The sequence below is a fragment of the Anthonomus grandis genome, chromosome 13 (assembly GCF_022605725.1).
Source record: "Anthonomus grandis grandis chromosome 13, icAntGran1.3, whole genome shotgun sequence".
In the NCBI taxonomy this organism is placed as follows: Eukaryota; Metazoa; Arthropoda; class Insecta; order Coleoptera; family Curculionidae; genus Anthonomus; species Anthonomus grandis.
In genome coordinates this window covers 24,096,823-24,157,770 of record NC_065558.1, presented here as the reverse complement: position 1 = coordinate 24,157,770, position 60,948 = coordinate 24,096,823, and the positions used below count along the sequence as shown (strand labels likewise).

At 31.0% G+C, this 60,948-nt stretch overlaps 1 long non-coding RNA gene across 1 annotated transcript; it reads left to right on the top strand.

Annotated features, from left to right (window-relative positions):
- Window positions 1–20,670: 20,670 nt before the first annotated feature.
- On the top strand, window positions 20,671–35,020 carry LOC126743529 (uncharacterized). The gene is made up of 3 exons (XR_007662918.1): window positions 20,671–21,508; window positions 26,033–26,373; window positions 34,550–35,020. It is a non-coding gene; the product is annotated as an uncharacterized LOC126743529 (long non-coding RNA).
- Window positions 35,021–60,948: the final 25,928 nt, after the last annotated feature.

The window sequence follows — 60,948 nt, the reverse complement described above, 5'->3', positions numbered from 1 at the left end:
GGTATCCTGAAGTAGTACAAGATAGAAAAATAAAAAGTTGAAATTTTTCCATAGGGCTCTTGATAGTTCGATATTTATGATTAATAGTTTTTTACAATTTTCTCCGAATCTGTGATAGCTATAATCAATTAGTTTTAACATTTAAATACCTCGTAATATTCCCTAGAACTTTTGTTTAGGACAAAAAGTTGTCAGAGTTATAGTTTATTTATAAAAAAATAAAAACCATTTTTTCACAATTTTTCATGGCTATACCCCTTTAGATTTTGGAGCAAAAAAAATTTTTTTTTTTTGGGGTTTTTTTTACTGGAAATTGCCAACTTAGGGCTTACATTATAATTTGTCAGTTATCATTTTAAGAAAAAAAATGCTACCGTGGGAAAAAACGAGTCCCTATACATAGACTCTTATGGGACCTAATTTTTCCCTTTATATTATGGCACTCGTATAAATCGTGGAAAATTTTGTCATAAAGCTTTTTTATTAGTTTTTGAATGGTTTTTAACCAGAAAAAAGAAAATTTGAAATCGAAGCATTTTTTGAAAAAATACTGATTTTGAGCCCGGATTTTGCTTCAAAATCGAAAAATGCAAAGAAATAGGTTTTCCGTTCATTTTAGAGTCAAATTGGTAATAATCTTTTTTAAAGATACTCTGATTTAGTACAGGATAGAAAAATAAAAAGTTGAAATTTTTCCATAGGGCTCTTGATAATTCGATATTTATGTTTAATAGTTTTTTCCAATTTTCTCCGATTGTATAATAGCTAGAACCGATTCGTTTTAACGCACGGATACCTCGTAATATTCCCGAAAACTTTTGTTTAAGACAAAAAGTTGTCAGAGTTATATTTTATTTAAAAAAAAATAAAAACCATTTTTTCGCAATTTTTCATGGCTATACCCCTTTCGATTTTCGACCAAAAAAAAATTTTTTTTTCTTGGGTTTTTTTACTTGAATTTGCCAACTTAGGGCTTACATTATAATTTGTCAATAATTATTTTAAGAAAAAAAAATGATACCGTGGGAAAAAACCAGTTTTCTTTTGTTTTTTCCCACATTTTTACTAATCTCTCGGCTTCTATAGCTTCGATTCAATTCATTGATGGTTTCTTTTATTTCTTATTCTCCTCCTCTCAATTCTTTTGATATTTTATTACTATTACATTTCAAAATAAAAAGAAAAATTAAAACAAGTCGACGTAAAATCCCTGTTTGTTCTATTTCAAGAAATAGACCCTTATGGGAACTTCTCTCTGAATTTGGTATTTATGGTTTATTTAGGATACAACTAATAAATTATGACAGATAACTGACATTTAAGTTTCAGCCTAGGTCACGTGACTACCGTAACTTTTTTGCTATTGGTCCGATTCTGTTGTAATTTGGTATTCAGGCTTTATTTAGAATACAATTAATATACTTTGACAGATATTTGAAATATAAGACAGTATATTGACACACAACGCGACTATATAACAAATTATGGTTCTTTGAAGCATGATACCCCAACCACTGGTCCTCTCTTTCCTTGGCATATAATCGTCGGTACACCTGATAATTTGCGATTTTTTTTAAGAAATCCTCTAAGGCCCATCACTGACAAGAACTAAAGGTTCCAAACTGGTCCCCACGGACCAAAAGTATAGGAGCGAAGCGACTATACTTGTTATATAGGAGCGTCTGCGACTATATTATGCACGCGAGCCCGGGCCCGAAAAATCGTGTTTTTTTGGAAATAAAAATTCATATCTTTGGCTGTATGGCTAGCGAAACGATGAAATTTGGCATAGGGCCTCTCAATACATTGGGAATGATGGATCCGTAAACGAATTTTTTTTCCGGTACCACCAAACGGAGCGGTACTGTCTCAAAGTCAAAAATTCGTAAAAAAATGGGTCAAATTCCTTTCAGACGCGAGAACTCAAATAAAAAGCCTTTAAAAAACTTTAAATTTTTAGGACATAAGGGTCGGTGGGGGCTTAAGAACTGTATACTTTTTGGGCCAGATCGGTATACAGGGTGAGTTGTTATAAGCGAACAAAAGTGACTAAAAAAAAAATTGAAACTTCTCCAGAGGCTAAAAAAAAATTTTTATAAAAAAAGTGTTTCGGCGAAAAGACTTCATTTTATATGAGATTTGACATACTTGGAGCTTTTTTTTGTAAAAAATTTATTTTACGAGTTCTGGCAATTTCAGTTTTTTGGGATTTTCCGCCAAACGATACTTATTTTGGGAAAATTTTTTTTTTCAAAAAATAACTTCATCCTTTACCTTTCATATGCCATATAACCGAAATTTTTGGGAACCATACAGGGCGAGCAATAATGAACTTTACCCATGAAGGTCCGACCTGAAAATCACATTTTATTTAATAACTTTTTAGTGGTGGCACCTGGACCATTTATATTCTCAGGCATTAAATACTTTAATAACCCTAATATTTATGTAAAATTACAATCTTCCAACATTAATAGGTTCTGAGCAATTCGAATTTTCGCGTTTAATTCATTTGCCACGTCCCTGTACATGGTGAAAAGATCAGACATCATCTAAAAGATCCGAAATTTTGTTTTACAACACATACTAAAATTTCAGGGTTCCAGCGATAGTACAAGTACCCGAAAAATGCGATTTTATGAAAAAAGTCCATTTTTTTGCGTTTTTGCAGGTAATTGGAGGTGTCAACCTAAACTCTGATGAAATGGCTGGTGGGAACAATACTTTGACGCATGGTGGATACAAATTTTTTGCTCGTGACAGGTGGCCGGGACTTGGTTGGGTTTTTTGTAAAATTATGAATGAAAATGAACCGGAAACGATCAGGGAAAGGAAGCACCGAATCAGAAAATGAATGGGCTTTCCGAATCTGTGCATATCAATTGGGGAAATTGTGTATTGCGGCCAGGAAAATTCGGCAAACATTTTGACGTCTTCGAAAAATGCCGTTTTTTTGAAATGTCAGTGTCTTTATACCGGGGTGAGACGAAATGAAATTTGCCCGATTATTTTATTAAAATTATTCGAATATATACACGGGTCAGTCGTAATGATCTATTTAATTTAAAATAAAAATTTAGATATTAGGTGAGTTTTTACTATTTAGTTTATTATTAGTAAATGTTAACAATTCTTAAACATTGCTTTTGGGATATAAATAAAAAAATTTTGAAATTATTGATTTTTAAGGTTAGTCGAGTATCATAACTTTTTTGGTATTGGTGCGATTTGGTTGAAATTTGGTACCTAGTACCTATTTCGGATAAGATTACTAAATTTTTACAGATATTTGACATGACTATATTTTAAGGTCACGTGACTACCTTAACTTTCTTCCTATTTGTCCGATTTGATTGAAATTTGGTATTTGGGGTTTATTTAGGATGCAATTATTAATTTTTCACAGATATTTGACATTTGACTTCCAGGTCACGTGACTATTGTAACTTTTTTGCTATTGGTCTGATTGGGTTCAAATTTGGTATTTGGGCTTTATTTAGGATGCAATTATTAATTTTTGACAGATATTTGACATTTCACTTCCGGGTCACGTGACTATTGTAACTTTTTTGCTATGAGTCCGATTGGGTTCAAATTTGGTATTTATGCTTTATTTAGGATACAATTAATAAATTTTAACAGATAATTGACAAATTATATTTTAAAGCCACGTGACTTTCATAATTATTTTGCTACTGATCCGATTGGGTTGAAATTTAGTATTTAGGCTTTATTTAGGATGCAAGTAATAAATTATGACAGAAACTTGACATATTGAATTTTAAAGTCACGTGACTTCCATAACTTTTTTGCTATGGGTCCGATTGGGTTCAAATTTGGTATTTGGGGTTTATTTAGGATGCAATTGTTGATTTCTTACAAAATTTTAAAATATTAAGTTCTAGGGTCACGTGATTATCTAAATTTCCTATTCGATTGAATTTGCTATTAGATGTTTTGTATATATTTATCGATAATATTTTTTATTACCCTATTCCTTTTATCTTAATTAGTTAAATTATTTCTTAAATTTGCCTTTAAAAAAAAATTGAAAAATCATCGGTTTGAATACATAGGCTTTAAAGGGAACTTATCTTCTTTCATAATATTGTAGCATTATTATAGATTTTGAAAAATTTTGTCATTAAGCTTTTTCATTACTTTTTAAATGATCTTTAGCTAGAAAAAAGAAATTTTGAATTTGGAACATGTTTTGAAAAAAATTTCATTTTGTGCCGGATTTTGTTCGAAAATCGAAAAATGCAAAGAAATAGGTTTTCTGTTCATTTTAGAGTCAAATCGATAATAACCTTTTTGAAAGGTATCCTGAAGTAGTACAAGATAGAAAAATAAAAAGTTGAAATTTTTCCATAGGGCTCTTGATAATTCGATATTTATGTTTAATAGTTTTTTCCAATTTTCTCCGATTGTATAATAGCTAGAACCGATTCGTTTTAACGCACGGATACCTCGTAATATTCCCGAAAACTTTTGTTTAAGACAAAAAGTTGTCAGAGTTATATTTTATTTAAAAAAAAATAAAAACCATTTTTTCGCAATTTTTCATGGCTATACCCCTTTCGATTTTCGACCAAAAAAAAATTTTTTTTTCTTGGGTTTTTTTACTTGAATTTGCCAACTTAGGGCTTACATTATAATTTGTCAATAATTATTTTAAGAAAAAAAAATGATACCGTGGGAAAAAACCAGTTTTCTTTTGTTTTTTCCCACATTTTTACTAATCTCTCGGCTTCTATAGCTTCGATTCAATTCATTGATGGTTTCTTTTATTTCTTATTCTCCTCCTCTCAATTCTTTTGATATTTTATTACTATTACATTTCAAAATAAAAAGAAAAATTAAAACAATTCGACGTAAAATCCCTGTTTGTTCTATTTCAAGAAATAGACCCTTATGGGAACTTCTCTCTGAATTTGGTATTTATGGTTTATTTAGGATACAAGTAATAAATTATGACAGATAACTGACATTTAAGTTTCAGCCTAGGTCACGTGACTACCGTAACTTTTTTGCTATTGGTCCGATTCTGTTGTAATTTGGTATTCAGGCTTTATTTAGAATACAATTAATATACTTTGACAGATATTTGAAATATAAGACAGTATATTGACACACAACGCGACTATATAACAAATTATGGTTCTTTGAAGCATGATACCCGAACCACTGGTCCTCTCTTTCCTTGGCATATAATCGTCGGTACACCTGATAATTTGCGATTTTTTTTAAGAAATCCTCTAAGGCCCATCACTGACAAGAACTAAAGGTTCCAAACTGGTCCCCACGGACCAAAAGTATAGGAGCGAAGCGACTATACTTGTTATATAGGAGCGTCTGCGACTATATTATGCACGCGAGCCCGGGCCCGAAAAATCGTGTTTTTTTGGAAATAAAAATTCATATCTTTGGCTGTATGGTTAGCGAAACGATGAAATTTGGCATAGGGTCTCTCAATACATTGAGAATGATGGATCCGTGAACGATTTTTTTTTCCGGTACCACCAAACGGAGCGGTACTGTCTCAAAGTCAAAAATTTGTAAAAAAACGGGTCAAATTCCTTTCAGACGCGAGAACTCAAATAAAAAGCCTTTAAAAGACTTTAAATTTTTAGGAGATAAGGGTCGGTGGGGGCTTAAGAACTGTATACTTTTTGGGCCAGATCGGTATACAGGGTGAGTTATTATAAGCGAACAAAAGTGACTAAAAAAAAAATTCAAACTTCTCCAGAGGCTAAAAAAAAATTTTTATAAAAAAAGTGTTTCGGCGAAAAGACTTCATTTTATAAGAGATTTGACATACTTGGAGCTTTTTTTTGTAAAAAATTTATTTTACGAGTTCTGGCATTTTCAGTTTTTTGAGATTTCCCGCCAAACGATACTTATTTTGGGAAAAATTTTTTTTTCAAAAAATAACTTCATCTTTTACCTTTCATATGCCATATAACCGAAATTTTTGGGAATCATACAGGGCGAGCAATAATGAACTTTACCCATGAAGGTCCGACCCGAAAATCACATTTTATTTAATAACTTTTTAGTGGTGGCACCTGGACCATTTATATTCTCAGGGATTAAATACTTTAATAACCCCATTATTTGTGTAAAATTACAATCTTCCAACTTTAATAGGTTTTGAGCAATTCGAATTTTCGCGTTTAATTCATTTGCCACGTCCCTGTATATGGTGAAAAGATCAGACATCATCTAAAAGATCCGAAATTTTGTTTTACAACACATACTAAAATTTCAGGGTTCCAGCGATAGTACAAGTACCCGAAAAATGCGATTTTATGAAAAAAGTCCATTTTTTTGCGTTTTTGCAGGTAATTGGAGGTGTCAACCTAAACTCTGATGAAATGGCTGGTGGGAACAATACTTTGACGCATGGTGGATACAAATTTTTTGCTCGTGACAGGTGGCCGGGACTTGGTTGGGTTTTTTGTAAAATTATGAATGAAAATGAACCGGAAACGATCAGGGAAAGGAAGCACCGAATCAGAAAATGAATGGGCTTTCCGAATCTGTGCATATCATTTGGGGAAATTGTGTATTGCGGCCAGGAAAATTCGGCAAACATTTTGACGTCTTCGAAAAATGCCGTTTTTTTGAAATGTCAGTGGTTTTATACCGGGGTGAGACGAAATGAAATTTGCCCGATTATTTTATTAAAATTATTCGAATATATACACGGGTCAGTCGTAATGATCTATTTAATTTAAAATAAAAATTTAGATATTTTGTGAGTTTTATGCTATTTAGTTTATTATTAATATATGTTAATAATTCTTAAACATTGCTTTTGGGATATAAATAAAAATGTTTTGAAATTATTGATTTTTAAGGTTAGTCGAGTATCATAACTTTTTTGGTATTGGTGCGATTTGGTTGAAATTTGGTACCTAGTACCTATTTCGGATAAGATTAATAAATTTTTACAGATATTTGACATGACTATGTTTTAAGGTCACGTGACTATTGGTACTTTTTTGCTATGAGTCCGATTGGGTTCAAATTTGGTACTTGGGCTTTATTTAGGATGCAATTATTAATTTTTCGCAGATATTTGACATTTGACTTCCAGGTCACGTGACTATTGTAACTTTTTTGCTATTGGTCTGATTGGGTTCAAATTTGGTATTTGGGCTTTATTTAGAATGCAATTATTAATTTTTGACAGATATTTGACATTTGACTTCCGGGTCACGTGACTATTGTAACTTCTTTGCTATGAGTCCGATTGGGTTCAAATTTGATATTTATGCTTTATTTAGGATACAATTAATAAATTTTAACAGATAATTGACAAATTATATTTTAAAGTCACGTGACTTTCATAATTCTTTTGCTATTGATCCGATTGGGTTGAAATTTTGTATTTGGGCTTTATTTAGGATGCAAGTAATAAATTTTGACAGAAATTTGACATATTGAATTTTAAAGTCACGTGACTTCCATAACTTTTTTGCTATTGATCCGATTGGGTTCAAATTTGGAATTTGGGGTTTATTTAGGATGCAATTGTTGATTTTTTACAAAATTTTAAAATATTAAGTTTTAGGGTCACGTGACTATCAAAATTTCCTATTCGATTGAAATTTACTATTAGATGATATTTATATATTTATAGATAATATTTTGTATTACCCTATTCCTTTTATCTTAATTAGTTAAATTATTTCTTAAATTTGCCTTTTTAAAAAACATTAAAAAATCATCGGTTCGAATACATAGGCTTTAAAGGGAACTTATCTTCTTTCATAATATTGTAGCATTATTATAGATTTTGAAAAATTTTGTCATAAAGCTTTTTCATTACTTTTTGAATGGTCTTTAGCCAGAAAAAAGAAATTTTGAATTTGGAGCATGTTTTGAAAAATTTTCATTTTGGGCCGGATTTTGTTCGAAAATCGATAAATGCAAATAAATAGGTTTTCTGTTCATTTTAGAGTCAAATCGATAATAACCTTTTTAAAAGGTATCCTGGAGTAGTACAAGATAGAAAAATTAAAAATTGAAATTTTTCCATAGGGCTCTTGATATTTCGATATTTATGTTTAATAGTTTTTTACAATTTTCTCCGATTCTGTGATCGCTATAATCAATTCGTTTTAACATTCGGATACCTCGTAATATTCCCGAAAACTTTTGTTTAAGACAAAAAGTTGTCAGAATTATAGTTTATTTAGAAAAAAATAAAAACCATTTTTTCACAATTTTTCATGGCTATACCCCTTTCGATTTTGGAGCAAAAAAAATTTTTTTTTTCTTGGGTTTTTTTTAATGGATATTGCCAACTTAGGGCTTACATTATAATTTGTCAGTTATCATTTTAAGAAAAAAAATGCTACCGTGGAAAAAAACGAGTTTTCTTTTATTTTTTTTCACATTTTTACTAATATCTCGACTTGTATAGCTTCGATTCAATTCGTTGATAGTTTCTATTATTCCTTATTCTCCTCCTGTTAATTCTTTTTATATTTTATTACAATTGCCTTTCGAAATAAAACTGAAAAATTTTAAAAATCGACGTAAATACATAGACTCTTATGGGACCTAATTTTACCTTTATATTGTGCCACTCGTATAAATCGTGGAAATTTTTGTTATTAGGCTTTTTTACTAGTTTTTGAATGGTCTTTAACCGGAAAAAAGAAATTTTGAATTCGGAGCATATTTTGAAAAAATTGTCATTTTGACCCCGGATTTTGTACGAAAATCGAAAAATGCAAAGAAATAGATTTTCCGTTCATTTTAGAGTCAAATTGGTAATAATCTTTTTTAAAGATACTCTGAAGTAGTACAGGATAGAAAAATAAAAAATTAAAATTTTTCCATAGGGTTCTTGATAATTCGATATTTATGTTTAATAGTTTTTTCCAATTTTCTCCGATTGTATAATAGCTAGAACCGATTCGTTTTAACGCACGGATACCTCGTAATATTTCCGAAAACTTTTGTTTAAGACAAAAAGTTGTCAGAGTTATATTTTATTTATAAAAAAATAAAAACCATTTTTTCGAAATTTTTCATGGCTATACCCCTTTCGATTTTCGACCAAAAAAAAAAAAATTTTTTTCTTGGGTTTTTTTTGTGAAAATTACAAGTTTAGAGCTAAAACTAAAATTTGTCATAAATTATTTTAAGAAAAAAAATTATACCGTGGGAAAAAACCAGTTTTCTTTTGTTTTTCCCACATTTTTACTTATATCTCGGCTTCTATAGCTTCGATTCAATTTATTTATGGTTTTTTTATTTCTTATTCTTCTCCTCTCAATTCTTTTGATATTTTATTACTATTACATTTTAAAATAAAAAGAAAAATTAAAACAAATCGACGTAAAATCCCGTTTGTTCTATTTCAATAAATAGACCCTTATGGGAACTTCTCTCTGAATTTGGTATTTATGGTTTATTTAGGATACAATAAATTATGACAGATAACTGACATTTAAGTTTCAGCCTAGGTCACGTGACTACCGTAACTTTTTTGCTATTGGTCCGATTCTGTTGGAATTTGGTACTCAGGCTTAATTTAGAATACAATTAATATATTTTGACAGATATTTGAAATATAAGACAGTATATCGACACACAACGCGACTATATAACAAATTATGGTTCTTTGAAGCATGATACCCCAACCACTGGTCATCTCTTTCCTTGGCATATAAACGTTGGTACACCTGATAATTTTTGTTTTGTTTTAAGAAATCCTCTAAGGCCCATCACAGGACTTAGAGGTTCCAAACTGGTCCCCACGGACCAAAAGTATAGGAGCGAAGCGACTATACTTGTTATATAGGAGCGTCTGCGACTATATTATGCACGCGACCTCGGGTCCGAAAAATCGTGTTTTTTTGGAAATAAAAATTCATATCTTTGGCTGTATGGCTAGCGAAACGATGAAATTTGGCATAGGGTCTCTCAATACATTGGGAATGATGGATCCGTAAAGGAATTTTTTTTACGGTACCACCAAACGGAGCGGTACTGTCTCAAAGTCAAAAATTCGTAAAAAAACGGGTCAAAATTCATTTTTGCACGAGATCTCAATTTTAACGCTGTCAAAAAAATTGAAATTTTTAGGCATAAAAGACTTTATAGTAATTCATGTCTGTATACTTTTTGGGCCCGATCGGTATACAGGGTGAGTTGTTATAAGCGAACAAAAGTGACTAAAAAAAAAATTCAAACTTCTCCAGAGGCTAAAAAAAAATTTTTATAAAAAAATTGTTTCGGCGAAAAGACTTTATTTTATAAGAGATTTGACATACTTGGAGCTTTTTTTTGTAAAAAATTTATTTTACGAGTTCTGGCATTTTCAGTTTTTTGGGATTTTCCGCCAAACGATACTTATTTTGGGAAATTTTTTTTTTTCAAAAAATAACTTCATCCTTTACCTTTCATATGGCATATAACCGAAATTTTTGGGAACCATACAGGGCGAGCAATAATGAACTTTACCCATGAAGGTCCGACCCGAAAATCACATTTTATTTAATAACTTTTTAGTGGTTGCACCTGGACAATTTATATTCTCAGGGATTAAATACTTTAATAACCCCATTATTTGTGTAAAATTACAATCTTCCAACTTTAATAGGTTCTGAGCAATTCGAATTTTCGCGTTTAATTCATTTGCCGCGTCCCTGTAAATGGTGAAAAGATGAAACAACATCTAAAGGATCCGAAATTTTGTTTTACAACACATACTAAAATTTCAGGGTTCCAGCGATAGTACAAGTACCCGAAAAATGCGATTTTATGAAAAAAGTCCATTTTTTTGCGTTTTTGCAGGTAATTGGAGGTGTCAACCTAAACTCTGATGAAATGGCTAGTGGGAACAATACTTTGACGCATTGTGGTTACAAATTTTTTGCTCGTGACAGGTGGCCGGGACTTGGTTGGGTTTTTTGTAAAATTATGAATGAAAATGAACCGGAAACGATCAGGGAAAGGAAGCACCGAATCAGAAAATGAATGGGCTTTCCGAATCTGTGCATATCAATTGGGGAAATTGTGTATTGCGGCCAGGAAAATTCGGCAAACATTTTGACGTCTTCGAAAAATGCCGTTTTTTTGAAATGTCAGTGGTTTTATACCGGGGTGAGACGAAATGAAATTTGCCCTATTATTTTATTAAAATTATTCGAATATATACACGGGTCAGTCGTAATGATCTATTTAATTTAAAATAAAAATTTAGATATTTTGTGAGTTTTTACTATTTAGTTTATTATTAATATATGTTAATAATTCTTAAAGATTGCTTTTGGGATATAAATAAAAATTTTTTGAAATTATTGATTTTTAAGGTTAGTCGAGTGTCATAACTTTTTTGGTATTGGTGCGATTTGGTTGAAATTTGGTACCTAGTACCTATTTCGGATAAGATTAAGAAATTTTAACAGATATTTGACATGACTATGTTTTAAGGTCACGTGACTACCTTAACTTTCTTCCTATTTGTCCGATTTGATTGAAATTTTGTATTTGGGGTTTATTTAGGATGCAATTATTAATTTTTCACAGATATTTGACATTTGACTTCCAGGTCACGTGACTATTGTAACTTTTTTGCTATTGGTCTGATTGGGTTCAAATTTTGTATTTGGGGTTTATTTAGGATGCAATTATTAATTTTTGACAGATACTTGACATTTCACTTCCGGGTCACGTGACTATTGTAACTTTTTTGCTATGAGTCCGATTGGCTTCAAATTTGGTATTTATGCTTTATTTAGGATACAATTAATAAATTTTAACAGATAATTGTCAAATTATATTTTAAAGTCACGTGACTTTGATAATTCTTTTGCTATTGATCCGATTGGGTTGAAATTTAGTATTTAGGCTTTATTTGGGATGCAAGTATTAAATTTTGCCAGAAATTTGACAGATTGAATTTTAAAGTCACGTGACTTCCATAACTTTTTTGCTATTGATCCGATTGGGTTCAAATTTGGAATTTGGGATTTATTTAGGATGCAAGTGTTGATCTTTTACAAAATTTTAAAATATTGAGTTCTAGGGTCACGTGACTATCAAAATTTCCTATTTGATTAAAATCTGCTATTAGATGATATGTATATATTTATAGATAATATTTTGTATTACCCTATTCCTTTTATCTTAATTAGTTAAATTATTTGTTAAATTTGCCATTCAAAAAAAAAATTAAAAAATCATCTGTTCGAATACATAGGCTTTAAAGGGAACTTATCTTCTTTCATAATATTGTAGCATTATTATAGATTTTGAAAAATTTTGTCATTAAGCTTTTTCATTACTTTTTAAATAATCTTTAGCTAGAAAAAAGAAATTTTGAATTTGGAGCATGTTTTGAAAAATTTTCATTTTGGGACGGATTTTGTTTGAAAATCGATAAATGCAAATAAATAGATTTTCTGTTCATTTTACAGTCAAATCGATAATAACCTTTTTGAAAGGTATCCTGAAGTAGTACGAGATAGAAAAATAAAAAATTGAAATTTGTCCATAATGCTCTTGATAATTCGATATTTATGATTAATAGTTTTTTACAATTTTCTCCGAATCTGTGATAGCTATAATCAATTAGTTTTAACATTCGAATACCTTGTAATATTCCTGAGAACTTTTATTTAAGACAAAAAGTTGTCAGAGTTATAGTTTATTTAGAAAAAAATAAAAACCGTTTTTTCGACATTTTTCATGGCTATACCCCTTTCGATTTTGGAGCAAAAAAAAATTTTTTTTTCTTGGGTTTTTTTTACTGGAAATTGACAACTTAGGGCTTACATTATAATTTGTCGGTTATCATTTTAAGAAAAAAAATGCTACCGTGGGAAACAACGAGTTTTCTTGTTTTTTTTTTTCACATTTTTACTAATATCTCGACTTCTATAGCTTCGATTCAATTCGTTGATGGTTTCTATTATTCCTTATTCTTCTCCTGTTAGTTCTTTTTATATTTTATTACAATTGCCTTTTGAAATAAAACTGAAAAATTAAAAAAATCGACGTAAAAACCCGGTTGTGTTATCCCTATACATAGGCTCTTATGGGACCTTATTTTTTCCTTTATATTATGGCACTCGTATAAATCGTGGAAAATTTTGTCATAAAGCTTTTTCGTTAGTTTTTGAATGGTTTTTAACCAGAAGAAAGAAATTTTCAATTTGGAGCATATTTTGAAAAAATGCTTATTTTGAGCCCGGATTTTGCTTCAAAATTGAAAAATGCAAAGAAATAGGTTTTCCGTTTATTTTAGAGCCAAATCGATAATAACCTTTTTGAAAGGTACTTAAAAGTAGTATAGGATAGATAAATAAAAAATTAAAATTTTTCCATAGGACCCTTGATAATTCGATATTTTTGTTTCATGGTTTTTCTTTATTTTCTCCGATTTTATGATAGCTAGAACCGATTCGTTTTAACGTACGGATACCTCGTAATATTTCTCATAACTTTTATAAAAGACAAAATGTTGTTAGTCTTATAGTTTATTTAAAAAAAAATAAATACCGTTTTTTCGAAATTTTTTATGGCCGTACCCCTTTCGATTTTGGAGCAAAAAAAATTTTTTTTTTCTTCGGTTTTTTTACTTGAAATTGCCAACTTAGGGCTTACATTATAATTTGTCAATAATTATTTTAAGAAAAAAAAATAATACCGTGGGAAAAAACCAGTTTTCTTTTGTTTTTTCCCACATTTTTACTAATATCTCGGCTTCTATAGCTTCGATTCAATTCATTGATGGTTTCTTTTATTTCTTATTCTCCTCCTCTCAATTCTTTTAATATTTTATTACTATTACATTTCAAAATAAAAAGAAAAATTAAAACAAATCGACGGAAAATCCCGTTTGTTCTATTTCAATAAATAGACCCTTATGGGAACTTCTCTCTGAATTTGGTATTTATGGTTTATTAAGGATACAACTAATAAATTATGACAGATAACTGACATTTAAGTTTCAGCCTAGGTCACGTGACTACCGTAACTTTTTCGCTATTGGTCCGATTCCGTTCGAATTTGGTATTCAGGCTTTTTTTAGAATACAATTAATATACTTCGACAGATATTTGAAATATAAGACAGTATATTGACACACAACGCGACTATATAACAAATTATGGTTCTTTGAAGCATGATACCCCAACAACTGGTCCTCTCTTTCCTCGGCAGGTAAACGTTAGCCTCCCCGACTCACCTAAGTACACCTGATAATTTTTGATTTTTTTTTAGAATTCCTTTATAGCCCTTCACAGACAAGACCTAAAGGTTCCAAACTGGTCCCCACGGACCAAAAGTATAGGAGCGAAGCGACTATACTTGTTATATAGGAGCGTCAGCGACTATATTATGCACGTCACCTAGACCTCGCGCGACCGCGTTTTTTGGGATAAAAAAATTCATAACTTTGGCTGTATGGCTAGTGAAACGATGAAATTTGGCATTTGGCCTCTCAATACATTGGGAATGATGGATCCGTAAACAATTTTTTTTTCCGACACCCGCGACGGAAACAGTTGCGAGTTGAAGTCAAAAAAGGGTAAAAAATTGGATCAAAATCGAGTCAGACGCGATAACTCAAATTTAAAGCCTTTAATCGACCTGAAATTTTCAGGACATAAGGGGTCTTTGGTGATTCATATCTGTATACTTTTTGAGCCAGATCCGTATACAGGGTGATTTATTATAAGCGATCAAAGTTGAGTAAAAAAAAAATTCAAAATGATCCAGAGGCTAAAAGAAAATTTTTATGAAAAAAGTTTTTCGGCGAAAAGACTTAGTTTTATGAGAAAAATAACATATTTAAAGGTTTTTTTTCAAAAAAAATTTTTTAACGAGTTCTGGCATTTTCAGTTTTTTTGAATTTGCCGCCAAACAAAACTTATTTCGAAAAAAAAATTTTTTTCAAAAAAAACCTTCATCTTTTGTCTTTCAAACGCCATATAATCAAAATTTTTGTGAACCATACAGGGCGAGCAATAAAAAAATTTTCCCATGAAGGTCCAAAAAATTGAGAAAAAAAAATCACATTTTATTTAATAACTTTTTAAGGGTGGCACTTGGATATTTGAAACTTTCAACATTTATAATACTTTTTAGGAGCTTTTTTTTGATATACTCTACAGTTATGTACGTAGAGTAGTTTTTGATCTACACCTTTTTTTAACTTTGACGGTTAATACTGGAATACCTATGCAACGTAGAAAGACCATTTTTGCCTTCAGACACGCGGAATTTATCTGGCTATAATGCACTAAATACCGTTTTGTTTCAAATATCACCATTTTTCAAGAAAATGCAATTTTCCATAAAAAGTCCAAAAAATCGGTCAGCTGAATATTGGTACCCCCCCGGTACCGGCTCTCAAGGTACAATAATTCGGGTGGTCTAGCACCCAACAAGCACGTCACCCAGGCAATGAAACCTGCGCTGTTCGCCCGTGTCCGCTTAAAATAAGACCCTTTTTATAATCGAAATTTAATTACTAAAACCATCTGGAATCGGTCCAGAATTGATGTTAAACTGTTCCTAAGGCTTTATACTATTTTTCCATGTACAAATCATAAGGTAAAAACCTTTTTTTATACCCTAAAACATCGTCTGAAAATGGTCGATTTTGACGTTTACGGGCGATTTTAATGCAGACTTTTACCGCAGTTTTGATGACATCAGTGACATGACGTCAACGTGAACGAATCGTCTCGGTCTTGCTTTTTATTTTCGTTGATAAAATACTTAAATTAGCTCAGAATTTCCCGAAATCGGTATGGAATAATTCTAGAGACTCTGGAGAATCCGATTATGTGCATATCTTTTACCAAGTCGCCTTCCTTTAGCTGTGATCATTCGACAAAGTTGTAAAGTTTTAGAATTTACCGTGTTTTCATGCGACGGAAGGACTCATACATGGCATTTTGGGTGCGGGAGTGTTGGTTTAATGTGGACTATTTATTTATTTTAACACAAAATCTAACTGTGGACAGTGGATCATTGTTATTATTTGAATTGTGAAGAAAACGCAAGCGTTAAAGGTAGGCCTTAATGTAATATGAGGAGCTTCAATGACAACCTAACCTCTACATGTATTATGTAAATAAATAACAAGACCAAAAAGGAGAAAATATCGAACTTATTAGTTAGAATAAGGCCCAAAATGTGAAAGATTGGCAAATTTCCGCTTAACTAAACGCTGTAAATGTTATATTACACCTTGCATATAAGCATATAATCAGTTTTCACACAAGAAGTGTGTAACCTTAAAACAGTAAGGAAATTCAACTACAGTTATGTGTCCCTAGTCAAATATGAATAACAAATAGATATCTGTATGGTCTAACAATTAACGTCCATGCAAGGGTATCTTAATGGTTTTGCTCGTGACTGGCAGCAGGCCACTTAGTCTGAATGCTCAGGTCAGCGAGATGGCAGGCTTTAAAACATCTAAGAGGATAATCGAAGCAGTAGATAGCATCCAGTTGTGGCACTATCGAAGGGGAGGAATGCAGATTCTGGCAGCTAGATGTTTCAAGTGTTGAGTTGATGATAAGGTGGAAGATGGTGGTGAAAAGAAGCAGAAAAAGCCAGTCCAAAACTGGAGAGACTTTTTTTTTATCTTATTGTTGTTGTTCTATATTCTATATTATTTAGATACCAAAGATAGTTTCCTTACAGAGAAGTATTTATATATCATATAGTTTAGTACATATTAAACATCATATTAGTGATTACTCCACACACAAAATTGTACAAGTTTCATTTTATGAGAAATAGAGAACATATATATACAAATTTTTATAGGATACACAAGGTTAAGTGTTGGGTTTCCTTCTTTGCTCCCAAACTCTATAATGCTCTCCCTGCTACCATTAAACTGTTACCTACCCAGTTTTTTACTGCAATATAAATTTACTATAAAACAATATCTATTAAAAAAATGTTTTTTCTCAATACAAGAATTTCTAAATGATGATTTCTCATATATGTAATTATAATATAAAACTTTTAGGCTTTAAATCCTTTGATTATTAATAATATTAAGAAGTGTAAAGATTTTCTCTGCGACATATGTGAGCACCTTTGTGTATATGGCATTAACAAATTATGTTTATGTTTAAATTAGGTGTAAGAACAGCTGTTTTTGTTAAATCTCTCTTTTCTATCACATAAAGTGATATGCAAGTGTAACATAAGTTCATGAAATAAAGATGATTTTACTTAATTATTTAATTGTGTTTATTTTTCCTACCTAAAAGATTGAAATAATATAGCGGGTTGGGTTGGGTTAGAAGGGCAGAAAAACCTATAAACTTACTGGGTTTTCATGTAAACATTACAGCTATGTGGTGTTCTGAGTCTGATCATGATGAGTGATCTCATCGAAACACATAAACTTGGAATATTTAAGAGAATTGGGTAAGTATTCTAAGGGTAAGTATAAATTGTAAAATAGCTAATGTAACAAAAATATTATAAATGATTTAACATATTTATTTGACCGAGAGCATTATGAGAAACTAAAAGATTATTGTAAGTGTGCTTCAAGGGTTAGTCCTCGGATTTTTGTTGTCCTCCCTTTCAGCTAGCATACCAATTTGACAACCAGATATGTATGCTGTTCTTCAAGACATTGTAACTTTTTAATGACCTAAGTACATATCTTAAAAGACTTTCTAAATAAATTAAAAACATTGATTTAACAGATATTATTGAGACAGTTTTCTAAGAGCTACTGTTTATAAGTGGCGATCAGTTTAAATTTGTACACTTAATGCAAAATATTTCATAGACAGTATTTATACCTGAATATTCTTACACACCTAAGAACTGCCTTATTCTTTTGCTTAATTATAAAAGATGTATTATAAATACTGTCTATGAAATATTTTGGATTAAGTGTACAAATTTAAACTGATCGCCACTTATAAACAGTAGCTCTTAGAAAACTGACTCAATAATATCTGCTTTATATGAGAGTAAAAATTGTAAATTTTAATTGTATGTTTTGAAATGTAAACTATTTATTATTGACATTTTGATGAAAATTAAAGATATGTATAAAATAGATAATAACTGTATGCTAATGACTGCCAAGTAATATAGAGCAAATTTGGTTTACACCTTAAGGAATGGAATCTTGAATAAAACTCAACCTTTATTATAGATCATTTTTCTCTTTAATTATTAAAAGTAAATAACTGTATGACAAAAGTTGATAAAACAATAAACAGGTTATGGAATATAAACATGAAATAAGTTTTATTTTCTACCCAACAATAGGGTTTTTAGCTCCAATTGAAAGATTCTCGTGCCTTTTTGCCTATTCAAGATTTGAAACAAATAAAGTATATATAATTACATATGTATATTTCCTTCAAATAACATTAAGTATATAAATTATAAATGCATCCAACTTCTGGTGAAAAAATCCAGTATTAAGTGAAACTTCATTGAAATATTGCTCCGTTCCACAACAAAAAAGTTGATTGTCTACAGTTTGTGTCACAGTTCAGTTGTTATATTCCTGTTTACTTCTAATTTTTATTTCCTTCCTCATATGACTGCACCTACTCCATCAAACACATTTCATGATCTCTGGGGAATCCTAACATACTTTATGTAATTTATTTATTTATGGCTGTGTAGTCTAATCAACAGTAAAGACAGGCAGTTCTTCCTGGTTTCCCAATTTCATCAATATGGTAGAATCTCAATGATTTCTTGATGGATGCCCTTAAGTACATGGTCTGAGCCCCATCCAACACATTTCATGAACTCTGCGGAATCCCAACATACTTCAATTAGCTTATTTATTCCTGGTTGTGTGGTATACTAATCAGCAGTTAAAACATGCAATTCCTCCTAGTTTACAACTAATGGGTCCCACAGCCCTTGAATTGTTGACCAGGATGAAAACAAATCATACTGTGTAATCATTCTAGGTACACAAAAGGCCACACAGGCAAAATATATATAAACTTGAATAAAGTTATGAAATTTTTATCAGTTTTATTTAGCAAAGTCATTCTGTTTTTCATACATATTTCCACACTATAAGCTGAATCTATATATTTATAAAAACAAAAACTGATAAAATACATATAGGTGTGTATGTGTATGAAGCCAAAATCGAGAACGTAGCATATGTTGGTTGTCATGTTGGTTGTCAGCTACCCATTTTTATAGTCCACGCCCGCTGTTATTTAATCGATGTAAGGTCCGTATCTCCTAAAATCCCCAAGGAAATAATTTTTTGTCCAGATATTAACTATGAATACCTAAATCGACTTATGGTGGTCTTAAACATCTACCAACTAAGGTTTCATTGTGAAATTAATTAAAAAGTCAAATTTTAAACAAATGAAAAGGCTCTAACTCCCAAAATTCCCAAAGGATTTGGATAAAACTTTTTTCTATAATAGATAATAAATATCTAAACCGAGTTTAGGTAGTTGCAAATCTCTACAAGCTTTTTGGTAAAAAATTATTGAACTGTAAGATGTACAAAAATATAAACGGCTATGACTGTTAATACTCCCAAAGGATTCCAATGAAACTTTTTTCTGTACATAACAATAAATATTTAAATGGATTTTTCTTAAATCGACAAACGGTGTCGACTTTTTTGCTATTGATCCGATTGGTATAAAATTTGGTATTTCGAGCTTATTTAGGATGAAATGAATAAATTTTGACCAATATTTGACATTTAAGGGCCAAGTCACGTGACACCGTAACTCTTTTGATATTGATCCGATTGGGTTGAAATTTGGTATTAAGAGTTAATTTAGGATGCAAATAATAAACGTTGACAGATATTTGACATATAACAAATTATATTGACATACAACGCGACTATATAACAAATTATGGTTCTTTGAAGCATGATACCCCAACAACTGGTCCTCTCTCTTCTTGGCATGTAGACGTTGACCCCCCGGCTGACCAGACCTAAGTACACTTGATAATTTTTGTTTTTTTTAAAAATTCCTTTATAGCCATTCACAGACAAGACCTAAAGGTTCCAAACTGGTCCCCACGGACCAAAAGTATAGGAGCGAAGCGACTATACTTGTTATATAGGAGCGTCTGCGACTATATTATGCACGCGAGCCCGGGCCCGAAAAATCGTGTTTTTTTGGAAATAAAAATTCATATCTTTGGCTGTATGGTTAGCGAAACGATGAAATTTGGCATAGGGTCTCTCAATACATTGAGAATGATGGATCCGTGAACGATTTTTTTTTCCGGTACCACCAAACGGAGCGGTACTGTCTCAAAGTCAAAAATTTGTAAAAAAACGGGTCAAATTCCTTTCAGACGCGAGAACTCAAATAAAAAGCCTTTAAAAGACTTTAAATTTTTAGGACATAAGGGTCGGTGGGGGCTTAAGAACTGTATACTTTTTGGGCCAGATCGGTATACAGGGTGAGTTATTATAAGCGAACAAAAGTGACTAAAAAAAAAATTCAAACTTCTCCAGAGGCTAAAAAAAAATTTTTATAAAAAAAGTGTTTCGGCGAAAAGACTTCATTTTATAAGAGATTTGACATACTTGGAGCTTTTTTTTGTAAAAAATTTATTTTACGAGTTCTGGCATTTTCAGTTTTTTGAGATTTCCCGCCAAACGATACTTATTTTGGGAAAATTTTTTTTTTCAAAAAATAACTTCATCTTTTACCTTTCATATGCCATATAACCGAAATTTTTGGGAATCATACAGGGCGAGCAATAATGAACTTTACCCATGAAGGTCCGACCCGAAAATCACATTTTATTTAATAACTTTTTAGTGGTGGCACCTGGACCATTTATATTCTCAGGGATTAAATACTTTAATAACCCCATTATTTGTGTAAAATTACAATCTTCCAACATTAATAGGTTCTGAGCAATTCGAATTTTCGCGTTTAATTCATTTGCCACGTCCCTGTACATGGTGAAAAGATCAAACAACATCTAAAGGATCCGAAATTTTGTTTTACAACACATACTAAAATTTCAGGGTTCCAGCGATAGTACAAGTACCCGAAAAATGCGATTTTATGAAAAAAGTCCATTTTTTTGCGTTTTTGCAGGTAATTGGAGGTGTCAACCTAAACTCTGATGAAATGGCTGGTGGGAACAATACTTTGACGCATGGTGGATACAAATTTTTTGCTCGTGACAGGTGGCCGGGACTTGGTTGGGTTTTTTGTAAAATTATGAATGAAAATGAACCGGAAACGATCAGGGAAAGGAAGCACCGAATCAGAAAATGAATGGGCTTTCCGAATCTGTGCATATCAATTGGGGAAATTGTGTATTGCGGCCAGGAAAATTCGGCAAACATTTTGACGTCTTCGAAAAATGCCGTTTTTTTGAAATGTCAGTGTCTTTATACCGGGGTGAGACGAAATGAAATTTGCCCGATTATTTTATTAAAATTATTCGAATATATACACGGGTCAGTCGTAATGATCTACTTAATTTAAAATAAGAATTTAGATATTAGGTGAGTTTTTACTATTTAGTTTATTATTAATAAATGTTAACAATTCTTAAACATTGCTTTTGGGATATAAATAAAATTTTTTTGAAATTATTGATTTTTAAGGTTAGTCGAGTATCATAACTTTTTTGGTATTGGTGCGATTTGGTTGAAATTTGGTACCTAGTACCTATTTCGGATAAGATTAATAAATTTTTACAGATATTTGACATGACTTTGTTTTAAGGTCACGTGACTACCTTAACTTTCTTCCTATTTATCCGATTTGATTGAAATTTTGTATTTGGGGTTTATTTAGGATGCAATTATTAATTTTTCACAGATATTTGACATTTGACTTCCAGGTCACGTGACTATTGGTACTTTTTTGCTATTGGTCTGATTGGGTTCAAATTTGGTATTTGGGCTTTATTTAGGATGCAATTATTAATTTTTGACAGATATTTGACATTTGACTTCCGGGTCACGTGACTATTGTAACTTTTTTGCTATGAGTCCGATTGGGTTCAAATTTGGTATTTAAGCTTTATTTAGGATACAATTAACAAATTTTAACAGATAATTGACAAATTATATTTTAAAGTCACGTGACTTTCATAATTCTTTTGCTATTGATCCGATTGGGTTGAAATTTAGTATTTAGGCTTTATTTAGGATGCAATTGATAAATTTTGCCAGAAATTTGACATATTGAATTTTAAAGTCACGTGACTTCCATAACTTTTTTGCTATTGATCCGATTGGGTTGAAATTTGGTATTTAGAGTTTTATTACGATGCCATTATTGAATTTTTACAAATTTTTAAAATATTGTGTTTTTAAGTCACGTGACTATCAAAATTTCTTTCGTATTCGCTCGATTTGATTGAAATTTCCTATTAGATTATATGTATATATTTATAGATAATATTTTGTATTACCCTATTGCTTTTATCTTAATTAGTTAAATTGTTTCTTAGATTTGCCTTTGAAAAAAAAATTAAAGAATCATCGGTTCAGTATGCTTTAAAGGAAACTTATCTTCTTTCATAATATTTTAGCATTATTATAGATTTTGAAATTTTTGTCATTAAGCTTTTTCATTACTTTTTGAATGGTCTTTAGCCAGAAAAAAGAAATTTTAAATTTGGAGCATGTTTTGAAAAATTTTCATTTTGGGCCGGATTTTGTTTGAAAATCGATAAATGCAAATAAATAGGTTTTCTGTTCATTTTAGAGTCAAATCGATAATAACCTTTTTGAAAGGTATCCTGAAGTAGTACAAGATAGAAAAATAAAAAATTGAAATTTTTCCATAGGGCTCTTGATATTTCGATATTTATGTTTAATAGTTTTTTACAATTTTCTCCGATTCTGTGATAGCTAGAATCAATTCGTTTTAACATTCGGATACCTCGTAATATTCCCGAAAACTTTTGTTTAAGGCAAAAAGTTGTCAGAGTTATAGTTTATTTAGAAAAAAATTAAAACCATTTTTTCGCAATTTTTCATGGCTATACCCCTTTCGATTTTGGAGCAAAAAAAATTTTTTTTTTCTTGGGTTTTTTTTACTGGAAATTGCCAACTTAGGGCTTACCTTATAATTTGTCAGTTATCATTTTAAGAAAAAAAATGCTACCGTGGGGAAAAACGAGTTTCCTTTCATTTTTTTTCAAATTTTTACTAATATCTCGACTTCTATAGCTTCGATTCAATTCGTTGATGGTTTTTATTATTAATTATTATCCTCCTGTCAATTCTTTTGATATTTTATTACAATTGCTTTTCGAAATAAAACTGAAAAATTTAAAAAATCGACGTAAAAGCCCGGTTGTCTTATCCCTGTACATAGGCTCTTATGGAACCTAATTTTTCCCTTGATATTATGGCACTCGTATAAATTGTGGAAAATTTTATCATAAAGCTTTTTTATTAGTTTTTGAATGGTCTTTAACCAGAAAAAAGAAATTTTGAATTTGGAGCATATTTTGGAAAAATGGTCATTTTGACCCCGGATTTTGTTCGAAAATCGAAAAATGCAAAGAAATAGGTTTTCCGTTTATTTTAGAGTCAAATTGGTAATAATCTTTTTTAAAGATACTCTGAAGTAGTACAGGATAGAAAAATAAAAAATTGAAATTTTTCCAAGGGCTCTTGATAATTCGATATTTATGTTTAACAGTTTTTTCCAATTTTCTCCGATTGTATAATAGCTAGAACCGATTCGTTTTAACGCACGGATACCTCGTAATATTCCCGAAAACTTTTGTATAAGACAAAAAGTTGTCAGAGTTATATTTTATTTATAAAAAAATAAAAACCATTTTTTTGAAATTTTTCGTGGGTATACCCCTTTCGATTTTCGACCAAAAAAAAATTTTTTTTTCTTGGGTTTTTTTTGTGAAAATTACAAGTTTAGGGCTAAAACTAAAATTTGTCATAAATTATTTTAAGAAAAAAAATGATACCGTGGGAAAAAACCAGTTTTCTTTTGTTCTTCCCCATTTTTTTACTTATATCTCGGCTTCTATAGCTTCGATTCAATTTATTTATGGTTTTTTTTATTTCTTATTCTTCTCCTGTCAATTCTTTTGATATTTTATTACTATTACATTTTAAAATAAAAAGAAAAATTAAAACAAATCGACGTAAAATCCCGTTTGTTCTATTTCAATAAATAGACCCTTATGGGAACTTCTCTCTGAATTTGGTATTTATGGTTTATTTAGGATACAATAAATTATGACAGATAACTGACATTTAAGTTTCAGCCTAGGTCACGTGACTACCGTAACTTTTTTGCTATTGGTCCGATTCTGTTCGAATTTGGTATTCAGGCTTTATTTAAAATACAATTAATATACTTTCACAGATATTTGAAATATAAGACAGTATATTGACACACAACGCGACTATATAACAAATTATGGTTCTTTGAAGCATGATACCCCAACAACTGGTCCTCTCTTTCCTCGGCAGGTAGACGTTAGCCTCCCTGACTCACCTAAGTACACCTGATAATTTTTGATTGTTTTTTTAAATTCCCTTATGGCTTTTCACAGACAAGACCTAAAGGTTCCAAACTGGTCCCCACGGACCAAAAGTATAGGAGCGAAGCGACTATACTTGTTATATAGGAGCGTCTGCGACTATATTATGCACGCGAGCCCGGGCCCGAAAAATCGTGTTTTTTTGGAAATAAAAATTCATATCTTTGGCTGTATGGTTAGCGAAACGATGAAATTTGGCATAGGGCCTCTCAATACATTGAGAATGATGGATCCGTAAACGATTTTTTTTTCCGGTACCACCAAACGGAGCGGTACTGTCTCAAAGTCAAAAATTCGTAAAAAAATGGGTCAAATTCCTTTCAGACGCGAGAACTCAAATAAAAAGCCTTTAAAAGACTTAAAATTTTTAGGACATAAGGGTCGGTGGGGCCTTAAGAACTGTATACTTTTTGGGCCAGATCGGTATACAGGGTGAGTTGTTATAAGCGAACAAAAGTGACTAAAAAAAAAATTGAAACTTCTCCAGAGGCTAAAAAAAAATTTTTATAAAAAAAGTGTTTCGGCGAAAAGACTTCGTTTTATAAGAGATTTAACATACTTGGAGCTTTTTTTTGTAAAAAATTTATTTTACGAGTTCTGGCATTTTCAGTTTTTTGGAATTTTCCGCCAAACGATACTTATTTTGGGAAAATTTTTTTTTTCAAAAAATAACTTCATCTTTTACCTTTTATATGCCATATAACCGAAATTTTTGGGAACCATACAGGGTGAGCAATAATGAACTTTACCCATGAAGGTCCGACTTGAAAATCACTTTTTATTTAATAACTTTTCAGTGGTAGCACCTGGACCATTTATATTCTCAGGGATTAAATACTTTAATAACCCCATTATTTGTGTAAAATTACAATCTTCCAACTTTAATAGGTTCTGAGCAATTCGAATTTTCGCGTTTAATTCATTTGCGGCGTCCCTGTACATGGTGAAAAGATCAAACAACATCTAAAGGATCCGAAATTTTGTTTTACAACACATACTAAAATTTCAGGGTTCCAGCGATAGTACAAGTACCCGAAAAATGCGATTTTATGAAAAAAGTCCATTTTTTTGCGTTTTTGCAGGTAATTGGAGGTGTCAACCTAAACTCTGATGAAATGGCTGGTGGGAACAATACTTTGACGCATGGTGGATACAAATTTTTTGCTCGTGACAGGTGGCCGGGACTTGGTTGGGTTTTTTGTAAAATTATGAATGAAAATGAACCGGAAACGATCAGGGAAAGGAAGCACCGAATCAGAAAATGAATGGGCTTTCCGAATCTGTGCATATCAATAGGGGAAATTGTGTATTGCGGCCAGGAAAATTCGGCAAACATTTTGACGTCTTCGAAAAATGCCGTTTTTTTGAAATGTCAGTGTCTTTATACCGGGGTGAGACGAAATGAAATTTGCCCGATTATTTTATTAAAATTATTCGAATATATACACGGGTCAGTCGTAATGATCTACTTAATTTAAAATAAAAATTTCGATATTAGGTGAGTTTTTACTATTTAGTTTATTATTAATAAATGTTAACAATTCTTAAACATTGCTTTTGGGATATAAATAAAAATTTTTTGAAATTATTGATTTTTAAGGTTAGTCGAGTATCATAACTTTTTTGGTATTGGTGCGATTTGGTTGAAATTTGGTACCTAGTACCTATTTCGGATAAGATTAATAAATTTTTACAGATATTTGACATGACTATGTTTTAAGGTCACGTGATTATCAAAACTTTCTTCCTATTTGTCCGATTTGATTGAAATTTGGTATTTGGGGTTTATTTAGGATGCAATTATTAATTTTTCACAGATATTTGACATTTGACTTCCAGGTCACGTGACTATTGTAACTTTTTTGCTATTGGTCTGATTGGGTTCAAATTTGGTATTTGGGCTTTATTTAAAATGCAATTATTAATTTTTGACAGATATTTGACATTTGACTTCCGGGTCACGTGACTATTGTAACTTTTTTGCTATGAGTCCGATTGGGTTCAAATTTGGTATTTATGCTTTATTTAGGATACAATTAATAAATTTTAACAGATAATTGACAAATTATATTTTAAAGTCACGTGACTTTCATAATTCTTTTGCTATTGATCCGATTGGGTTGAAATTTAGTATTTGAGCTTTATTTAGGATGCCAGTAATACATTTTGACAGAAATTTGACAGATTGAATTTTAAAGTCACGTGACTTCCATAACTTTTTTGCTATTGATCCGATTGGGTTCAAATTTGGAATTTGGGGTTTATTTAGGATGCAATTGTTGATTTTTTACAAAATTTTAAAATATTGAGTTCTAGGGTCACGTGACTATCAAAATTTCCTATTTGATTGAAATTGGCTATTAAATGATATGTATATATTTGTAGATAATATTTTGTATGATTCTATTCCTTTTATCTTATTTTGTTAAATTATTTCTTAAATTTGCCTTTAAAAAAAAAATTAAGAAATCATCGGTTCGAATACATAGGCTTTAAAGGGAACTTATGTTCTCTCGTAATATTGTGGCATTATTATAGATTTTTAAAAATGTTGTCATAAAGCTTTTTTATTACTTTTTGAGTGGTCTTTCGCCAGAAAAAAGAAATTTTGAATTTGGAGCATGTTTTGAAAAAATTTTCATTTTGGGCCCGATTTTGTTCGAAAATCGATAAATGCAAATAAATAGGTTTTCTGTTCATTTTAGAGTCAAATCGATAATAACCTTTTTGAAAGGTATCCTGAAGTAGTACAAGATAGAAAAATAAAAAATTGAAATTTTTCTATAGGGCTCTTGATAATTCGATATTTATGATTTATAGTTATTTACAATTTTCTCCGAATCTGTGATAGCTATAATCAATTAGTTTTAACATTCGAATACCTCGTAACATTCCCTAGAACTTTTGTTTAAGACAAAAAGTTGTCAGAGTTATAGTTTATTTAGAAAAAAATAAAAACCATTTTTTCACAATTTTTCATGGCATACCCCTTTCGATTTTGGAGCAAAAAAAAAATTTTTTTTTCTTGGGTTTTTTTTACTGGAAATTGCCAACTTAGGGCTTACATTATAATTTGTCGATTATAATTTTAAGAAAAAAAATGGTACCGTGGGAAAAAACGAGTTTTCTTTTATTTTTTTTCACATTTTTACTAATATCTCGACTTGTATAGCTTCGATTCAATTCGTTGATAGTTTCTATTATTCCTTATTCTCCTCCAGTTAATTCTTTTTATATTTTATTACAATTGCCTTTCGAAATAAAACTGAAAAATTTAAAAAATCGACGTAAAAGCCCGGTTGTCTTATCCCTGTACATAGGCTCTTATGGAACCTAATTTTTCCCTTTATATTATGGCACTCGTATAAATCGTGGAAAATTTTGTCATAAAGCTTTTTTATTAGTTTTTGAATGGTCTTTAACCAGAAAAAAGAAATTTTGAATTTGGAGCATATTTTGGAAAAATGGTCATTTTGACCCCGGATTTTGTTCGAAAATCGAAAAATGCAAAGAAATAGGTTTCCGTTCATTTTAGAGTCAAATTGGTAATAATCTTTTTTAAAGATACTCTGAAGTAGTACAGGTTAGAAAAATAAAAAATTGAAATTTTTCCATAGGGCTCTTGATAATTCGATATTTATGTTTAATAGTTTTTTCCAATTTTCTCCGATTGTATAATAGCTAGAACCGATTCGTTTTAACGCACGGATACCTCGTAATATTCCCGAAAACTTTTGTTTAAGACAAAAAGTTGTCAGAGTTATATTTTATTTTTAAAAAAATAAAAACCATTTTTTCGCAATTTTTCATGGCTATACCCCTTTCGATTTTCGACCAAAAAAAAATTTTTTTTTTCTTGGGTTTTTTTTACTTGAAATTGCCAACTTAGGGCTTACATTATAATTTGTCAATAATTATTTTAAGAAAAAAAAATGATACCGTGGGAAAAAACCAGTTTTCTTTTGTTTTTCCCACATTTTTTCTAATATCTCGGCTTCTATAGCTTCGATTCAATTTGTTGATGGTTTCTTTTATTTCTTATTCTCCTCCTGTCAATTCTTTTGATATTTTATTACTATTACTTTTCAAAATAAAAAGAAAAATTAAAACAAATCGACGTAAAATCCCTGTTTGTTCTATTTCAAGAAATAGACCTTTATGGGAACTTCTCTCTGAATTTGGTATTTATGGTTTATTTAGGATACAACTAATAAATTATGACAGATAACTGACATTTAAGGTTCAGCCTAGGTCACGTGACTACCGTAACTTTTTTGCTATTGGTCCGATTCTGTTCGAATTTGGTATTCAGGCTATATTTAGGATACAATTAATATACTTTGAGAGATATTTGAAATATAAGACAGTATATTGACACACAACGCGACTATATAACAAATTATGGTTCTTTGAAGCATGATACCCCAACAACTGGTCCTCTCTTACCTTGGCAGGTAAACGTTAGCCTCCCCGACTCACCTAAGTACACCTGATAATTTTTGATTTTTTTTTTTAATTCCCTTATGGCTTTTCACAAACAAGACCTAAAGGTTCCAAACTGGTCCCCACGGACCAAAAGTATAGGAGCGAAGCGACTATACTTGTTATATAGGAGCGTCTGCGACTATATTATGCACGCGAGCCCGGGCCCGAAAAATCGTGTTTTTTTGGAAATAAAAATTCATATCTTTGGCTGTATGGTTAGCGAAACGATGAAATTTGGCATAGGGTCTCTCAATACATTGAGAATGATGGATCCGTGAACGATTTTTTTTTCCGGTACCACCAAACGGAGCGGTACTGTCTCAAAGTCAAAAATTTGTAAAAAAACGGGTCAAATTCCTTTCAGACGCGAGAACTCAAATAAAAAGCCTTTAAAAGACTTTAAATTTTTAGGACATAAGGGTCGGTGGGGGCTTAAGAACTGTATACTTTTTGGGCCAGATCGGTATACAGGGTGAGTTATTATAAGCGAACAAAAGTGACTAAAAAAAAAATTCAAACTTCTCCAGAGGCTAAAAAAAAATTTTTATAAAAAAAGTGTTTCGGCGAAAAGACTTCATTTTATAAGAGATTTGACATACTTGGAGCTTTTTTTTGTAAAAAATTTATTTTACGAGTTCTGGCATTTTCAGTTTTTTGAGATTTCCCGCCAAACGATACTTATTTTGGGAAAAATTTTTTTTTCAAAAAATAACTTCATCTTTTACCTTTCATATGCCATATAACCGAAATTTTTGGGAATCATACAGGGCGAGCAATAATGAACTTTACCCATGAAGGTCCGACCCGAAAATCACATTTTATTTAATAACTTTTTAGTGGTGGCACCTGGACCATTTATATTCTCAGGGATTAAATACTTTAATAACCCCATTATTTGTGTAAAATTACAATCTTCCAACTTTAATAGGTTTTGAGCAATTCGAATTTTCGCGTTTAATTCATTTGCCACGTCCCTGTATATGGTGAAAAGATCAGACATCATCTAAAAGATCCGAAATTTTGTTTTACAACACATACTAAAATTTCAGGGTTCCAGCGATAGTACAAGTACCCGAAAAATGCGATTTTATGAAAAAAGTCCATTTTTTTGCGTTTTTGCAGGTAATTGGAGGTGTCAACCTAAACTCTGATGAAATGGCTGGTGGGAACAATACTTTGACGCATGGTGGATACAAATTTTTTGCTCGTGACAGGTGGCCGGGACTTGGTTGGGTTTTTTGTAAAATTATGAATGAAAATGAACCGGAAACGATCAGGGAAAGGAAGCACCGAATCAGAAAATGAATGGGCTTTCCGAATCTGTGCATATCAATTGGGGAAATTGTGTATTGCGGCCAGGAAAATTCGGCAAACATTTTGACGTCTTCGAAAAATGCCGTTTTTTTGAAATGTCAGTGTCTTTATACCGGGGTGAGACGAAATGAAATTTGCCCGATTATTTTATTAAAATCATTCGAATATATACACGGGTCAGTCGTAATGATCTACTTAATTTAAAATAAGAATTTAGATATTAGGTGAGTTTTTACTATTTAGTTTATTATTAATAAATGTTAACAATTCTTAAACATTGCTTTTGGGATATAAATAAAAATTTTTTGAAATTATTGATTTTTAAGGTTAGTCGAGTATCATAACTTTTTTGGTATTGGTGCGATTTGGTTGAAATTTGGTACCTAGTACCTATTTCGGATAAGATTAAGAAATTTTTACAGATATTTGACATGACTATGTTTTAAGGTCACGTGACTACCTTAACTTTCTTCCTATTTGTCCGATTTGATTGAAATTTTGTATGTGGGGTTTATTTAGGATGCAATTATTAATTTTTCACAGATATTTGACATTTGACTTCCGGGTCACGTGACTATTGTAACTTTTTTGCTATGAGTCCGATTGGGTTCAAATTTGGTATTTGGGCTTTATTTAGGATGCAATTATTAATTTTTGACAGATATTTGACATTTGACTTCCGGGTCACGTGACTATTGTAACTTTTTTGCTATGAGTCCGATTGGGTTCAAATTTGGTATTTATGCTTTATTTAGGACACAATCCATAAATTTTGACAGATAATTGACAAATTATATTTTAAAGTCACGTGACTTTCATAATTCTTTTGCTATTGATCCGATTGGGTTGAAATTTAGTATTTGGGCTTTATTTAGGATGCAAGTAATAAATTATGACAGAAATTTGACATATTGAATTTTAAAGTCACGTGACTTCCATAACTTTTTTGCTATTAATCCGATTGGGTTCAAATTTGGAATTTGGGGTTTATTTAGGATGCAATTATTGATTTCTTACAAAATTTTAAAATATTAAGTTCTAGGGTCACGTGACTATCAAAATTTCCTATTTGATTAAAATTTGCTATTAGATGATATGTATATATTTGTAGATAATATTTTGTATTACCCTATTCCTTTTATCTTAATTAGTTAAATTATTTCTTAAATTTGCTATTCAAAAAAAAAATTAAAAAATCATCTGTTCGAATACATAGGCTTTAAAGGAAACTTATCTTCTTTCATAATATTGTAGCATTATTATAGATTTTGAAAAATTTTGTCATTAAGCTTTTTCATTACTTTTTGAATGGTCTTTAGCCAGAAAAAAGAAATTTTGAATTTGGAGCATGTTTTGAAAAAATTTTCATTTTGGGCCGGATTTTGTTCGAAAATCGAAAAATGCAAAGAAATAGGTTTTCTGTTCATTTTAGAGTCAAATCGATAATAACCTTTTTGAAAGGTATCCTGAAGTAGTACAAGATAGAAAAATAAAAAGTTGAAATTTTTCCATAGGGCTCTTGATATTTCGATATTTATGATTAATAGTTTTTTACAATTTTCTCCGAATCTGTGATAGCTATAATCAATTAGTTTTAACATTTAAATACCTCGTAATATTCCCTAGAACTTTTGTTTAGGACAAAAAGTTGTCAGAGTTATAGTTTATTTATAAAAAAATAAAAACCATTTTTTCGCAATTTTTCATGGCTATACCCCTTTCGATTTTGGAGCAAAAAAAAAATTTTTTTTTTTGGGGTTTTTTTACTGGAAATTGCCAACTTAGGGCTTACATTATAATTTGTCAGTTATCATTTTAAGAAAAAAAAATTATACCGTGAGAAAAAACCAGTTTTCTTTTGTTTTTCCCACATTTTTACTTATATCTCGGCTTCTATAGCTTCGATTCAATTCGTTGATGGTTTATTTTATTTCTAATTCTCCTCCTGTCAATTCTTTTGATATTTTATAACTATTACATTTTAAAATAAAAAGAAAAATTAAAACAAATCAACGTAAAATCCTGTTTGTTCTATTTCAATAAATAGACCCTTATGGGAACTTCTCTCTGAATTTGCTAATAAATTATGACAGATAACTGACATTTGAGTTTCAGCCCAGGTCACGTGACTACCGTAACTTTTTTGCTATTGGTCCGATTCTGTTGTAATTTTGTATTCAGGCTTTATTTAGGATACAATTAATATATTTTAACAGATATTTGAAATATAAGACAGTATATTGACACACAACGCGACTATATAACAAATTATGGTTCTTTGAAGCATGATACCCCAACCACTGGTCATCTCTTTCCTTGGCATATAAACGTTGGTACAGCTGATAATTTTTGTTTTTTTTTTAAGAATTCCTTTATAGCCCTTCACAGACAAGACCTAAAGGTTCCAAACTGGTCCCCACGGACCAAAAGTATAGGAGCGAAGCGACTATACTTGTTATATAGGAGCGTCTGCGACTATATTATGCACGCCACCTCGGGTCCGAAAAATCGTGTTTTTTTGGAAATAAAAATTCATATCTTTGGCTGTATGGCTAGCGAAACGATGAAATTTGGCATAGGGTCTCTCAATACATTGGGAATGATGGATCCGTAAACGAATTTTTTTTCCGGTACCACCAAACGGAGCGGTACTGTCTCAAAGTCAAAAATTCGTAAAAAAACGGGTCAAATTCCTTTCAGACGCGAGAACTCAAATAAAAAGCCTTTAAAAAACTTTAAATTTTTAGGACATAAGGGTCGGTGGGGGCTTAAGAACTGTATACTTTTTGGGCCCGATCGGTATACAGGGTGAGTTGTTATAAGCGAACAAAAGTGACTAAAAAAAAAATTCAAACTTCTCCAGAGGCTAAAAAAAAATTTTTATAAAAAAAGTGTTTCGGCGAAAAGACTTCGTTTTATAAGAGATTTAACATACTTGGAGCTTTTTTTTGTAAAAAATTTATTTTACGAGTTCTGGCATTTTCAGTTTTTTGGAATTTTCCGCCAAACGATACTTATTTTGGGAAATTTTTTTTTTTCAAAAAATAACTTTATCTTTTACCTTTCATATGCCATATAACCGAAATTTTTGGGAACTATACAGGGCGAGCAATAATGTACTATACCCATGAAGGTCCGACCCGAAAATCACATTTTATTTAATAACTTTTTAGTGGTGGCACCTGGACCATTTATATTCTCAGGGATTAAATACTTTAATAACCCCATTATTTGTGTAAAATTACAATCTTCCAACATTAATAGGTTCTGAGCAATTCGAATTTTCGCGTTTAATTCATTTGCCACGTCCCTGTATATGGTGAAAAGATCAGACATCATCTAAAAGATCCGAAATTTTGTTTTACAACACATACTAAAATTTCAGGGTTCCAGCGATAGTACAAGTACCCGAAAAATGCGATTTTATGAAAAAAGTCCATTTTTTTGCGTTTTTGCAGGTAATTGGAGGTGTCAACCTAAACTCTGATGAAATGGCTGGTGGGAACAATACTTTGACGCATGGTGGATACAAATTTTTTGCTCGTGACAGGTGGCCGGGACTTGGTTTGGTTTTTTGTAAAATTATGAATGAAAATGAACCGGAAACGATCAGGGAAAGGAAGCACCGAATCAGAAAATGAATGGGCTTTCCGAATCTGTGCATATCAATTGGGGAAATTGTGTATTGCGGCCAGGAAAATTCGGCAAACATTTTGACGTCTTCGAAAAATGCCGTTTTTTTGAAATGTCAGTGGTTTTATACCGGGGTGAGACGAAATGAAATTTGCCCGATTATTTTATTAAAATTATTCGAATATATACACGGGTCAGTCGTAATGATCTATTTAATTTAAAATAAAAATTTAGATATTTTGTGAGTTTTATGCTATTTAGTTTATTATTAATATATGTTAATAATTCTTAAACATTGCTTTTGGGATATAAATAAAAATGTTTTGAAATTATTGATTTTTAAGGTTAGTCGAGTATCATAACTTTTTTGGTATTGGTGCGATTTGGTTGAAATTTGGTACCTAGTACCTATTTCGGATAAGATTAATAAATTTTTACAGATATTTGACATGACTATGTTTTAAGGTCACGTGACTATTGGTACTTTTTTGCTATGAGTCCGATTGGGTTCAAATTTGGTACTTGGGCTTTATTTAGGATGCAATTATTAATTTTTCGCAGATATTTGACATTTGACTTCCAGGTCACGTGACTATTGTAACTTTTTTGCTATTGGTCTGATTGGGTTCAAATTTGGTATTTGGGCTTTATTTAGAATGCAATTATTAATTTTTGACAGATATTTGACATTTGACTTCCGGGTCACGTGACTATTGTAACTTCTTTGCTATGAGTCCGATTGGGTTCAAATTTGATATTTATGCTTTATTTAGGATACAATTAATAAATTTTAACAGATAATTGACAAATTATATTTTAAAGTCACGTGACTTTCATAATTCTTTTGCTATTGATCCGATTGGGTTGAAATTTTGTATTTGGGCTTTATTTAGGATGCAAGTAATAAATTTTGACAGAAATTTGACATATTGAATTTTAAAGTCACGTGACTTCCATAACTTTTTTGCTATTGATCCGATTGGGTTCAAATTTGGAATTTGGGGTTTATTTAGGATGCAATTGTTGATTTTTTACAAAATTTTAAAATATTAAGTTTTAGGGTCACGTGACTATCAAAATTTCCTATTCGATTGAAATTTACTATTAGATGATATTTATATATTTATAGATAATATTTTGTATTACCCTATTCCTTTTATCTTAATTAGTTAAATTATTTCTTAAATTTGCCTTTTTAAAAAACATTAAAAAATCATCGGTTCGAATACATAGGCTTTAAAGGGAACTTATCTTCTTTCATAATATTGTAGCATTATTATAGATTTTGAAAAATTTTGTCATAAAGCTTTTTCATTACTTTTTGAATGGTCTTTAGCCAGAAAAAAGAAATTTTGAATTTGGAGCATGTTTTGAAAAATTTTCATTTTGGGCCGGATTTTGTTCGAAAATCGATAAATGCAAATAAATAGGTTTTCTGTTCATTTTAGAGTCAAATCGATAATAACCTTTTTAAAAGGTATCCTGGAGTAGTACAAGATAGAAAAATTAAAAATTGAAATTTTTCCATAGGGCTCTTGATATTTCGATATTTATGTTTAATAGTTTTTTACAATTTTCTCCGATTCTGTGATCGCTATAATCAATTCGTTTTAACATTCGGATACCTCGTAATATTCCCGAAAACTTTTGTTTAAGACAAAAAGTTGTCAGAATTATAGTTTATTTAGAAAAAAATAAAAACCATTTTTTCACAATTTTTCATGGCTATACCCCTTTCGATTTTGGAGCAAAAAAAATTTTTTTTTTCTTGGGTTTTTTTTAATGGATATTGCCAACTTAGGGCTTACATTATAATTTGTCAGTTATCATTTTAAGAAAAAAAATGCTACCGTGGAAAAAAACGAGTTTTCTTTTATTTTTTTTCACATTTTTACTAATATCTCGACTTGTATAGCTTCGATTCAATTCGTTGATAGTTTCTATTATTCCTTATTCTCCTCCTGTTAATTCTTTTTATATTTTATTACAATTGCCTTTCGAAATAAAACTGAAAAATTTTAAAAATCGACGTAAATACATAGACTCTTATGGGACCTAATTTTACCTTTATATTGTGCCACTCGTATAAATCGTGGAAATTTTTGTTATTAGGCTTTTTTACTAGTTTTTGAATGGTCTTTAACCGGAAAAAAGAAATTTTGAATTCGGAGCATATTTTGAAAAAATTGTCATTTTGACCCCGGATTTTGTACGAAAATCGAAAAATGCAAAGAAATAGATTTTCCGTTCATTTTAGAGTCAAATTGGTAATAATCTTTTTTAAAGATACTCTGAAGTAGTACAGGATAGAAAAATAAAAAATTAAAATTTTTCCATAGGGTTCTTGATAATTCGATATTTATGTTTAATAGTTTTTTCCAATTTTCTCCGATTGTATAATAGCTAGAACCGATTCGTTTTAACGCACGGATACCTCGTAATATTTCCGAAAACTTTTGTTTAAGACAAAAAGTTGTCAGAGTTATATTTTATTTATAAAAAAATAAAAACCATTTTTTCGAAATTTTTCATGGCTATACCCCTTTCGATTTTCGACCAAAAAAAAAAAAATTTTTTTCTTGGGTTTTTTTTGTGAAAATTACAAGTTTAGAGCTAAAACTAAAATTTGTCATAAATTATTTTAAGAAAAAAAATTATACCGTGGGAAAAAACCAGTTTTCTTTTGTTTTTCCCACATTTTTACTTATATCTCGGCTTCTATAGCTTCGATTCAATTTATTTATGGTTTTTTTATTTCTTATTCTTCTCCTCTCAATTCTTTTGATATTTTATTACTATTACATTTTAAAATAAAAAGAAAAATTAAAACAAATCGACGTAAAATCCCGTTTGTTCTATTTCAATAAATAGACCCTTATGGGAACTTCTCTCTGAATTTGGTATTTATGGTTTATTTAGGATACAATAAATTATGACAGATAACTGACATTTAAGTTTCAGCCTAGGTCACGTGACTACCGTAACTTTTTTGCTATTGGTCCGATTCTGTTGGAATTTGGTACTCAGGCTTAATTTAGAATACAATTAATATATTTTGACAGATATTTGAAATATAAGACAGTATATCGACACACAACGCGACTATATAACAAATTATGGTTCTTTGAAGCATGATACCCCAACCACTGGTCATCTCTTTCCTTGGCATATAAACGTTGGTACACCTGATAATTTTTGTTTTGTTTTAAGAAATCCTCTAAGGCCCATCACAGGACTTAGAGGTTCCAAACTGGTCCCCACGGACCAAAAGTATAGGAGCGAAGCGACTATACTTGTTATAAGAGCGCAGCTCTTAAGGAGGGGCTCTTCTTTTTGGGAGTTTTCGCACGACCTCGGGACTCGGCCGACAAAAGTGCTTATAACTTTGATTCTATTTGGGTTAGAAAAATGATGTTTACTTTTTTATAATCTAGATATATGGAGCTACAACTTGATTGTTTACAAATTTTCATTTGTTTTTTTGTTTAGGACTAGGACGCCTTCAAAGTCAAAAAATTTTTTTTGTCCAATTTTTTCAATGGGAATTCGATACAGGTCGCAACGGTTCTTTGAATGTTATGAAATTTAACGGATCGATTAGAGTTCATGAGCTACTTATCTGTATAGTTTTTGGTTATTCTCAGCACACGGGAAGTATTTTTTTTTAACGTCCAAACTTTCAGACATGAGTGATATTCTAGGCCCTCTGACGGTTTAACAGTTGTTTTCCGGAAATAATGACTCACAGAGGATATGTTTGCCTTATCGAGAACTACAATTTTTATTAAGGACTTTTTTTGAAAAAATCTTTTTTTTTGGGAAAAAAATCAAAAAAACCCAAAAAAATTGATTTTTTTTAGTTTTTTCTGTGTAAAATTTTTATGGCGCAAAATTTTAAAAAATTTCATTTGGATTAATTAAACCTGCATCCTTTCCGAATAAAACGGTGTATTAAGTTTAACGCTATCATTTATACAGGGTGAGCAGCGCTCAGTTCAAAATACCCTTTTTCACATATTTTTTTTTCCAGCCTTAATAACTTTTTAGTGGCACCACTTAGAGCCAAATGGCTTATAGGCGGTTTGTAGCGTGTGATAAGCAGAATCTTTTGCAATTTCAACCGTACTTCTAAGTAAAACCGTTTTTGAGTTATGAATTTTTTAACATTTTTTGACTTTGGAAATTAATTGTGCGCACCCGGTATGTGATAGAAAAACCAAAACCAATCGAGAGGATGCGCCATTTATTTTACTATAACATACTAAAATTTCATTTTTTCGCTATTATTGCAAGTACCCTAAAAGTATTTTTATTTCAAAAAAGTCCCAAGCCCGAAAAATCGCTAAAAATCACCCTGCACACTGATGAAATCTCGAAGTCGCCTATGGCCGCGTCTCCGTGGCGACGAAAACGGCGATTTTCGCCGAAAAAAGACCCTTTTTATAATCGAAATTTAACTACTAAAACCGATTGGAATCGGTCCAGAATTGATGTTAAACTGTTCCTAAGGCTTTAAACTATTTTTCCATGTACAAATCATAAGGTAAAAACCTTTTTTTATACCCGAAATCATCGTCTGAAAATGGTCGATTTTGACGTCTACGCGCGATTTTAATGCCGACTTTTACGGCTGACTTTTACGTTTTGACAGCATGACGTCAACGTGGATGAATTGGCTCGGACTTGCTTCCTAATTTCATTGATAAAATGCTTAAAATAGCTCAGAACTTCCTGAAATTGGTACGGAATTATTCCAGAGACTCTGGAGAATCCGAATATGTGCATATCTTTTACCAAATCGGGTTCTTTTAGCCGTGATAATTCGGCAACGTTTGACGTTTTAGCATTTTCCGTGTAATATAATATAATATTCATGCGACACAGTGGCTATACAAGGCATTTTGCTAGACAAAAATTACAACACAGTGGGTCCTAATGATAAAAAAAAAATCTAATCGGGATTTAATGGGTATTATTATTTTATATGGTAATTTTTTTTTTTTTTGAAACTTTTTTTTTATTTGCCCGATTTGAATGAAATTTGGTATTTGGGTTTGGTTTAGGGTATAATTAATATTTTTTTACAAATTTTTGAAATATTGAGTTTTAGGGTCACGTGACTACCAAAACTTTTTTCCTATGGGTCCGATTTGATTCAAATTTGGTATTTGGGGTTTATTTAGGAAATAATTATTGATTATTAAGAAATTTTTAAAATATTGAGTTTTAGGGTCACGTGACTACCAAAACTTTTTTCCCATGGGTCCGATTTGATTGAAATTTGGTATTTGGGGTTTATTTATGAAATAATTATTGGTTTGTATCTAATTTTTAAAATATTGAGTTTGAGGGTCACGTGACTATCAAAAGGTTTTTCCTATGGGTCCGATTTGATTGATGTTTGGTATCTGGGGTTTATTTAGGAAATAATTATTAATTTTTAACAAATTTTTGATATATTAAGTTTAAAGGTCACGCGACTATTGAAACTTTTTTCTATTTGTCCGCTTTGGTTGAAATTTGGTATTTAAGGTTTATTAAGGTTATAAATATTGATAATTAATAAATTTTTAAAATATTAAGTTTCAAGGCCACGTGACAATCAAAACTTTTTTCCTATGGGTCTGATTTGTTTGACATTTGGTATTTGGGGTTTTTATAGGATACAATTATCAATTTTTAGCAAATTTTTGCAATATTAAATTTTAAGGTCACGTGACTATCGGAACTTTTCATATAATTCAATAAAATAAATAAGCATATAAGACACGCAATAAAATAATTAATAGATACATATATCTATAATATATGTATAGGTTAGAGTGTTAGATATAAGTTTTAAGATTATTAAGTGACACAATGAGTTTTTCAAATTTGTTTGAGATATAGGTAGATGTGATATGAGCCATTATTCATCATAATTACTGTTGTTCTGCTTGAAACTTGTGGGTAAATGTGCTCGGCACAGGGCCAATAGAAAAAAAAGAGTCACTTGACTATAAGTTTTCTTTCTTATTTTATTCATTTGATTGAGAGTTGGTATTTGAAGTACTTAGGTTTATATATAGGAAAAATAATGATTATAATATTATTTTGATTTATTTATGATACTCGTAGTTGTAATCGTGAGAAACAGGGTTATTAAGGCTTAAGGTTATGGCTTGAAATTATTTGTAAAGAAAATAAGAGTAATAATTAGTAGTAGTAACAATTTTAGTTTATGGGATTCTTTCAAGTAGGGGCTGTTAAGTAGAATGTGAAACCAGTTGCTGTGTAAAAAACGTGCTTCCATTTGTTTTTTTTTTCACTTTTTTTCGAGGATTTTATAGCTTCTATTCAGTTCGTTGATGGTTTCTTATTCTTTTCTGTCAAATTCTTTTCATCTTTCAATATAATTGCCTTTCAAACTAAAAATGGAAAATTGAACAGTCGACGTGAACATTCTTTTATACAATCCTAATACACAGACTATTATACGATCTAATCTGTTCCTTTGCTATTGTAACACTCCCATAAATTGTAGAAAATTTTGTCAATAAGCGTTTTTACTATTTTTGAATGATCTTGAACCAATAAAAAAATTGAATTGGGAGCATGTTTTGAAAAATTGTTTATTTTGGATACAGATTTTGTTGGAGAATTGAAAAATGGAAATAAATAGGTTTTCAGTTCATTTTAGAGTCAAATCGGTTATAACCTTTTTTAATCCTTGCCTGTCCATTTTCGAACAAAAAAAAATGTTTTTCTTTGGTTTTTTACTAGAAATTATCTGTTTAAGGCTTACATTAAAATTAGTCACTAGCCATTTTAAGAAAAAAAAGTGATATAGTGGGAAAAAACGAGTTTTCTTTTGGTTTTCCCACATTTTTACTTATATCTCAACTCCTATAGCTTCGATTCAATTCGTTTATGGTTTTTTTTATTCCTTATTCTCCTCCTGTCACTTTTTTTATATATTATTACTATTGGCTCTCAAACATAAAAAATCAAAAAAATCCACGAAAAAAGCCGGTTTTCTTATCCCCAAACATGAATTCTTATGGGAGCTAATCTTTCTCTTTATATTCTGGCACTCGCATACATCGTAGAAAATTTTGTTATGAAGCTTTTTTACTAGCTTCTGAATGGTCTTTAACCAGAAAAAAAAATGTTTGAATTCGGAGCATATTTTGAAAAATGCTCATTTTGGTGCCTGATTTTGCTTCAAAATCGAAAAATGCAAAGAAATAGGTTTTCCGTTTATTTTAGAGTTAAATCGGTAATAACCTTATTTAAAGCTACTCTAAAGCTGTATATGATAGAAACATAAAAAATTGAAATTTTTCCATAGGGCTCTTGATAATTCAATATTTATGTTTTACACTTTTTTTCAATTTTCTCCGATTCTATAATAGCTAGAACTAATTCGTTTTGACAGGCGAATACCTCTTAATATACCCAAGAACTTTTATTTAATACAAAAAGTTATCAGAGTTATAGTTTATTTATAAAAAAATAAAAACCATTTTTTCGAAATTTTTCGTGGGTATATACCCCTTTCGATTTTCGACCAAAAAAAAATTATTTTTTTTTATTGGGTTTTTTACTATATATTGTTAGTTTAGGGCTTACTTTAAAATTTGTCAATGATCATTTTAGGAAAAAAAATTGTACGGTGGGAAAAAACCAGTTTACTTTTGTTTTTCTCACATTTTTACTTATATCTCGGCTTCTATAGCTTCGATTTAATTCGTTTGTGTTTTCTTTTATTCGTTATTCTCCTCCTGTCAATTCTTTTGATATTTTATTACTATTGGCTCTCAAAAATAAAACTAAAAAATCAAAAAAAAACCAAGAGAAAACCCGTTTGTCTTATCCCCATACATGAGTTCTTGCGACCTGATCTTTTCCTTTATATTGTGGCACTCGTATAAATCGTGGAAAATTTTATCATAAAGCTTTTTTACTAGTTTTTGAATGATCTTTAACCAGAAGAAAGAAATTTTGAATTCGGAGCATATTTTGAAAAAATGTTCATTTTGACCTCGGGTTTTGTTCGAAAATCGAAAAATGCCAAGAAGTAGGTTTTCTGTTCATTTTAGAGTCGAATTGGTAATAACCTCTTTTAAAGGTATTTTGAAGTAGTACAAGATAGAAAAATAAAAAATTGATGTTTTTCCATAGGGCTCTTGATATTTCGATATTTATGATTAATAGTTTTCTCAAATTTTCTCCGATTCTATAATAGCTAAAACCGATTCGTTTTGACAGACGGATACCTCTTAATATTCCCAAGAATTTTTATTCAATACAAAAAGTTGTCAGAGTTATAGTTTATTTATAAAAAAATAAAAACCATTTTTTCGAAGTTTTTCGTGGGTATACCCCTTTCGATTTTCGACCAAAAAAATTTTTTTTTTTTCTTGGGTTTTTTTACTGGAAATTGTTAGTTTAGGACTTACTTTAAAATTTGCCAATAATCATTTTAGGAAAAAAAATGGTACGGTGGGAAAAAACCAGTTTTCTTTTGTTTTTTCCACTGTTTCATTATTATCTCGGCTTCTGTACCTCCGATTCAATCCGTTAATGGTTTATTGCATTCCTTATTCCGTTTCTGATAATCTTTTGCTTATTTCATTATATTGGCCTTAATATAAAGGCTAATATAAAATAAAGGATATTAGAAAGGACATATGGCAAAACCAGTTTGGCATATTCCAATGCAGGCTTTTATGAAACATGATTTGCTAAAAATTTATGTTTTATTTAGGTAAAATTATTGAATTTTTACAAAGGGTTGATATATTATGCATAAGTGTGTGCTAGAGTCATATTATTTATTTCAGCATACTTATTTTCATCGCCATAAAAAAACACCTTTATTAGGCGTGACCTAGACCTAAGTCTTCACCAACCTTCATCCTCCTGTATGACTGCATTTGACTCTCAATTCTTTGCTTGAAAAATGCATTAAAGCCTTCGAAATGTATAAGGGATTGGACATAGAATAAGAGGAGATTAGTATGAAATACATCGGTTGGTTTTCAAGGGAATAATTCAGGGGAAAGGTGAATAGTGAGAATACAAAACTCATTGCTGGAGGATCTACACAGATGGCTCATCCAAAATCTTCAGAGCAGCTGTTTAACGAGTTGCTTGCCACTTGGATTGCCAACCTTTAAAGGAAGACGGTCGAATGAAAAGAATAGAGCGGAGCTCTTATCACATCATGATTCTTAGAAGCATGATACCCCAAAAACCGTAAAAACAAATGATCGTTAAGCTCACAGCGTTGCCGGGGCAGCACCTGTTAAACAATCTCTTATAAATGGTCCTTTCTTAATTAGTTTTCTCTGACCAAAAGCTTTTCTACTGGTCCCAACTGATCAAAGTACGAGCGAAGCTCGTACTTGTTATATAGGAGCGTCTGCGACTATATTATGCACGCGAGCCCGGGCCCGAAAAATCGTGTTTTTTTGGAAATAAAAATTCATATCTTTGGCTGTATGGTTAGCGAAACGATGAAATTTGGCATAGGGTCTCTCAATACATTGGGAATGATGGATCCGTAAACGAATTTTTTTTCCGGTACCACCAAACGGAGCGGTACTGTCTCAAAGTCAAAAATTCGTAAAAAAATGGGTCAAATTCCGTTCAGACGCGAGAACTCAAATAAAAAGCCTTTAAAAAACTTTAAATTTTTAGGACATAAGGGTCGGTGGGGGCTTAAGAACTGTATACTTTTTGGGCCAGATCGGTATACAGGGTGAGTTGTTATAAGCGAACAAAAGTGACTAAAAAAAAAATTCAAACTTCTCCAGAGGCTAAAAAAAAATTTTTATAATAAAAGTGTTTCGGCGAAAAGACTTCGTTTTATAAGAGATTTAACATACTTGGAGCTTTTTTTTGTAAAAAATTTATTTTACGAGTTCTGGCATTTTCAGTTTTTTGGAATTTTCTGCCAAACAATACTTATTTTGGGAAAATTTTTTTTTTCAAAAAATAACTTCATCCTTTACCTTTCATATGCCATATAACCGAAATTTTCGTAAGCCATACAGGGCGAGCAATAATGAACTTTACCCATGAAGGTCCGACCCGAAAATCACATTTTATTTAATAACTTTTTCGTAGTGGCACCTGGACCATTTATATTCTCAGGCATTAAATACTTTAATAACCCCATTATTTATGTAAAATTACAATCTTCCAACATTAATAGGTTCTGAGCAATTCGAATTTTCGCGTTTAATTAATTTGCCACGTCCCTGTACATGGTGAAAAGATCAAACAACATCTAAAGGATCCGAAATTTTGTTTTACAACACATACTAAAATTTCAGGGTTCCAGCGATAGTACAAGTACCCGAAAAAAGCGATTTTATGAAAAAAGTCCATTTTTTTGCGTTTTTGCAGGTAATTGGAGGTGTCAACCTAAACTCTGATGAAATGGCTGGTGGGAACAATACTTTGACGCATGGTGGATACAAATTTTTTGCTCGTGACAGGTGGCCGGGACTTGGTTGGGTTTTTTGTAAAATTATGAATGAAAATGAACCGGAAACGATCAGGGAAAGGAAGCACCGAATCAGAAAATGAATGGGCTTTCCGAATCTGTGCATATCAATTGGGGAAATTGTGTATTGCGGCCAGGAAAATTCGACAAACATTTTGACGTCTTCGAAAATTGCCGTTTTTTTGAAATGTCAGTGGTTTTATACCGGGGTGAGACGAAATGAAATTTGCCCGATTATTTTATTAAAATTATTCGAATATATACACGGGTCAGTCGTAATGATCTATTTAATTTAAAATAAAAATTTCGATATTAGGTGAGTTTTTACTATTTAGTTTATTATTAATATATGTTAATAATTCTTAAACATTGCTTTTGGGATATAAATAAAAATTTTTTGAAATTATTGATTTTTAAGGTTAGTCGAGTATCATAACTTTTTTGGTATTGGTGCGATTTGGTTGAAATTTGGTACCTAGTACCTATTTCGGATAAGATTAATAAATTTTTACAGATATTTGACATGACTATGTTTTAGGGTCACGTGACTAACTTAACTTTCTTCCTATTTGTCCGATTTGCTTGAAATTTGGTATTTGGGGTTTATTTAGGATGCAATTATTAATTTTTGACAGATATTTGACATTTGACTTCCAGGTCACGTGACTATTGGTACTTTTTTGCTATTGGTCTGATTGGGTTCAAATTTGGTATTTGGGCTTTATTTAGGATGCAATTATTAATTTTTGACAGATATTTGACATTTCACTTCCGGGTCACGTGACTATTGTAACTTTTTTGCTATGAGTCCGATTGGGTTCAAATTTGGTATTTGGGCTTTATTTAGGATGCAATTATTAATTTTTGACAGATATTTGACATTTGACTTCCGGGTCACGTGACTATTGTAACTTTTTTGCTATGAGTCCGATTGGGTTCAAATTTGGTATTTATGCTTTATTTAGGACACAATTAATAAATTTTAACAGATAATTGACAAATTATATTTTAAAGTCACGTGACTTTCATAATTCTTTTGCTATTGATCCGATTGGGTTGAAATTTAGTATTTGGGCTTTATTTAGGATGCCAGTAATACATTTTGACAGAAATTTGACATATTGAATTTTAAAGTCACGTGACTTCCATAACTTTTTTGCTATTGATCCGATTGGGTTCAAATTTGGAATTTGGGGTTTATTTAGGATGCAATTATTGATTTCTTACAAAATTTTAAAATATTAAGTTCTAGGGTCACGTGACTATCAAAATTTCCTATTTGATTAAAATTTGCTATTAGATGATATGTATATATTTGTAGATAATATTTTGTATTACCCTATTCCTTTTATCTTAATTAGTTAAATTATTTCTTAAATTTGCCATTCAAAAAAAAAATTAAAAAATCATCTGTTCGAATACATAGGCTTTAAAGGGAACTTATCTTCTTTCATAATATTGTAGCATTATTATAGATTTTGAAAAATTTTGTCATTAAGCTTTTTCATTACTTTTTGAATGGTCTTTAGCCAGAAAAAAGAAATTTTGAATTTGGAGCATGTTTTGAAAAAATTTTCATTTTGGGCCGGATTTTGCTCGAAAATCGAAAAATGCAAAGAAATAGGTTTTCTGTTCATTTTAGAGTCAAATCGATAATAACCTTTTTGAAAGGTATCCTGAAGTAGTACAAGATAGAAAAATAAAAAGTTGAAATTTTTCCATAGGGCTCTTGATAGTTCGATATTTATGATTAATAGTTTTTTACAATTTTCTCCGAATCTGTGATAGCTATAATCAATTAGTTTTAACATTTAAATACCTCGTAATATTCCCTAGAACTTTTGTTTAGGACAAAAAGTTGTCAGAGTTATAGTTTATTTATAAAAAAATAAAAACCATTTTTTCACAATTTTTCATGGCTATACCCCTTTAGATTTTGGAGCAAAAAAAATTTTTTTTTTTTGGGGTTTTTTTTACTGGAAATTGCCAACTTAGGGCTTACATTATAATTTGTCAGTTATCATTTTAAGAAAAAAAATGCTACCGTGGGAAAAAACGAGTCCCTATACATAGACTCTTATGGGACCTAATTTTTCCCTTTATATTATGGCACTCGTATAAATCGTGGAAAATTTTGTCATAAAGCTTTTTTATTAGTTTTTGAATGGTTTTTAACCAGAAAAAAGAAAATTTGAAATCGAAGCATTTTTTTAAAAAATACTGATTTTGAGCCCGGATTTTGCTTCAAAATCGAAAAATGCAAAGAAATAGGTTTTCCGTTCATTTTAGAGTCAAATTGGTAATAATCTTTTTTAAAGATACTCTGATTTAGTACAGGATAGAAAAATAAAAAATTGAAATTTTTCCATAGGGCTCTTGATAATTCGATATTTATGTTTAATAGTTTTTTCCAATTTTCTCCGATTGTATAATAGCTAGAACCGATTCGTTTTAACGCACGGATACCTCGTAATATTCCCGAAAACTTTTGTTTAAGACAAAAAGTTGTCAGAGTTATATTTTATTTTTAAAAAAATAAAAACCATTTTTTCGCAATTTTTCATGGCTATACCACTTTCGATTTTCGACCAAAAAAAAATTTTTTTTTCTTGGGTTTTTTTACTTGAATTTGCCAACTTAGGGCTTACATTATAATTTGTCATTAATTATTTTAAGAAAAAAAAATGATACCGTGGGAAAAAACCAGTTTTCTTTTGTTTTTTCCCACATTTTTACTAATGTCTCGGCTTCTATAGTTTCGATTCAATTCATTGATGGTTTCTTTTATTTCTTATTCTCCTCCTCTCAATTCTTTTGATATTTTATTACTATTACATTTTAAAATTAAAACAAGTCGACGTAAAATTCCTGTTTGTTCTATTTCAAGAAATAGACCCTTATGGGAACTTCTCTCTGAATTTGGTATTTATGGTTTATTTAGGATACAACTAATAAATTATGACAGATAACTGACATTTAAGTTTCAGCCTAGGTCACGTGACTACCGTAACTTTTTTGCTATTGGTCCGATTCTGTTGTAATTTGGTATTCAGGCTTTATTTAGAATACAATTAATATACTTTGACAGATATTTGAAATATAAGACAGTATATTGACACACAACGCGACTATATAACAAATTATGGTTCTTTGAAGCATGATACCCCAACCACTGGTCCTCTCTTTCCTTGGCATATAATCGTCGGTACACCTGATAATTTGCGATTTTTTTTAAGAAATCCTCTAAGGCCCATCACTGACAAGAACTAAAGGTTCCAAACTGGTCCCCACGGACCAAAAGTATAGGAGCGAAGCGACTATACTTGTTATATAGGAGCGTCTGCGACTATATTATGCACGCGAGCCCGGGCCCGAAAAATCGTGTTTTTTTGGAAATAAAAATTTATATCTTTGGCTGTATGGCTAGCGAAACGATGAAATTTGGCATAGGGCCTCTCAATACATTGGGAATGATGGATCCGTAAACGAATTTTTTTTCCGGTACCACCAAACGGAGCGGTACTGTCTCAAAGTCAAAAATTCGTAAAAAAATGGGTCAAATTCCTTTCAGACGCGAGAACTCAAATAAAAAGCCTTTAAAAAACTTTAAATTTTTAGGACATGAGGGTCGGTGGGGGCTTAAGAACTGTATACTTTTTGGGCCAGATCGGTATACAGGGTGAGTTGTTATAAGCGAACAAAAGTGACTAAAAAAAAAATTCAAACTTCTCCAGAGGCTAAAAAAAAATTTTTATAAAAAAAGTGTTTCGGCGAAAAGACTTCGTTTTATAAGAGATTTGACATATTTGGAGCTTTTTTTTGTAAAAAATTTATTTTACGAGTTCTGGCATTTTCAGTTTTTTGGGATTTTCCGCCAAACGATACTTATTTTGGGAAAATTTTTTTTTTCAAAAAATAACTTCATCCTTTACCTTTCATATGCCATATAACCGAAATTTTTGGGAACCATACAGGGCGAGCAATAATGAACTTTACCCATGAAGGTCCGACCCGAAAATCACATTTTATTTAATAACTTTTTAGTGGTGGCACCTGGACCATTTATATTCTCAGGGATTAAATACTTTAATAACCCCATTATTTGTGTAAAATTACAATCTTCCAACTTTAATAGGTTCTGAGCAATTCGAATTTTCGCGTTTAATTCATTTGTCACGTCCCTGTACATGGTGAAAAGATCAGACATCATCTAAAAGATCCGAAATTTTGTTTTACAACACATACTAAAATTTCAGGGTTCCAGCGATAGTACAAGTACCCGAAAAATGCGATTTTATGAAAAAAGTCCATTTTTTTGCGTTTTTGCAGGTAATTGGAGGTGTCAACCTAAACTCTGATGAAATGGCTGGTGGGAACAATACTTTGACGCATGGTGGATACAAATTTTTTGCTCGTGACAGGTGGCCGGGACTTGGTTGGGTTTTTTGTAAAATTATGAATGAAAATGAACCGGAAACGATCAGGGAAAGGAAGCACCGAATCAGAAAATGAATGGGCTTTCCGAATCTGTGCATATCAATTGGGGAAATTGTGTATTGCGGCCAGGAAAATTCGGCAAACATTTTGACGTCTTCGAAAAATGCCGTTTTTTTGAAATGTCAGTGTCTTTATACCGGGGTGAGACGAAATGAAATTTGCCCGATTATTTTATTAAAATTATTCGAATATATACACGGGTCAGTCGTAATGATCTATTTAATTTAAAATAAAAATTTAGATATTTGGTGAGTTTTTACTATTTAGTTTATTATTAATAAATGTTAACAATTCTTAAACATTGCTTTTGGGATATAAATAAAAATTTTTTGAAATTATTTATTTTTAAGGTTAGTCGAGTATCATAACTTTTTTGGTATTGGTGCGATTTGGTTGAAATTTGGTACCTAGTACCTATTTCGGATAAGATTAATAAATTTTTACAGATATTTGACATGACTATGTTTTAAGGTCACGTGACTACCGTAACTTTTTAACTATTGGTCTGATTTGATTGAAATTTGGTATTTGGGGTTTAGTTAGGATGCAATTATTAATTTTTCACAGATATTTGACATTTGACTTCCGGGTCACGTGACTACTGTAACTTTTTTGCTATGAGTCCGATTGGGTTCAAATTTGGTATTTATGCTTTATTTAGGACACAATTAATAAATTTTGACAGATAATTGACAAATTATATTTTAAAGTCACGTGACTCTCATAATTCTTTTGCTATTGATCCGATTGGGTTGAAATTTAGTATTTGGGCTTTATTTAGGATGCAAGTAATAAATTTTGCCAGAAATTTGACATATTGAATTTTAAAGTCACGTGACTTCCATAACTTTTTTGCTATTGATCCGATTGGGTTCAAATTTGGAATTTGGGGTTTATTTAAGATGCAATTGTTGATTTTTTACAAAATTTTAAAATATTGAGTTCTAGGGTCACGTGACTATCAAAATTTCCTATTTGATTGAAATTGGCTATTAGATGATATGTATATATTTGTAGATAATATTTTGTATTACCCTATTCCTTTTATCTTATTTTGTTAAATTATTTCTTAAATTTGCCTTTAAAAAAAAAATTAAGAAATCATCGGTTCGAATACATAGGCTTTAAAGGGATCTTATGTTCTCTCGTAATATTGTGGCATTATTATAGATTTTGAAAAATTTTGTCATAAAGCTTTTTTATTACTTTTTGAGTGGTCTTTAGCCAGAAAAAAGAAATTTTGAATTTGGAGCATGTTTTGAAAAAATTTTCATTTTGGGCCCGATTTTGTTCGAAAATCGATAAATGCAAATAAATAGGTTTTCTGTTCATTTTAGAGTCAAATCGATAATAACCTTTTTGAAAGGTATCCTGAAGTAGTACAAGATAGAAAAATAAAAAGTTGAAATTTTTCCATAGGGCTCTTGATAATTCGATATTTATGATTAATAGTTTTTTACAATTTTCTCCGAATCTGTGATAGCTATAATCAATTAGTTTTAACATTCAAATACCTCGTAACATTCCCTAGAACTTTTGTTTAAGAGAAAAAGTTGTCAGAGTTATAGTTTATTTAGAAAAAAATAAAAACCATTTTTTCGCAATTTTTCATGGCTATACCCCTTTCGATTTTGGAGCAAAAAAAATTTTTTTTTTCTTGGGTTTTTTTTTCTGGAAATTGCCAACTTAGGACTTACATTATAATTTGTCGGTCATCATTTTAAGAAAAATAAATTATACCGTGTGAAAAAACCAGTTTCCTTTTGTTTTTCCCACATTTTTACTAATATCTCGACTTCTAAAGCTTCGATTCAATTCGTTGATGGTTTCTTTTATTTCTCATTCTCCTCCTGTCAATTCTTTTGATATTTTATTACTATTACTTTTCAAAATAAAAAGAAAAATTAAAACAAATCGACGTAAAATCCCGTTTGTTCTATTTCAATAAATAGACCCTTATGGGAACTTCTCTCTAATTTTGGTATTTATGGTTTATTTAGGATACAACTGATAAATTATGACAGATAACTGACATTTGAGTTTCAGCCCAGGTCACGTGACTACCGTAACTTTTTTGCTATTGGTCCGATTCTGTTGGAATTTGGTACTCAGGCTTAATTTAGAATACAATTAATATATTTTGACAGATATTTGAATTATAAGACAGTATATCGACACACAACGCGACTATATAACAAATTATGGTTCTTTGAAGCATGATACCCCAACCACTGGTCATCTCTTTCCTTGGCATATAAACGTTGGTACACCTGATAATTTTTGTTTTGTTTTAAGAAATCCTCTAAGGCCCATCACTGACAGGACTTAGAGGTTCCAAACTGGTCCCCACGGACCAAAAGTATAGGAGCGAAGCGACTATACTTGTTATATAGGAGCGTCTGCGACTATATTATGCACGCCACCTCGGGTCCGAAAAATCGTGTTTTTTTGGAAATAAAAATTCATATCTTTGGCTGTATGGTTAGCGAAACGATGAAATTTGGCATAGGGTCTCTCAATACATTGGGAATGATGGATCCGTAAACGATTTTTTTTTCCGGTACCACCAAACGGAGCGGTACCGTCTCAAAATCAAAAATTCGTAAAAAAACGGGTCAAATTCCTTTCAGACGCGAGAACTCAAATAAAAAGCCTTTAAAAGACTTTAAATTTTTAGGACATAAAGGTCGGTGGGGGCTTAAGAACTGTATACTTTTTGGGCCAGATCGGTATACAGGGTGAGTTGTTATAAGCGAACAAAAGTGACTAAAAAAAAAATTCAAACTTCTCCAGAGGCTAAAAAAAAATTTTTATAAAAAAAGTGTTTCGGCGAAAAGACTTCGTTTTATAAGAGATTAAACATACTTGGAGCTTTTTTTTGTAAAAAATTTATTTTACGAGTTCTGGCATTTTCAGTTTTTTGGGATTTTCCGCCAAACGATACTTATTTTGGGAAAATTTTTTTTTTCAAAAAATAACTTCATCTTTTACCTTTTATATGCCATATAACCGAAATTTTTGGGAACCATACAGGGCGAGCAATAATGAACTTTACCCATGAAGGTCCGACCTGAAAATCACTTTTTATTTAATAACTTTTCAGTGGTAGCACCTGGACCATTTATATTCTCAGGGATTAAATACTTTAATAACCCCATTATTTGTGTAAAATTACAATCTTCCAACTTTAATAGGTTCTGAGCAATTTGAATTTTCGCGTTTAATTCATTTGTCACGTCCCTGTACATGGTGAAAAGATCAAACAACATCTAACCGATCCGAAATTTTGTTTTACAATACATACTAAAATTTCAAGGTTCCAGCGATAGTACAAGTACCCGAAAAATGCGATTTTATGAAAAAAGTCCATTTTTTTGCGTTTTTGCAGGTAATTGGAGGTGTCAACCTAAACTCTGATGAAATGGCTGGTGGGAACAATACTTTGACGCATGGTGGATACAAATTTTTTGCTCGTGACAGGTGGCCGGGACTTGGTTGGGTTTTTTGTAAAATTATGAATGAAAATGAACCGGAAACGATCAGGGAAAGGAAGCACCGAATCAGAAAATGAATGGGCTTTCCGAATCTGTGCATATCAATTGGGGAAATTGTGTATTGCGGCCAGGAAAATTCGGCAAACATTTTGACGTCTTCGAAAAATGCCCTTTTTTTGAAATGTCAGTGTCTTTATACCGGGGTGAGACGAAATGAAATTTGCCCGATTATTTTATTAAAATTATTCGAATATATACACGGGTCAGTCGTAATGATCTTCTTAATTTAAAATAAGAATTTAGATATTAGGTGAGTTTTTACTATTTAGTTTATTATTAATAAATGTTAACAATTCTTAAACATTGCTTTTGGGATATAAATAAAATTTTTTTGAAATTATTGATTTTTAAGGTTAGTCGAGTATCATAACTTTTTTGGTATTGGTGCGATTTGGTTGAAATTTGGTACCTAGTACCTATTTCGGATAAGATTAATAAATTTTTACAGATATTTGACATGACTATGTTTTAAGGTCACGTGACTACCTTAACTTTCTTCCTATTTGTCCGATTTGATTGAAATTTGGTATTTGGGGTTTATTTAGGATGCAATTATTAATTTTTCATAGATATTTGACATTTGACTTCCAGGTCACGTGACTATTGTAACTTTTTTGCTATTGGTCTGATTGGGTTCAAATTTGGTATTTGGGCTTTATTTAGGATGCAATTATTAATTTTTGACAGATATTTGACATTTGACTTCCGGGTCACGTGACTATTGTAACTTTTTTGCTATGAGTCCGATTGAGTTCAAATTTGGTATTTATGCTTTATTTAGGACACAATTAATAAATTTTAACAGATAATTGACAAATTATATTTTAAAGTCACGTGACTTTCATAATTCTTTTGCTATTGATCCGATTGGGTTGAAATTTAGTATTTGGGCTTTATTTAGGATGCCAGTAATACATTTTGACAGAAATTTGACATATTGAATTTTAAAGTCACGTGACTTCCATAACTTTTTTGCTATTAATCCGATTGGGTTCAAATTTGGAATTTGGGGTTTATTTAAGATGCAATTGTTGATTTTTTACAAAATTTTAAAATATTGAGTTCTAGGGTCACGTGACTATCAAAATTTCCTATTTGATTGAAATTGGCTATTAGATGATATGTATATATTTGTAGATAATATTTTGTATTACCCTATTCCTTTTATCTTATTTTGTTAAATTTGCCTTTAAAAAAAAAATTAAGAAATCATCGGTTCGAATACATAGGCTTTAAAGGGAACTTATGTTCTCTCGTAATATTGTGGCATTATTATAGATTTTGAAAAATTTTGTCATAAAGCTTTTTTATTACTTTTTGAGTGGTCTTTAGCCAGAAAAAAGAAATTTTGAATTTGGAGCATGTTTTGAAAAATTTTCATTTTGGGCCGGATTTTGTTTGAAAATCGATAAATGCAAATAAATAGGTTTTCTGTTCATTTTAGAGTCAAATCGATAATAACCTTTTTGAAAGGTATCCTGAAGTAATACAAGATAGAAAAATAAAAAGTTGAAATTTTTCCATAGGGCTCTTGATAATTCGATATTTATGATTAATAGTTTTTTACAATTTTCTCCGAATCTGTGATAGCTATAATCAATTAGTTTTAACATTCGAATACCTCGTAACATTCCCTAGAACTTTTGTTTAAGACAAAAAGTTGTCAGAGTTATAGTTTATTTAGAAAAAAATAAAAACCATTTTTTCACAATTTTTCATGGCTATACCCCTTTCGATTTTGGAGCAAAAAAAAAAATTTTTCTTCGTGGGTTTTTTTTTACTGGAAATTGCCAACTTAGGGCTTACATTATAATTTGTCGGTTATCATTTTAAGAAAAAAAATTCTACCGTGGGAAAAAACGAGTTTTCTTTTATTTTCTTTCACATTTTTACTAATATCTCGACTTCTGTAGCTTCGATTCAATTCGTTGATGGTTTCTTTTATTTCTTATTCTCCTCCTGTCAATTCTTTTGATATTTTATTACTATTACTTTTCAAAATAAAAAGAAAAATTAAAACAAATCGACGTAAAATCCCGTTTGTTCTATTTCAATAAATAGACCCTTATGGAAACTTCTCTCTAATTTTGGTATTTATGGTTTATTTAGGATACAACTAATAAATTATGACAGATAACTGACATTTGAGTTTCAGCCCAGGTCACGTGACTACTGTAACTTTTTTGCTATTGGTCCGATTCTGTTGGAATTTGGTACTCAGGCTTAATTTAGAATACAATTAATATATTTTGACAGATATTTGAAATATAAGACAGTATATCGACACACAACGCGACTATATAACAAATTATGGTTCTTTGAAGCATGATACCCCAACCACTGGTCATCTCTTTCCTTGGCATATAAACGTTGGTACACCTGATAATTTTTGTTTTGTTTTAAGAAATCCTCTAAGGCCCATCACTGACAGGACTTAGAGGTTCCAAACTGGTCCCCACGGACCAAAAGTATAGGAGCGAAGCGACTATACTTGTTATATAGGAGCGTCTGCGACTATATTATGCACGCGGGCCCGGGTCCGAAAAATCGTGTTTTTTTGGAAATAAAAATTCATATCTTTGGCTGTATGGTTAGCGAAACAATGAAATTTGGCATAGGGTCTCTCAATACATTGAGAATGATGGATCCGTAAACGATTTTTTTTTCGGGTACCACCAAACGGAGCGGTACTGTCTCAAAGTCAAAAATTCGTAAAAAAACGGGTCAAATTCCTTTCAGACGCGAGAACTCAAATAAAAAGCCTTTAAAAAACTTTAAATTTTTAGGACATAAGGGTCGGTGGGGGCTTAAGAACTGTATACTTTTTGGGCCAGATCGGTATACAGGGTGAGTTGTTATAAGCGAACAAAAGTGACTAAAAAAAAAATTCAAACTTCTCCAGAGGCTAAAAAAAAATTTTTATAAAAAAAGTGTTTCGGCGAAAAGACTTCATTTTATAAGAGATTTAACATACTTGGAGCTTTTTTTTGTAAAAAATTTATTTTACGAGTTCTGGCATTTTCAGTTTTTTGGGATTTTCCGCCAAACGATACTTATTTTGGGAAAATTTTTTTTTTCAAAAAATAACTTCATCTTTTACCTTTTATATGCCATATAACCGAAATTTTTGGGAACCATACAGGGCGAGCAATAATGAACTTTACCCATGAAGGTCCGACCTGAAAATCACTTTTTATTTAATAACTTTTCAGTGGTAGCACCTGGACCATTTATATTCTCAGGGATTAAATACTTTAATAACCCCATTATTTGTGTAAAATTACAATCTTCCAACTTTAATAGGTTCTGAGCAATTTGAATTTTCGCGTTTAATTCATTTGTCACGTCCCTGTACATGGTGAAAAGATCAAACAACATCTAACCGATCCGAAATTTTGTTTTACAATACATACTAAAATTTCAAGGTTCCAGCGATAGTACAAGTACCCGAAAAATGCGATTTTATGAAAAAAGTCCATTTTTTTGCGTTTTTGCAGGTAATTGGAGGTGTCAACCTAAACTCTGATGAAATGGCTGGTGGGAACAATACTTTGACGCATGGTGGATACAAATTTTTTGCTCGTGACAGGTGGCCGGGACTTGGTTGGGTTTTTTGTAAAATTATGAATGAAAATGAACCGGAAACGATCAGGGAAAGGAAGCACCGAATCAGAAAATGAATGGGCTTTCCGAATCTGTGCATATCAATTGGGGAAATTGTGTATTGCGGCCAGGAAAATTCGGCAAACATTTTGACGTCTTCGAAAAATGCCGTTTTTTTGAAATGTCAGTGTCTTTATACCGGGGTGAGACGAAATGAAATTTGCCCGATTATTTTATTAAAATTATTCGAATATATACACGGGTCAGTCGTAATGATCTACTTAATTTAAAATAAGAATTTAGATATTAGGTGAGTTTTTACTATTTAGTTTATTATTAATAAATGTTAACAATTCTTAAACATTGCTTTTGGGATATAAATAAAAATTTTTTGAAATTATTGATTTTTAAGGTTAGTCGAGTATCATAACTTTTTTGGTATTGGTGCGATTTGGTTGAAATTTGGTACCTAGTACCTATTTCGGATAAGATTAATAAATTTTTACAGATATTTGACATGACTATGTTTTAGGGTCACGTGACTACCTTAACTTTCTTCCTATTTGTCCCATTTGATTGAAATTTGGTATTTGGGGTTTATTTAGGATGCAATTATGAATTTTTCACAGATATTTGACATTTGACTTATAGGTCACGTGACTATTGGTACTTTTTTGCTATTGGTCTGATTGGGTTCAAATTTGGTATTTGGGCTTTATTTAGGATGCAATTATTAATTTTTGACAGATATTTGACATTTGACTCCCGGGTCACGTGACTATTGTAACTTTTTTGCTATGGGTCCGATTGGGTTCAAATTTGGTATTTGGGCTTTATTTAGGATACAATTAATAAATTTTGACAGATAATTGACAAATTATATTTTAAAGTCACGTGACTTTCATAATTCTTTTGCGATTGATCCGATTGGGTTGAAATTTAGTATTTGGGCTTTATTTAGGATGCAAGTAATAAATTCTGACAGGAATTTGACATATTGAATTTTAAAGTCACGTGACTTCCATAACTTTTTTGCTATTGATCCGATTGAGTTCAAATTTGGAATTTAGGGTTTATTTAGGATGCAATTATTGATTTCTTACAAAATTTTAAAATATTAAGTTCTAGGGTCACGTGACTATCAAAATTTCCTATTTGATTGAAATTTGCTATTAGATGATATGTATATATTTGTAGATAATATTTTATATTACCCTATTCCTTTTATGTTAATTAGTTAAATTATTTCTTAAATTTGCCATTCAAAAAAAAAATTAAAAAATCATCTGTTCGAATACATAGGCTTTAAAGGAAACTTATCTTCTTTCATAATATTGTAGCAATATTATAGATTTTAAAAAATTTTGTCATAAAGCTTTTTCATTACTTTTTGAATGGTCTTTAGCCAGAAAAAAGAAATTTTGAATTTGGAGCATGTTTTAAAAAAATTTTCATTTTGGGCCGGATTTTGTTCGAAAATCGAAAAATGCAAAGAAATAGGTTTTCTGTTCATTTTAGAGTCAAATCGATAATAACCTTTTTGAAAGGTATCCTGAAGTAATACAAGATAGAAAAATAAAAAGTTGAAATTTTTCCATAGGGCACTTGATAATTCGATATTTATGATTAATAGTTTTTTACAATTTTCTCCGAATCTGTGATAGCTATAATCAATTACTTTTAACATTTGAATACCTCGTAATATTTCCTAGAACTTTTGCTTAGGACAAAAAGTTATCAGAGTTATAGTTTATTAAGAAAAAAATAAAAACCATTTTTTTGAAATTTTTAATGGCTATACCCCTTTCGATTTTGGAGCAAAAAAAAATTTTTTTTTCTTGGGTTTTTTTTAATGGATATTGCCAACTTAGGGCTTACATTATAATTTGTCGGTTATCATTTTAAGAAAAAAAATGCTACCGTGGGAAAAAACGAGTTTTCTTTTATTTTTTTTCACATTTTTACTAATATCTCGAATTCTATAGCTTCGATTCAATTCGTGGATGGTTTCTATCATTCCTTATTCTCCTCCTGTTAATTCTTTTTATATTTTGTTACAATTGCCTTTCGAAATAAAACTGAAAAATTTAAAAAATCGACGTAAAATCCCGGTTGACTTATCCCTATACATAGGCTCTTATAGGACCTAATTTTTTCCTCTATATTATGGCACTCGTATAAATCGTGGAAAATTTTGTCATAAAGCTTTTTTGTTAGTATTTGAATGGTTTTCAACCAGAAAAAAGAAATTTTGAAATCGGAGCATATTTTGAAAAAATGCTCATTTTGAGCCCGGATTTTGCTTCAAAATCGAAAAATGCAAAGAAATAGGTTTTCCGTTTATTTTAGAGTCAAATCGATAATAACCTTTTTTAAAGGTACTTAAAAGTAGTACATGATAGAAGGATAAAAAACTTTAATTTTTCCATAGGACCCTTGATAAATCGATATTTATGTTTCATGGTTTTTCTTTATTTTCTCCGATTTTATGATAGCTAGAACCGATTCGTTTTAACGCACGGATACCTCGTAATATTCCCGAGAACTTTTATTTAAGACAAAAAGTTGTCAGAGTTATAGTTTATTAAGAAAAAAATAAAAACCGTTTTTTCGAAATTTTTCATGGCTATACCCCTTTCGATTTTGGAGCAAAAAAAAATTTTTTTTTCTTGGGTTTTTTTTACTGGAAATTGCCAACTTAGGGCTTACATTATAATTTGTCGGTTATCATTTTAAGAAAAAAAAATGATACCGTGGGAAAAAACCAGTTTTCTTTTGTTTTTCCCACATTTTTACTAATATCTCGGCTTCTATAGCTTCGATTCAATTCGTTGATGGTTTCTTTTATTTCTTATTCTCCTCCTGTCAATTCTTTTGATATTTTATGACTATTACTGTTGAAAATAAAAAGAAAAATTAAAACAAATCGACGTAAAATCCCGTTTGTTCTATTTCAATAAATAGACCCTTATGGGAACTTCTCTCTAATTTTGGTATTTATGGTTTATTTAGGATACAACTAATAAATTATGACAGATAACTGACATTTGAGTTTCAGCCCAGGTCACGTGACTACCGTAACTTTTTTGCTATTGGTCCGATTCTGTTGGAATTTGGTATTCAGGCTTAATTTAGAATACAATTAATATATTTTGACAGATATTTGAAATATAAGACAGTATATCGACACACAACGCGACTATATAACAAATTATGGTTCTTTGAAGCATGATACCCCAACCACTGGTCATCTCTTTCCTTGGCATATAAACGTTGGTACACCTGATAATTTTTGTTTTGTTTTAAGAAATCCTCTAAGGCCCATCACTGACAGGACTTAGAGGTTCCAAACTGGTCCCCACGGACCAAAAGTATAGGAGCGAAGCGACTATACTTGTTATATAGGAGCGTCTGCGACTATATTATGCACGCGAGCCCGGGCCCGAAAAATCGTGTTTTTTTGGAAATAAAAATTTATATCTTTGGCTGTATGGCTAGCGGAACGATGAAATTTGGCATAGGGCCTCTCAATACATTGGGAATGATGGATCCGTAAACGAATTTTTTTTCGGGTACCACCAAACGGAGTGGTACTTTCTCAAAATCAAAAATTCGTAAAAAAATGGGTCAAATTCCTTTCAGACGCGAGAACTCAAATAAAAAGCCTTTAAAAGACTTTAAATTTTTAGGACATGAGAATCGGTGGGGGCTTAAGAACTGTATACTTTTTGGGCCAGATCGGTATACAGGGTGAGTTGTTATAAGCGAACAAAAGTGACTAAAAAAAAAATTCAAACTTCTCCAGAGGCTAAAAAAAAATTTTTATAAAAAAAGTGTTTCGGCGAAAAGACTTCGTTTTATAAGAGATTTAACATACTTGGAGCTTTTTTTTGTAAAAAATTTATTTTACGAGTTCTGGCATTTTCAGTTTTTTGGAATTTTCTGCCAAACGATACTTATTTTGGGAAATTTTTTTTTTTCAAAAAATAACTTCATCCTTTACCTTTCATATGCCATATAACCGAAATTTTCGTAAGCCATACAGGGCGAGCAATAATGAACTTTACCCATGAAGGTCCGACCTAAAAATCACATTTTATTTAATAACTTTTTAGTGGTGGCACCTGGACCATTTATATTCTCAGGGATTAAATACTTTAATAACCCCAGTATTTGTGTAAAATTACAATCTTCCAACTTTAATAGGTTCTGAGCAATTCGAATTTTCGCGTTTAATTCATTTGCGGCGTCCCTGTACATGGTGAAAAGATCAAACAACATCTAAAGGATCCGAAATTTTGTTTTACAACACATACTAAAATTTCAGGGTTCCAGCGATAGTACAAGTACCCGAAAAATGCGATTTTATGAAAAAAGTCCATTTTTTTGCGTTTTTGCAGGTAATTGGAGGTGTCAACCTAAACTCTGATGAAATGGCTGGTGGGAACAATACTTTGACGCATGGTGGATACAAATTTTTTGCTCGTGACAGGTGGCCGGGACTTGGTTGGGTTTTTTGTAAAATTATGAATGAAAATGAACCGGAAACGATCAGGGAAAGGAAGCACCGAATCAGAAAATGAATGGGCTTTCCGAATCTGTGCATATCAATTGGGGAAATTGTGTATTGCGGCCAGGAAAATTCGACAAACATTTTGACGTCTTCGAAAAATGCCGTTTTTTTGAAATGTCAGTGTCTTTATACCGGGGTGAGACGAAATGAAATTTGCCCGATTATTTTATTAAAATTATTCGAATATATACACGGGTCAGTCGTAATGATCTATTTAATTTAAAATAAAAATTTCGATATTAGGTGAGTTTTTACTATTT